Here is a 61,470-nt window from a genome sequence, read left to right as displayed (position 1 = left end):
AAAATTACATAATAGTATAACGCGTCAAAACGAAAGTAAATTAGCGTATATGCAAACATTATCACTCCTGTTATCACAAGGGAAATGGAAAAGCTTTCAGCGTAAATATATATATATAGCACACATTGCATATACATGCATTCACTTCATTTGTTACGTGTAACATGCAAAAGGAGTACATACAGTCTAGGTACGAAATTCCATAAACGTACAAGACATCGAAGTAAAAATAAATTATTTTGTAAACAATAATGACGTCCCAGATTATTTAAACATTAACAGACAAACAATTTTAGACAACACAACATCTGCGTAACATTGCAACAATGCCCATTGTCAGATTAGCCAATCAGAGAGCAGTAGTGGGCATTGGATAGTTTGTTTTCGGTGTTTGAAAACTTTAACTCAAAAGTAATTGTCAGAGCAGCCAATCAAATGCCACTAACAGTGGGTTTTATAAGTTCATATACCAAAGTTCTCATGTAAAGATCACGACACCCCAGACAACTTTCACTAATCAGTTATAAGAGACAGGTAAATATTAGTATTGTCTTTTTTCTTATGTGTTAACAGGAATGCGAAAAGCAATACTGCCAACAAAGATCTGATCTAACATCTTTTCACACACAGATATACATGCAAGACATAATGAACGTAGACGGAGTAATAACATGAATATTGCACCGTAGTAGATATTAGATTAGATTTCACATTAATCTGAAATCGGTAAACCGGTTAACAAAATAAAAATGAAAGACTTATAACCCGACCTGACTCAGTAAATGTTAAATGTGGTTCAAGGTTAAGTATAAATATGTTCTTTTATATCTAAATGTCTTTGTGACATTCAACACGGGTGTAGTTATACAACTTGTATCTGTTACATGTGGTTCAGGATTAGGTATAAATATGTTTCCTTTCATGTCTTAATGTCTCCCTGTAGTTCTGGCTTGATACGTCGAAAATGTCACCTCCTTCAGTTGAAGGAAATGAACGAAACTGAAGGAGAACTACAGCTTCAAGACTTGATGAAGTATCGCTGAGTTTAGATTGTCTGAGACACGGACCTGCTGCATCTGATTTGATGACGTATGATGGTTCGGCTTGCTTCCTCTCACACATTAGATGCCGGCATCTGTCCAGACGGTATCTACAATGGAGAGGTCTTAAAGATAGATTACTGACTAATGTAGAACGATATATAGGCTAAATACAACCCTCTTGCTACCTGTAACAGAAAATCACTTGATGGCTAACTGCTTGTGTATACTTCAAGGCAGTATACAAGGCAGTTGTCGGGTTCTTCAGTAAATCCGAGAGTGTTCTGCAAAAGCAATGTATTGTTTTACCGTTCTAATCCTGGTGAGCGTGGTGGGACTTGGTGTGGTGGTATGTGGTGTGGTGGGACATGGTGGGGCGGTGGCTGGTTGGCTGATCTTTAACGCCACACAGCAATATTCCAGCTATATGTCGGCGGTCTATATCGAAGGAAATGATCGAACCTGGACCAGACAATCCAGTATCCGACATCATGAGCATAGATCTACGTAATTGTGACACGATGTAATGTCAACCAAGTCAGCGAGCCTGACCATCCGATCTCGTTAGTTGCCTCTTACGACAAGCATGGGTTCTAACCCGGATCTTCACGGGTCGGTGGGTGGTGTTGTGGGGCGTAGTACCCTTTAAGTAAACAGTGCTAAAACCTAAATATGTGACGTAATACTGCAATATAGTGAATGGATTGCAGATAATGTTTGACAAATATACAAGCCACGTCTCCTGTAGAGACAGACGCCAATCGCAGCTATGATGACGACGAAGATGATGAGTAAGGGGATACCGACGCCGAGCCCAACAGCCAGGGGGATAGAGAGTTCTATGAAAAGCCCTTATAGATCAGCTATCGGATACCAAAGCAGCAGAAAGATCATATTGTATGGGACAATTGAAGAATAAACACCTTTCCAAATGATTCTCTCTCTCTCTCTCTCTCTCTCCTCTCTCTCTCTCTCTCTCTCTCTCTCTGATTGATGGATTATCTCATGTCACGCTGAAAGTGATTAGGTGATTGATGGAATATCTTGTCAGGTTTTGCTGCTGCTGGGTCAACAATGAATAATTGACCCTCTCTCACGATATGGCTGAGATAATGCCGATGTGACGTCCAATATTAACTCACTCACTCAACAATGTTCCAGTTAGATCACGGGTGTGTCAGATTTGTGTGGAAGGAAGGCCTGAGTTGATGCTTGTCATGATGATGGTGTTGACAAACCGTAACAACATCATCGGCGGTAACCTGGATTCGAACACATGATCAACAGTTTCTGGCATGTCCAAGGGGTGCAATATTGCACATGACTTATCCCACCGGGTACCCATTTTCTGCTGGGTGAACAGAGGCAAGTTTGAAAAACCTCACTTGCCTAAGGTGAGACCACATGTGCTTCGTTGTGGGGCAGGACTAAAGTCCTAGACACTCTCAGGAGTCAAGCTGCCAAACACGGTCACCCATCCAAGGAATGTCCGCGCCCAACGTTCCTTTACTTCACCTGATTTGTGACCTGAGCTCCATGCACAGGAGCACACACCACCTTAGTCGATTGCGACACCGTGAGTATTTCCAGGATATAATCCTAACTCAGGATATAATATAATCCTGACCCAGAAACAAGACACTGCATGACCCGAAGTATAACAAAGGAAAATTACGTTCCTAAATACGAGTTCAGCGTGACCAAAACAACACAATGTGTAATGTGAATAGCCTTAATGCAAAAACAGCTGTTTTATGATTACATTGAAATGCGAGTGTAAATAACTGGCGTTATTTTTTGAGAAACAGAGAACAAGATTTCATAGTTCTGACCCTTGGCATTTACGTATAATGTTACATGCAAAGCAAGAGGATTGAATCTACTTATTACACATTAATAACATATCGAAACAGTAATCTCCCCGGTTTTAGTGATCGGGGCTGAGATATTCCTTGGTGTCATATATTCATGTTCGTCCAACTTCTAGAGAGTAAGTTTAGTATTACGCCGCTTTAAGCAATATCCCAACAATATCACGGCGGGGGACACTAGCAATAGGGCTTCACACATTGTACCCATATGGGGAATCGAACCCGGGTCTTCAGCGTGACAAGCGAACGCCTTAACCATTAAGGGCTACCCCACCGCCCCCAGACTAGCGAGTGAATGAATAAGGCGTTACATTCAAGCAATATCACAACTGGGAATGCTAGCAATAGGGCTTCACACATTGTACCCATGTGGGGAATCGAACCCGGGTCTTCAGCGTGACGAGCGAACGCCTTAACCACAAGGCTACCCCACCACCAACCTAGCGAGTGAATGAATAAAGCGTTACATTCAAGCAATAGCACAGCTGGGAATGCTAGCAATAGGGCTTCACACATTGTACCCATGTGGGGAATCGAACCCGGGTCTTCAGCGTGACGAGCGAACGCCTTAACCACAAGGCTACCCCACCGCCCCCAGACTAGCGAGTGAATGAATAAGGCGTTACATTCAAGCAATATCACAGCTGGGAATGCTAGCAATAGGGCTTCACACTTTGCACCCATGTGGGGAATCGAACCCGGGTTCTTCATCGTGACGAGCGGACGCTTTAACCACTAGGCTACCCCACCGCCCCGGAGAAAGTCGGATAACTCGAAGTATTTAGGTATGTCCCTTTAAATCCAACAAAAAGTCTGATTATTTGATAGCAAATTTCATGATTATGGTTAACGCGCTTCGTTCTGTTTTCCATTATATAACTTCAGTACACTACCTTCTCATTTGATCAGTTCAACATTGAATATACACACTCATATGCCTAAAGGCAAGTGGTGTTAGATAACAGATTCGCGGTAAATATTCACATGGGGTCTATAATCATTGCTTAAGCTATCGTATCTTTCATTTCAGCCGGAATGGTGGGTTGCCTAGTGGTTAAATCATTCGTCTTCACGCCGCCGGCTGGGTGAAAATCCAGTCACAGGGACACATGTGTTTATGGCCCATGATTGAGCGTCTAATAGTATCACATGTACGTATTGAGAGAGATCAAAGGCGCTTCTCAGCATCTATTAGACAACATACAGGGCCGTTCGTTTCGCGGGAACCAACATCCCACTTACAATTTTAATTAAATGTATTTGGACATGCCTGTCCAACAGCGTAAGTACTAGACTTTCAACTTTTTACTATGTTACATTTCAACACTTTCTAAATGACATTGTGTATGCATACTAAGTATCTAATGATAATGTTTAATTTGCCATGTACTTAAACGTCAAATACCAGTATACGAGTGTGAAACATTATGAATATGAGTAGACTAGCGAGTGAGAGAATTCAGTTTTACACCGCTTTTAGCAATATTCCAGCAATATCACGGCGGGGACACCAGAAATGGACTTCACACATTGTGCCCATGTGGGGAATCGAACCTTCGGCGTGACTTCCACTAGGCTACCGCCAAGGACTAGTGACGAATAAGCTTTACATTCAAGAACGCTGGGAATTAGGGCTTCACACATTGTACTAGGCTACCGCCTTAACCACAAGGCTACCCACCGACCCCAGACTAGCGAGTGAATGAATAAGGCTTTACATCGCTGTCACAGCTTTACAACAGTCAGTAGTCAACAATATCACCGCTGCGAATGCTAGAAATGGGCTTCACACTTTGTACACAGATTACATACTGTTATCGACAAGGAATTGAGTGGTGCGTCACGCGAGACTCACAACAGGTTGTCGAATAAATGCTGAACGGCGCCTTAAACCACCTCACGTGATACAAAATCATAAGTGTCATTAGGATTGTTATTCATGAAAATAATCATTAAGATTGCGGGGGAAAAGAATATTCGGGTTAGAATTGATCTTCAGTAACCCATGCTTGTCGTAAAAGGCGACTAACGGGATCGGGTTGTCGGGCTCGCTGACGTGGTTGACACATGTCATCGTATCCCAATAGAGTAGATCGATGCTCATGCTGTTGATCACTGGATTATCTGGTCCAGACTCGATTATTTACAAATTATTTAGGTAGTGCCCACCACATATATTGTTACGAGATGATTACACGAGCAAGTGTGTCATACGGGTGCTCTAATGATGTACCCTTGGGAACAATCAAAACATTCTAAAAAAAAAAAAATTGAAAAAAAATAAAAAATAATGATGTGTGTCATACGACTTACACGAACCGAGTGAGAAATTTTGTATTGCCTGTGCAATAAACTAACAGTTCCATACAATGAACAATTTGTTTTGCAAATATTTGCTCTCATATAATCCACAGCAGTTTTCCGACGTGTTTGTCCTGGGTGAGATACTTTAGGTGAGATCTACACACCTACACGGTTCAGACAATGGTTTCCGGGTATACCAGAGTTCTTGTAAACCGACGTGACTACAAATCATTTCGCTACCTAGTAAACTACGTTTATAACGAACTCAGTGGGACTAATAATTTAAGATCGGTATGCTTACTGTTGTTCTGTAACGCCAGCAATATTTCAGCTATATGAGGGCCTACTGTAAATAATCGAGTTTGGACCAGACAATCAAATGATCAACATCATGAGCATCGATGTACATTACTGGGACACGATGACATGTGTCAACCAAGTCAGCGCGTTTGACCACACGATGGATTAATTGCCTCTTACGACAAGCATGGGCTACTGAAGACCAATCCTAACCCAGATTTTCACGGGTCTGTAACAGTACTGGCTATAGTAAATAGGTTTGGTTTAACGCAGTTTTAAACAATCTTCCAGTTACATCACGGTGTGTCAGCTTCATGGCGGAGGAATGAAGGAAGTGATCTTGGAAGATTGGTCAAACCCACGGCATGGTGTTGACAAACCAAGAAACATAACCGGGGCAAACCGGTTTTCGAACATATGATCTTAAGCTTCTGCCATGCACAGATAAAATATTGGAATGGAATAGTGTTGAAGTACCTCAGAGGGCTGAGCAGGTGACACGACGGGCCTCTGTAGTCGGAACTGAAACATACAAACAGACAGGTACTTGTCTCTGTGTACACTCATCTGATAGCGTAAACATAGTGGCTACCGATAAATAATTCTTTCACGGATACCGAAATACAGCTTGTAATGTAAATTATACTTCCCATCAAAAGTTTAGACTCACCTAAAGCACTCATTATATGTTATGTACATATATACTCATGCCAATAATGGTTGTCACCCCCTCCCCACCCCAACCCCCACACTTCACACCCCACCCCTCTCAATTAAACAAATTGAAGGGGGCGACAACCATTATATTGGCATGTGTATATATGGTTACATCGAAGATGAATTCCTCCACTAGCTTAGGGGAACCAACTGCAAACTTTATGCAGATGAATTGTACGAGGATTGTGCATCAAATTGCTAAAAGGCATGTGCATATATCGTTCATGTGAACAGCTGCGTTTTGGTGCAAAGTTTTGTTAAGAATTCGCCAATTTTCACTGATTTTCATCATTTACAGTAATGTACAGTTATATTCGACTCACATCCTCCTCAGGTTTCAGAGCCTTGTACAGGAAGTCCCAGGAGAAGTTGGAGTCGCGAGCAGGGTTGTGGTCGTCGTCCCTTGCGCAGACGAAGATGACGTCGCTATGAAATGGAGGAGACACAGACTGAGTCGAAGCTGAAGTCGCATTCACAAACATTCCACCCAAACACCAAACTGTGATAGCTCCTCATCCACCAGTAGGGAAACTATATCGCCCTAACTAACCTACATTTCAGATGTCAGGTGAAATGAGGTTTAACGTCCTACTTGAGAATATTTCGCTCATATGACGATGTGCATGCGTGTGTATGTGGCTGCTTGTACTAGCTGGTTTTATTGTCCAAGCTCACTGAGGATACCATACCCCACTCAGACACATTATACTAACTCCGAGCCGACTAGTCCTTGTTTTACCCATTAATGCCGAGCGCCAGGCAGGGAACAACAAGTACCATATTTTAACGTCTTTGGTATGACGCGGCCAGGTATCGAACCTGCGACCTTTCGCTATCCGGGCGGACGCTCTATCCACTACGCCACGTAGGCGGTCCTATATCTAAGAAATAAAGTTTGCTGTAGTGTAAAATGGATATTGTGATGAAGCTGAAATACTGTTCAAAGCGGCGTTCAACTCCACTCCTCCTACTCACTTTCAGCAATGAACATTTACAATAGCAGAGGGTCACTGAATACATACGGGCGTCGGCTCGGTGCGTGTGTGGTATAAACTCCAGGGGTTGTTCTTCTTGGGGACCTGTAGAACTCAGGGCTGGAAGCGCCCCCTAGCTTTGTCCCCTTAAATGTGTTGCCCGGGGTGCCCCAGTTACTGTAGTATTTATTATACATCCCGCGCATGACGTCATCGTTGCGTCGACGACCGTGACTTCCAAGCGCAGATGTCAAACTTCCGAATGCTGGTCTAACATTGTATCTGCAATTGAGAGGCATTCGTAACATTAGGGCATTAGGTTCTTGAATCGATCTCTGTAATATGTACACACCAAACAACTCAACCACACCCAACCCCAACCCCCACCCCAATAAAATTTAAACATTTAAATAAATAATATTTAAATTAAATAGAAGAAGAAAGAAAATTATAAAATTATAATAACAAAATAGCATTAAAAAGAGTTTAACCCTCTTCAATTTGTCAAAAATACAAATTATAAACCTTCAAAATCGTGCTGTTAAACTATTTACAACTGTTTTTACTTTTCAGTATATTGAGTATTTTCTCAAAGATATCATACATCTTCTAGTGGAAAACGATGTAAATCCGTCAGCATAAAATAAAAAACCCGTCCTGCATTGTGTCTAAATATTTCGATAATTTCCCGAACAGGTTTTCTTACGATTGAAAATTCAAGGTGTTGAGATGACAATTATACGGAATCATTTATAAAAAATTGTCGGAAATGTCGCCTGTATCTTAGAACCAACCGTTTTTCACATCTCCTCCTCAAATAGTGTGAACTTATAGCATTGTCAATCATAAACAATGCCTGATTTAAAAGGGTCCGTTTTGAAACTTCAGGAGGAACTTTAGGAGCTCAGAGCTCTTGATTATTTCTCGACAGAAACAGTTTGGATTAAAGACTTCTCTCATAATGCATCAACGGAAAACACATAGTAAGCCTCCTAAACCTTTGGCATTCTTATATGTGTATCTTGAAGAATAGGTATCACCGAGCATCATTTTACGCCGCTTCCAACACTTTTGATACCTACCTTATCCGTGTCAGCACTTTCGCTATACAATCTAAAGAATGCTTATGTGGCACATATGATATTAAAACATGTACTTATGTTTTGTCCACAAAAGTCTTGATACTGACCTGTGGATTCAATGTATGAAAATCACAAGTAAAACTGTTCATGAATGGAAACGGTTTTTCAACATATATTACTAGATTCACATCCCCCTATATATACATATCTTCAAATGTATTTGTATTGTATAACTTTCACACACTTGTACTTTGTATAATGCAATATCTGCTAAAATCATGCATATGTATTTAAATTTTTGGAGGAACTAAAGACGATCTATCTATCTAAAATATGACAGCGGTCTAAAATTTGATAAAATCAATTGAATATCACTTCAGAAATATCCGGAAATATCTCACAAACATCAGAACAATTTCTAATAACTGACAGTTCGAAAGTGTCTCAATATCGCAATATGTTATTCCAAAATGAAGTTTACCCGTGAAAATCCGGGTTAGAATTGATCTTCAGCAACCCATGCTTGTCGTAAAAGACCAAAAGTTACGTTTCCCAGAAATGTCTTTTGTCTTGCTTTATCCGTCAATGCATTATGTTTATCTTGAAGAAGAGGCCTCGGGAGCATCATTTTACACCGCTTCCAACACTTTCGAATTCGAGTATAATCAAGCAACTCATCTCTCAGTGGGCTACCTGAAGTCTTGTGTGATTAAATGTATGGGTCCAGGGTCACGGAGTTAAATCGTGGTTCAAGGCCCATCACGCCGACCACGAGAGTTCGATTCCCATACAACGTGGACAATAATGAATGAATGAATGAGTGAGTGAGTTTAGTTTTACGCCGCATTCAGCAATATTCCAGTTATATGGCGGCGGTCTGTAAATAATCGAGTCAAGACCAGACAATCCAGTGATCAACAACATGAGCATCGATCTACCCAATTGGCATACGATGACATGTGTCTAACAAGTCATTGGAAATGGGCTTCACGCATTGTACCCTTGTGGGGAATCGAACCCGGGTCTTCGGCGTGGCCAGCAAACGCTTTAACAACTAGGGCTACCCCACCGCCCCTCAGTCTGTGGAAGAAATGTAGCTACTATATCAACCACTATTATTGAACGATATGATATATCAATCTAAAGTTCAAGTTACAATTCTTGGCCAAATTGTTTGAATTTGTCAATCCGAACAGAAATTGAATAAAGGTTCAGATCCACAAGAAGCTAAGGGGAGCACAGGTACTGCCCACGGGGATGCCCACTTCATGCCTCGGTGTATTAGCCTTCTTACGTTCGAGAAGTAAACAGTTTAAATGTAACGCTAGACTGCTGAAGACGTGATTAGTACACCAGGTGTACTACTGACTAGGGGCTGGGACGGGTAAGAAAAATGGAATCGAGTACCCGGATATGTAATGAATAAAGCGCTTCTGTCAACTTTCTGAATATTCAATCACGAGTTGACGGAGATTTTTATACAAACCTTGAAAGGATGGCACTTAGACACTGAAACTGAACGTAGGCTATTTAATTTACGTCTATTTAACAAATATAGAGAGTAACACCATTACATGCATTCCTAGTTAAAACATTGCAGGACTTTTCGTTACCGCTGTTATTGTTACTTGACTCCTCACTGCTCATGCTCAGATATATACAGTCGTTAATAATGACCTCCATTAATCGGACAATACCAATGATGCAAATGTGTGTTACGTCAATGATGAAAAAGACAAGTTATTATGTGCCCTTCTCCTTTTCCGGGTACTCGATTCCTAGAAATAGTACTCGATTCCAGCTATACCCGACTCGGATTCGAGTACCCGAGTACCCGTCCCAGCCCTACTACTGACGTGACCCTTATCCTTGCTTCCAGACAGAGCATATTGGTATAGGTGAGGTGAGGTGAGGTGAAAGTGGGTTTTCTTCGTGCTTGAGAATATTTCGCTCATATGACGACGTGCATGCGTGTCTCAGTGCGGCTGCTGGTACTAGCTCCAGACTTAGGCTGGTTTTATAGTGCTAGCCCACTGAGATACCATGCCGCAGTGAAGCATGAATACCCCCACTCAGACACATTATACTGACTCCGAGCCGACCAGTCCTTGTTGTACCCATTAATGCCGAGCGCCAGGCAGGGACCAACAAGTACCATATTTTAACGTCTTTTGGTATGACGCGGTCGGGGATGGAACCCGCGACCTTCCGCTCTCCGGGCGGACGCTCTAACCACTACACCACGGAGGCGGTCTATTGGTATAGGTTGTTACATGATGTACGTTAATATATTTCATCACTTTTCGATCCTCCGATATTATCTTACCTCACACATGAATGTCGTTTTCTGATTGGCTGAGCCAATCAAAGTACCCCGCTTACAAGCGAGTAACATTTTCTATGTCACCCGCTGGAACTTCGTATTTCGTGTTTGTAGTGTTTGGGTTGTTGCCTAACTCCGGTACTCCTTATCATGATCCAATACCCGTGCTTGAAACAGTTCAAAATTAACATTGAGGTGTTCGGTAAGATAAATACGTTGTTCACTGGTCCCTCGGGGCTCATGGGTTGATGCACCCTCGACGTTTGTTTATGTTCCCTGAGCCCAAACCAACCAACCTACGACGTTAGAGCACATACAGTTACAACTTACGGATCATTTTCGTTGACCAATGCGTCTCCTTTGAAACCACGTCTCCTGTAGAGACAGACGCCCACCACAACGACGATGACGATGAAGATGATGAGGATACCGACGCCGAGCCCAACAGCCAGGGCGATAGAGTGTTCTATGAAAAGTGCTTAAAGATTAGTTACCTGATACCAAAGAAGCAGTAAGATCATAAGGCAATGAAGAATAAACACCTTTCCAAATGATTATTGGTGTTCACAATTTAGGATATGTGTTACTAGTATGAAAGTGTGGACAAAGAACATGCAAAACAGTAGTAAAACAAATCATACTTCACCAAAACGTGGTAGTGGGAAAATGAAAACCAAACGTTGCTCCAGACACAGCGCTTAGAATAATACAGCACAACACATAGCATAACACACACACCACGCGAACGCGCGCGTACACACGCACATGTATGTGTGTGTGATTTCTGCAAGTGTATATGTATGCGTATATACTTGCAGATGTGTTGACAGTGTAATTTTTTCCATCGTTATGTGGGTTGAAGTAGAACTGTTTCGACTAGATAGTACTATTCTAAATCAACCATTTCATTCCAAATGCCTGGTTAGGCTCTCCTGCTGGTGCTGTTGCTGTTGCTGGTGCTGGTGTTGGGCCTGGTGCTGTTGCTGGTGCTGGTGTTGGTGCTGTTGCTGTGGAACTGGTGCTGGTGCTGCTGGAACTGGTGCTGGAGCTGGGCCTGCCTGGTGCTGCTGGTTGGTGCTGTTGCTGGCGCTGGAACTGGAGCTGGTGCTGGTGCTGGTGCTGGTGCTGGTGCTGGTGCTGGTGCTGGTGCTGGTGCTGCCGTGCCGGTGATGCTGGTGGCACTACTTTGGGTGTTCAGTGGAGGTTGTCTTAATGGATGTGGTCGTGGGATCGGTCTTCAGTGGGACTGTCGTCACAGAGAAACAGCACAACATTGAATCATGCGTGTCGGGCGTTTAGTACAGATCAACCTTGAAGCTCTTCAGGACTTGTTTTACAATTTAGTGAGCGAGTGAGTGAGTGAATATGGTTTTACACCGCTTTATACAATATTCCAGCAATAACACGGCTGGGGACACCGGCTTCACATATTGTACCCATATGGGGAATCGAACCCGGTCTTTGGGGTCGACGAGCGAACGCTTTAACCACTAGGCTACCCCCACCGCCCTTTTATCCTTAAGAGACATTCATCTATAATGTCAGGACATCATGAACTCTGCATCCATCATTTCACCATGAACACTGCATCCCATACGCCCATGGCACCACCGTCGAATAGATGTCTGAAGCTTTGTTGTGAAATAGTTATTGACTCAGCCATTGTAAAAGTTAAATGCATGATATTGTAAAGTTAAATGCATGATATTGTAAAGTTAAATGCATGATATTGTAAAAGTTAAATGCATGGTATTGTAAAGTTTAATGCATGATATTGTAAAGTTAAATGCATGATATTGTAAAAAGGTTAAATGCATGATATTGTAAAGTTAAATGCATGATATTGTAAAAGTTAAATGCATGATATTGTAAAAGTTACATGCATGATATTGTAAAAGTTAAATGCATGATATCATTTTTCCAATGTAACATTTAGTACAAATTAAACTACTTAAAAACTGACTGGGGACGCAGGTGACGTTATCAGACTGTAATTTGAAGCCGTTGTGGCATTTACAGACATAGCCACCGTCGGTGTTGTCACAGGAACTGTTCTGTAGGCAGATCTTGTCACGCATCCTTGTACACTCATCTATGTCTGAAGTGCAACAGATACACGAATAGAGACGACAAAACCCTTTCCACTTTCGTAAGCAATCTCTACTAAAAGCAAAGTCGATTGTACAATTAACAATGCATCATGAGTATGTGCTTGTTTGACGATGCATTCAGCAGTATTACAGTTGTACGACTCTGTATGAGAAGCAAATATATACTGAGGGAAACAAATAAGGGAACACCACTTCATGGCAGTGTTCCTTTATTTATTTTCATATTTCCTCCCATAGCGGTATTCGAAGCTGGTGATAAAAACTGGAATATATTTAAGGTCGGGAGCACTTGAATTTTCATGTGTTCCTTTATTTGTTTCTCTCAGTATATGTACTGCACTGAAGAAGGTACAGCAGAATACAACAGTCGATGCACTTCTGTGAATAATACATATCGGAGTACAACATCCCATGCACTGTCGTGAACAACACATGTGTGAATACAACAACATGTAGAAGTACAACATGCATGCACGTTTTACAAACTTGCAAATCTAACCATATCGAACCTGACATTTTCCCGCTGGCATCATTTATTGCGGCTTTAAAAGAAGAGGCAATGTTTGGCATTAAGAAAGAAAAACACGTACTGTTAAGTTAATCTAGATACTGTTTAAAACAGTGATGCAGTTTTGACGCCATGAACTTTGAATTTTCCATGGTGTTAGACTGTTAGTACGAAATATGCACACATATCCCGTTAGACCATGATACAACCGTTTTCGCATACGGACAGCAAGCCCTACATATGCTCAACAAAAGTAGTTACGCACCACCCTATTTTTCAATATTAAAGTATTTGATAGTTCATATTACGATCCATATGATACTTCATATTGAATATTGGGGTGGTCCTTAACTGTTTTGTTGAGTAAATATTCAGTTAAATGGAAAATGAACATAATGCAACAATAAAAGTAACGGTTAAAGCAATATAGAGTTGTCAATACAACAAAGAAGTTATTAATGTTAACATATCTTCCATTTACTGTTACGTACCAACTTTAAAAAATTGTAAAATAGTCCTTTGAAATTTTGTCTGTGATGACAATGAACGGCAAAATGATAACGGCTGAACTAAATAATATAAAGGCAGTCCTGTTGCCAATACTAACAGTGGTTACGGTGATGTACGTTATACTCCGAAACTCTTTAGCATACCTTCACATTGCCTTTTGTCAGGGTTGAAGCTGTACCCTTCACGGCAAGAACAGTTGTACGACTCCGGAGTGTTAGTGCAAGTTCCGTTACCACAAACGCCCCTATCGCACTCGTTCTCGTGTGTCGTGCAGTTTGGTCCTGTCCAGTAGGGGCTGCAGGTGCAGTTTCCGCTGATGTGGTTACAGGCAGATGAAGTAGCTTTGGGACCACAGGTACATCTATGCGTACAGTTAGGGCCCCAGGTTCCGTCAGTACAGGCTGTTTGAAACAGTAGTGAGTGAGTGAGTTTAGTTTTACGCCGCACTTAGCAATATTCCAGCTATATGGCGGCGGTGTGTAAAAAATCGAGTCTGGACCACACAATCCAGTGATTCTGCGCAATTGGGAACCGATGACATGTGTCAACCAAGTCAGCGATGACTTCACCCGATCCCGTTTGTTTTACGACAAGCAATTACGCACGCGGTAATATTCTAACCCGGACCTTTTATTGTTTAAAACAGTAACGTTAAATGGGTAAACGATCGAATCTGTTTGTTTGTTTACCAGCACAATCCAGTGATGGCGGTCTGTAAACAATCATCTGACCAGCAATCCAGATCATCACGCATCGATTGGAATACGATGACATATATGTCAACCAAGTCAGCGAGCCTGACCACCCAATCCCGTTAGTCGCTTCTTACGACAAGCACTGGTTACTTAAGACCAATTCTAACCCGGATCTTCACGGGTCTGCACGAAAGGCTTTAAATGCAGTAATAGTGATTAATATACACACTTTTAGAAGATATCGTCAGGGGTTTATGCTATAAGAGGTTACTTAGGCAAAACCCTGTTGAAATATACCTCAGTTCACGCGGCAAGCAATGGTTTCGGATGAGCTCATAATGTGACTGTTAACCCCATGGGTTACTCCCCAGGAAGTTGAGAATGGACATGTGAGAACGCATTGTACATTGTTCAGTTATAATGTTGCACCTCTATGAGTACACCGACATTGAGCAAACGGCACCCGACATGGAATTCGACGATGGAAAAACAATTTTATTATTATTAGATCTGCATAATGAATAGGTACTGGACTGTGGAGCCCCCTTTAAATGTAATATTTATGTGTAGTGTTATGACGTTACCTATACAGCTTAGTTTGGTGTTGTCCAAGAGGTATCCATCATGACACTGACAGAAACCCGTGCTGTTATCACACGTGCCATGTGTACAGAGGCGTCCGCTGCATGGGTCTTTTTCTGTAATACAAGTTTTTGGATCTTTAGAGCTCTGTGAAGGTAGCAGCTTGTAAACACTGAACATTAGTACGCTTTAATATTCGTGTTAATATACAGTGTTATACATGTATCTCACAACATTATACAACGGCGCTTTAAATGGATATGAACCAGTAAGGTGTTAGAGTCATACTTAAACATACTTGTTTTACATGTTTCATAAATGAGAAATTGAGGGAAATATCTGTATCCTTTATCCTATCGGGGATCCATTAATAGGTTTGTGACAACACAAGAAAAGCCACATCCATCAGATAGCTTCTGCATGTTTTGACACAGAAACATGATAGTATGTATTTGTCTCTAAATTCTCTGCGTCTGAACATTAAAGCACGTACTTCCCACCTTACTGGCCGTACATATGCCTGCATTTGTTATAAAAGGTAGAAGCGCACATTCGAAGAACGATCTAACAACTCCTGGTAAATTATTAATCTACAGCTGTTCTTGAAACAGAATATAATAAATACATTGATGCATATTTTGTAGCATTATCTGTGATCAGGATCTTTGTTCACAGGCAGTAATATACTGAACAGCAAACGAAACGCAAGTTTCGAAAAATATTAAATCTCATGAAGGTAAGCGTTCATGTTTATGGAACGTTCATGGTAAAGTGACGTAATGATCCCAGATGAGATGATGTCATGCAATTTGACGTCCATACGAAACATCCGCACAAACACACCAACAGTGCAGCAAAACCACAATTTTAGCACGTGCATCGACGGTTATGGATGAAAAGCATGCATTTCACTCTGAGGTATCCTTTACAAAGGTTTGTAGTCAAAAACAGTTCAGTAGTGACGGTAGGAGGTGTACACGCCACACAAAACGATGCCTAGACTAACGACTGAGCAGAGGGAATGGCCATTGGAAAGTTACACGGAGGTAGCACTGCAACCGCTGTAGCTAGGACAATTGGGAAACAATCATCTTACTACCATTACACGACTTTCTCAACGTCATCAGCAAAGCGAGTTGCTGCTGATCGTCCCCGTACCGGACGGCAACGAGTGACAACTCATGCGCAAGATCGGTTCATCCGGGTCACTCATCTAAGGAACCGAACTTAAAGCAGCAACAGTAACAGCAGCCTTAGTTCTGGGTCAAGGGGAGCAGTGCCAAGCGATTGCAGGCCTTTAACCAAGCTGCAAGTTGACTCTGGAACCGTTCATAATTTATTTTTGACTTATTTCACTGTTAAAGTGATGCAGAAATATGTACGTCTTTGTAAGTATTATTCCGTGGCACAATTTGACTCGATGAAATTGTGAACCGTTTTTTAAAAAACCTTTGACAATGAGTGAGAAAGACTGGCATTTGGACATTGTTGACTTTGGAACGGTTCATAATTTATTTTTGACTTATTTCACAATGACTGTTACAGTGATGGAGAAAGATGTACTTCTTTGTGAATATTATTCCGTGTTATGTACTACGATTGTGGTGAAATGATACCCCTGATCGAGCAGTCCACAGTGGAATAATGATGTTTACTCACTTTCACATATCCCGGTAACGTTGTCGTATCTCCTCTCACAAACACAGAGGCCACTGGCGTTACATACAGCATTTCTCCCACAGTCTATTGGGCATGGATCTTCTAAGTCTAAAACCATTGATACAAACAGAATAGTTAGCCGTTTTGTTGAAGAGCTTCATGTGACTTATAACATACATTTCTTGCCGAAAAACAGTTTAGAAGATGCAACAGTTCACCCCCTTCACCCCCTGGCTAGTCTCATAATCCTGACCCACCAAACATTTGCCAGATGTCCCAGATCTTACCAGTTGTACAGTTAAAGCCGTCGCTGTTTAAGACGTAGCCAGGATGGCAGAGGCAGTTGAAGGAGCCTTCCACGTTCTCGCAATCTTGTACACAGTTGTCTGTCTTGAGTGTGCATTCGTCGATGTCTGAAATGCACATTAGAAAGTCCATGAATAATCGGTGCACAAATTCAAATTAAAAACATAATATTATCCCTATTATAATTAAGACATGGCCCATTTTGCTGTACAGAGTTGCGCCCCTTAGAAGACATCTATGATTGATAGTTCGAATCCGGGTTTACTCTGATTATGTTTCAAGGTTCGTTTGTACCAGACACTTTCCCCTGGTTTCACCAAAGTGTTTGACCAAGGCTCCCATGACTTGGCTTTCCTCCACATGAAGCTGATGCAACGTGATATCTCGATATACCAAAGTATGTAGCCATATCAAACGAAACTCGAGTTATGACGTGAGAAAATACTCGTTTCCATTATTAAAAGTGTACTGCAGTAATTCAGGTCACGTTTCGTCTAGACTGAAATAGTATACTTAGTAGCCAAGGTAACGCCTTTTGTGAATAAGGTATAGGGTATGGACGTAACTGCGGGTATCCAGCCACGAGACCAGAGCATAAACCTATGTCAAACAAAACCCGAGTTATGACGGGTGAAAACGTTGTTTTTCAGGGTCTCGATTCAAAAAGCGTTCGCAACGTTACGACCCATCGTAAACTCTATACTTTATCATCGGCCTACAAATGGCATAGTGCTAGGGGGCCGCTGCACTGAATGAACGTTTTGTTGATGGGGCCGCTGCACTGAATGATCAAACAACATATCCCCGTGTATCTCATATGCGTGTTCACCTTGCAGTCCTTTCACGTCACGTTTCGTCAAAACGGACATATCACACTTAGAGCCTTAGATAATGCTTTGTGTGAATAAGTATGGGGTACGGCTGTTACTGCAGGTATCCAGCCATGTTGATTGTATCCACCATACCTTTACACTGTGTCCCGTTCCTAGAGTAACCTTTATCACAAACACACGTGTAGCTCCCTTCATTGTCATGGCAACTGGCATGTTCCTCACAACTGTAATCTCCTGTGGTACATTCATCGATATCTGCCACAAATATAGAGTTAGGTGTTAAGCTTTCATCAAAGCTACATGTACTATAAATAAACATTGTCTGAAACTCAGCACAGTAAACTTAGAGCTAGCATAATAAAACACTATAAGCCAAGTGTAGGACGAAACATTAGCTGAAAAGAATACTCTTGCAAGGTAAATTCCAAAACACTGATACCAAATGGTATAATGCAATAATGGTATCAACAGCAAGACATGCGATTGCAACTGTACTGCTGAGAATGCACATAAACTGGTCTCGTAACTGCTCTCCGCTCTAAGTTCCCAGTCAATATGATTGGTTAACGAGCGGAGCACTTTGAAGCTGGACCCTGTTTCACAAAGCAATCTGAGTGTAATTGGTCATTTACGATGTTTACAGTTTAAAATAAACTTCAGGCTGCGAGGGCTTGCTGAAACGTAAAAACTATCAGCCCCAGAACAAAATCTGTCGGCCTAGGGCCTTCGGGCCAGTGTCTATTTCCAGCACTGATATCAGTACACAGTAAGAGTTATAATGATACAGCGGATGTTACGCTTTTTAACAAGTTATGCTGAAAATTATATAACTGTTAAATACTAATAACAGAAAATAACAGTCCATTTCAAATATTTCTTGTCTTCACCGAATGATATATCTTTACTTACTTTGGCACGCTCCTTTGGGATTCCTATAATACCCTTCCTTGCAGTTACAAATGAAGCTACCGATAGTGTTGACACATTGTTCGTAGTTGTCGGAACAAGGGGAGCTATCTCTCTGACATTCGTCTATGTCGTCGCTGCAGTCACTTCCAGTATAACCTTCCTCACAAATGCACCCTTTCTCTTGGTCGCATCGTTGAAGATGTTGACATTGGGCACAGCTCAATGAACAATTGGGACCGAACATCAAGGGATCTGTGCAAGCTGGAGGGTAACAGTGTACACGTATAGGAAGCCACTGAGTGATTCCCATGGACTGAAAGACCTAACTTAACACGCTGTCTAAAACAATCCCGAAACCAGTAGCCGAAACAAACATTTTTTAATCAAACAGAAAATCAAAACTTTGAGACCCGTATTCAGTGCATTTCGATTCTTGATTGTTCCGTTTTTCTATGCCAGTTTAATTTGCCTGTCAACCTGCTTCTAGAAATCTTCAGTGACTGTAATGTACAATGCATTGTGAGACATCTTGGGAACAAGAAGCACTTTGAATGATCATGCAAAACATTCCCGCATACACATGAAAAACACTGACAAGGTAAATACTAATGGCCTGTTAATGAGACATGGCAGCAGAACTTACGTCTGTTTTCATTTGGGATTCCCGAAGTTAATATCTAGAAATGAAGCTTTTTCATGTTGTTCATGCTTTCTCAGAAGAATAAGTCAGGTTCTCTGAAAGGTACATGTGTGTGTAGATTATGTTGTACCTTTGCACGTGGTCTTGTCAACCTGAAGGGTGTATCCAGGAGCACAGGAACAGAGAAAGCCGCCGTCGGTGTTGCTGCAGGTTTGATTGCAAGGCTGTATGGTGGAGCATTCGTCGATGTCTGACCAGAATATACAACCCACTATTTTAACATATTGACATTTTAAATAGTAGACCAGTAGGCCTTCTGCATTAAAATAGGGGCCCATGCAGGTTATGACAAGCGACTAAATTGGTCCATCCTCGATAGTATCCAGGGCATACGTTCCGATAAATCTCAACTATACTATCGGCACGTATACCTTGGAGATTATCGAGGAAGCAATTGGTCGGGAGACGGGTTCGGTGATAAGGTTCAAAATATGTTGTCGTGCTGAAGTTGCCCGGATGGATCACTATTGCATCAATTACTGGATTGACTCTATTATCTACACACCGTTGTCATACAGATCACATACTGCTGAAAGTTAAGCAAGAAACACGCAGTATATGTCTGAGCTCATACTGAGTAGGATTTCTCTCCTGCAGACACTCCCACAAAGGTTTATCTATAATTTAGAATCAAACCAAGTCTGCAGTATTTTATATTTAAAATGGACAAAAGATTGCACTAATTGTAGTTTTCGATGCTGTTTAATCAGATATATAAGGGTGAAGGTATCGAAGTCCATGTTTACATGTTGAATGAAATAAGAAAAGTAGTCTGACCTTGACATATCGTCCCATCGAACAGTGTCCATCCTCGTGGGCAAAAACACCTGGCACCAAATGAATCCTCCAAACAGTGGGAACAGTTCAGGCCACTTTCAGCACACGTCTTCAATCCGGCTGTAATGGCTGCCATAGGGAAGACATATATATACAGTGTAGTAGTAGTAGTAGTAGTAGTAGTGGTGTAGTAGTAGTAGTAGTAGTAGTAGTAGTAGTAGTGGTGGTGGTGGTGTAGTAGTAGTAGTAGTAGTCGTGGTGTAGTAGTAGTAGTAGTAGTAGTAGTAGTAGTGGTGGTGGTGGTGGTGTAGTAGTAGTAGTAGTAGTAGTAGTAGTAGTAGTGGTGGTGGTGGTGGTGTTGTAGTAGTAGTAGTAGTAGGTGGTGGTGGTGGTGGTGGTGTAGTAGTAGTAGTAGTAGTAGTAGTAGTAGTAGTAGTGGTGGTGGTGGTGGTGGTGGTGGTGTTGTTAGTGGTGTGGTGGTGTAGTAGTAGTAGTAGTAGTAGTAGTAGTAGTAGTAGTAGTCGTGGTGGTGGTGGTGGTGTGGTGGTGGTTGTGGTGGTGCTATAGTTAGTGTTATAAAACACAATCAGACCAGAACCTATCATCGTCCATGAGTTTCTTGGGGTTACCTTTACATGTCCCGTTTACAGTCATGTTGTACCCCTCGTGACACGCGCACTGGAATCCCCCCAGGGTGTTGTTACACTTTTGGTCGCAGTGGTCAGTTCTCTCGTGACACTCATTGATGTCTGAAACACGTTGACGTGAATATGGTCATAGAATGGATAGCGTTATCGACATGACATACACTTGCATACAATTTAAGTAAAATAAAAGCATGCAATTGACATTATCCGGCAGCATCTACATTCAGAAATCTCACAGCATCGATTGGATAAGTGGTTATCAGAAAACTATTGTCAAGCGTTCTACGTCTTTGAGAGATTACGTAAGCAACCGTGGCTGCAAATCACTACGCACTTTATGATGCAAAGGACGATTCACCCAGGCATTGTATTCCTACGCTGTGTGTCAAGTAACTTCAGTAACCTGTTTGAATCGCTTTAAGGCGTGTGCTGAACAAGGGAGATAATTCTATGGAGAGTAAAGTCTCCGGAGTATCCGAATCATACGCATGACCACATAATTCAAATCTAGTTTTTAACATATTTTTTATTTTGCAATTATCATATATTATAAACACAAGAAAAGAACTATATGAACATACCTCGACATGCTTTACCATCGGAAGATAGAACGTAGCCCTTGTCGCATGTACAATAATAACTGCCGGGGGTGTTGTGACATGTTCCGTTGCAACCATGGTCATCATTATGGCATTCATCTATATCTGAAGAAACGATAATACGTACGTTAAGCAGCTTCAAGGTAATTGATTTATGGAGTTCCTTACTTTTAAAGATCTAAATATCTAACTAAAATATTTCATGTCCATTTTAAACTGGATATACTGACGTTACTGTATCTCCTTAAAGTAAATAGGGTAAACTACGGTTATAACGAACTCGAGGGGGAAACCAATACTTATTGTTCGTTATAACCGAAGTTCGTTATAAGCATATATACAGCATGCGACCCCGACCAAACTTCTAGTTTGATATAACCGTCAGTTACAAATGTAGTTGACTGTATCATTCATTCTGTTGAATGGAACATCGTGGAGAGACATTTAACCTGAGAGACAAATTCAGCCTGATTAAAAGGTAGGAGGCGCAATAACAACTTGACTGACCGTCATGTAAACCGTCTTTTATCCAATATCAAGCATCGATTTAAGACAATTTGTTGCTTTCGAAAATATATTTATTTGCCATTCCATCAATACGATTTTGCAGTAAACGGACTTAAGTCCAGACTGGCGTATAAAGCCACACGCTTACAATGCATGAGGGAATCCTGCAATCTCGAACGCGATGTGCACACACGTGAATGGTATGTCACATAATGTTTGCCTGAAAGGCTCTCACTGTGATATGACTGTTGTAGAAAATGAATACCATGTTCTCTTTACTTGTAATAGATATTCTCTTCTCCGTAACGAATACATCTTGACCATCCAAAAATAGTGTACAGCTAGATTAACATTACAAAAATATTAAACACACCTGATGTGAATATACTACGTTTAACATCTATATATTTGCTAAAAATATTTGACTAAAGATCTTAATACAATTTTGGTCATGTGACAACTATTGTATACCTTACAATACAATTGTACTATGGGCCATGTGGCCTAAAATACGGAATAAACTTGATTGAAAGGCTTCCAGTGTTTGAAATTAACGTCGGTCCTTAGACCCTAAGCCGACTAAAAACCACTCGGACCCACAGCTTTTGTTTTCTGCAGGCCGACAGCTTTTTCATCCTCAATAATTAAGAGTATTATTTTTCAGAAAATATCATTCGGCAATTTCTAGTTTACATTTCTAAATTAAACTCTTTAACCCAGTTTGTTATTTGTTACAATTTTTGTTTGCTGGGAAATACTTATATACATGTATATTGTAATATATAATATAAGGCCTACACATTCTGATCAGGACCCACAACTTTTTATGGTTCTGGGTCCTTTGGGCCTTCACTTTTTCAGGGTTACGGGCAAACGCTGACTAGGCTTCTCCTTTTGTGCGGCTGTCGACTATTTTAACAACACTAACCTGTGCATTTTCCGTCTGATAAACTGAATCCCTCGCGACATGTACAGTTGTTCGGGCGACCCAGTCTCTGCTGCTCCGCTGGGGAGAGGTCTGTGCAGTTGGTACCCGTGGGGCATGGGTTGGGTTGGCAACCATTGAAGTCAATGTCGCATGTAGACCCTGAATGTTTGTTTATGAATCATTATTACTGCATTCAAAGCCTTTCGTGCAGACTCGTGAAGATCCGGGTTAGAATTGGTCTTCAACTCATGTTTGTCGTAAGACGGCATTGGGTGGTCAGGCTCGCTGACTTGGTTGACACATGTCATCGTGTCCCAATTGCGCAGATCGATGCTCATGATGGAGGTCACTGGTTTGTCTGGTCCAGTCTCGATTATTTACAGACCGCCTCCATTTAGCTGGATTATTGCTTAGTGCGGCGTTAAACAACATCCAACCAACATTTCGTGCATACTTGTTATATGAATAGTGGGTAACCATTTGTCTACAACATCGTTCGGTTACGTAGAATATTAAAGTATTAATCTATATGGATATATTTGTTCTGACGGTATACAGTCATGGTTAAGTTTGAAATAACGTCATATCACTGTAAAACAATGATTTTAAAAAAAATACAATGTCATTCATAAAATATATTCTACAGACCCAACCATCCAGATGGGCACTCGCAGTTCAGTGGAAGGAAATTCTGGTTGGGCGACGTAAGGAAGTAACAACTGCCGTTGTTGCTGCAGTTGGGGCAGAGTACAATCCGAACTTGCAGAGTTGGCGACGACCCACCGGCACTGTCTACGGCGTGAAAACTAAACATGGAGGAAGACACTATTAGAATTTACACTTATCAGAGGGGTACACAGAGTCCGCAGTCTAGACTACCAGTTGTCCGACTTCCATTTGTGTGAAAGTGGCGCTGGCTGAGCTGGTTAGGCGGCTGACTTTGCGTGCTCGCCATTTGGCGCCTGAATCTGAGGGCGTGGGTTCGAATCCCGGATAGGACTCAACCCCAAAAAGTAATAGAATTTGTACTTTACTAAGAAAGTGTAATCCCAAATATAACATATGTCGTCTGGAATAATGTAGAATACATGTTATGGTTGATCTAGAGAAGCCTGATCTGGTTATAGCAGATCTTGATCTGGTTATAGCAGATCTTGATCTGGTTATTGCAGATCTTGATCTGGTTATAGCGGATCCTGGTGGACACGATAATGTCACCGCTTACTCGACTGTTGTTCTCGGTATGTTGAAATATGGTGACAAATTATTAATGACTCATACGCGGTATGAATGTGTACAGTGACTACGGTTATATCGAACTCAAGTGACCACTTGCTTCAGTTCGTTATAACCGAAGTCCCCGCCGTGATGTTGCTGGAATATTGCTAAAAGTGGCGTAAAACCAAACTCAGTCAGTCAGTCAGTATAACCGAAGTTATAAGAGTGTAATATACATGAAGTGAGCGGGAAAAATGGAAACAATAATTTCGTCATATTTGTCAGTTCGTTATAAAAGTGTTCGTTACAAGCGTAGTTTATTGTATGTTGTTTTAAACCCGATCACCGCTTACTCATAATATTTGGGGCGGTGGGGTAACCAAATGCAAACCGAAACATGAGTCTCATTAACCGATTCAGACAATGACCTACTTTTCAGCCGATCCGAATTTTCCCGTGTGAAAGTGAAAAGAGACACCACAAACAACCATGGTTACACTGAATTCCAATTCCTTATTTCATAAGCAAATGGTAGTTACAAATGAATTTTAATTTTAAACTTTAATACCATCGTATTTCTAAATTTTATGGCGAGGTGTAGGCAGCATGACCTTAACTAAACGTCACAGACTGCCCCTGTTTGATGAGGTCGTAGAATGATTCACAATTCATCTGGCTCACTGGTTACACCTGTTATGTGTTCTTTGCGCTTATTCAGTGAATTTGGTAACGCAAAGTGTGATTGATATAATATCAAGTCCGTACCAGACTACCAAATTTTTCTAGCGGCAGAGCCTCATTTTGAGATTTTCACGTTTTCCAGATTTTCGTTTGTCAGAGCACGCTGCACGACATAGCACGCTGCAAAACGTGTTTGCAAGGATAAGATGGAGCGTAGTGTTGCACTATACAAGTGCTTAGATGTATCAAAAATACTGATAAATATTTAGGTATCCAGTTGAATGAATTTGTTTCAAAATTCTGGACTGGTTATTGTATTAACTTGCGCAATAGGACGGAACTCAGCCAGCAGGAAACGAGACTGTTGTGTAATCAATGTTTTGACTTGTTAAAGCGCCCGCTCGTGCCGCTGAAGACCCAGGTTCAATTACCCACATGGGTATAATGTGTGAAGCGCTTTGAGCATATCCCTGTGACGTTGAAAGGCGCTATATAAATGGCCTATTATTATTATTATAATGTGTGAAGCCCATTTGTGGTGTCCCCCGCCGTGATATTGCTGGAATATTGCTAAAAGTGGCGTTAAACCACACGCACTCACTTACTCATAATCATAATTAGGTTGGATAATATTGGTATGTACTAACGAAGAAACGTAAGATAACACCAGTTATAATCAATCTACCTGATGTTGAAGGGTGTTACACCATGGGGAGTGAAAACATATTGAAGGCTGGTGTTAGTTTTGCTCATGTTCTGGTGTTTATAGGATCCGGACATGATCAGGGTGACGTTCTGGTCAATGTCGTCGTCGAGAGCTGTGGCGGTGACAGTGACACTTTTACCAACAGTGGCGTTCACCTGCACGTCGCTGATCACTCGAGGGACATGGTTTTCTGAAATACATAGAGGAACGAAATGTGCAACATCGATATCTTGGATATATAAAAATATTCAGAGTTGAGGATCTGTTACTATGTGAATGGCAGCAATCACACTATACTAATATCTTAGACTAACGACTCACTGCCGTTAAACAAAGATATGTTGAAATTTAATCCGACCAATCAGGGCGTCGTTTACAAAATCGGGAAAGGGACAGTCGGAATGTCTCTTTCAAGTCTCGCACCTCGAAAAGGAAAGCACCGGATATTCTGAACGACTAATACAGTCTGTGCGTCTGATTCTGTCACAACTATAGTCTCAGCTTCCAGATGGAAGAGCCTTTACCTAGCCCCTGTAATTTCAACACAATCTCAGCCATCTATATATTAGGCATAGCAAGTTATATTTCCAAATTTGTAATATTTTTTCAAATGACGTCTGGAAAGAGAGTTTCCATTTTGAAGTGTTGAAAGATCGAGAAAATTTTGTGCTCAGCGAATTTTTTGTTGTTAGAAATGTCATATGCCGGTCAAAGTTCGCAAAGGGTCTTTCTGAAGGAACCTGGTGTCCTCGGTTCTTTGTGTAGAGTTAACATCTTATTGTTATGGAAACAGAACAGCCCGTTTGAATGACAGTCAAGTACCGCTGTGTCGAAGTTAAAGGGACTTTTGAAAATACTTCGACCTCTCTGAGGTTCGATAACAAAATAAAGCTTAACTAAAACTAAGCTTTTTCTGGAGACCCATTGGTGTTTGACTTAGCGAGCGTCCTTCAATATGTTCAAATATCGACCGTACATACACTTGGAGCAGACATTATGAAAGTGCCCTAAGGAAAACGGGAATCACAACAGATCAGATGACATCGTTTCAAACAAATGTTTTGAAGTTCGGCGTGTCAATCGTCAGAAAGTTACACTCTGCTCGCCCCTGGACCCGATGACTGACCAGCCCTTAATTATGTTCAAATATTAATTTTTGTATTTGAAAATTAATAGAACTGTCAGTTCCACCCTACCCACTCTTACCCATAGCGTTATAGTTACAATTTGGCAAACCACTTTCTTTGGTTCCCTAATATTTTCGTGCAACCGATTATCTCACCGCTCCCAGTCAATGGCGAGTTAACACAACGGGTAAATGATATATTACAAAACCTGTGTATATCCTCTTCTCAGCTGCTGTTTTTTTCACGTATTTGGTGTTGTTGGATATGGTGGCGTCTCCAGTGACCACGTAGTCATAGATACACTCCAAGTCGTCGCGTCCACAAGCAATCTCGGCCTCGTGTGTTTTATTCATTGTGTCAAGGAACAGGGGAAGAAATTCCGGATGCTGATAGAAGGAAGAGGCCCGCCCTGGGTTGTACTTGAACACATTTGTCCTGTTGATACTCGGCAGAACTGTGCGCCCTGAAGAAGAGCTTGAATTTGTAGTATAGGGCCTGTAAGGCGACTCTTCCGGTCTTAAGCTGGTACCAGCTTTCTGGTGACAAGCTGTATGCAAGAACCAGTTCTGGTTCCAAATTGCGCCACCGACAAATATGACTTTACTAGACCGGACCAAGTGTACAACAATGCTTGGCTGTCACAACTGTTGACAGTCGTAATAAATGGCTAATATGGGATACGGTTAAATATTATTCCATGAGACAACCATGAGACCATTCGAAAAGGTCTGAAACGTTGTTTGTCACCGGAAGTAATAAACAACGTTGACCTACTTACGGGCCGTGACCTACTTACGGGCCCCAGATAGTTCGTATGAGAAAGGCTCTAAATGTCGTGAACATTTACCGTTTTTGTAAAACCCCGTAGTTTAAATATATCTTTCTGTGTGGTTGTAGAGTATGTCTGTGTGATTGTAGAGTGAGACTGTGATTGTTTAGGGTTATTGTGTGATTGTACAGTGTGACTGCCTGATTGTAAAGTGTGACTGCCTGATTGAGTTGAGTTGAGTTGAGTTGAGTATAGTGACGAGATCAAGTCTGAATTCATATGATTGTGTAGTGTGACTGTGTATTGTATAGTGTGACTGTGTGGTTGTATGTGGTGACTGTGACTGTACAGGATGACAGTGTGATTGTAATTGTGTCTTCAATTATTATCAGATGATATATTCCTGCGTGACACAGGTGCATACAGTGCACATACACTTTGCATTAACTTCAAAACCTGTTTGGGCCAATACGTTCGTTGCTGCTTAACCAAACCTTAACATTCAAGAAAAGATAATGGCATGTAGAAAGTCAGTAGAACGATAATAATGCTCGAACACTGCTAATTGGCCTTTGTTGTAAGCGACTCGAATGTGTATACACCGAAAGTAATATTTAGCCTCATAATCTATCGCTTAGAGCATGCACATTAAGGGTAGATAATTCTCGTACTAGATCCAATACAGCTAACTATGGGTGAGATTTAAAGGCTTTCTGAAAAAACCAATCAGAAACATTTGTCACCGTAAGTAATATATTCACTTACATTTTTCTCCAAACTTATGAAATATGGCTTCATCGTGCATCGTATGGCTCAGAGTAGTGCCATTTGGTAGAGTAAAGTCATCGGTCAAGTCGCCATTGAAATTTCCCAGCAGTCCACTGATCGTAAAATCCGAGTTATTCCGCCAATCAGAGGGCACGGTGAGGGCAACGTCTAGCATCTGTACGTTGTGAGTGATGTTGACACTTACACCTGGAACAAGCAGATGTCAGTTAGCCATTGTGTTTCTTTCAGTCTTCCAGTCCAGTGGTTCACCCATTGACTACATCTGACCAGCCACAGTGATAGCATTACCTTCCTGCAGAACACACTCTAGCTTCGCACGTCGACAAACAGGAGATACCCCGATACAATTATCTCTCTTGAGATCATCACTTGACCTAGTGAATCTACCATTTCTTACAACTGATATTGAATAGTTTCATCATTTAGAGAAAATGTGTTTTTAAATCCCGAAATTAGTGGCACATAGCGGTGCAGTTAGAGAAACCTTGGCTACAAAGTAAACGGGACATAAACGGTTTGTATGCTATACCTATTAAGTCCTTATACCAGTTACTTACACTGCTCTGGAATGATGAATCATGTAAACGCACCACATACTACTATAAAAACTATGACTAACGAACACCTTATCCAACTTCTACCCTACTAGATAGTATACTCTACTAGATAGTATACTCTGATTAGTTGATGCTCATTACATTGGCGTTGAAGGAGAATTTACTAAATTAAAATAAATTATAGAAATATTTATCATGTGATTGTTGTCACTTTAATAGCATATATTAAACAAGAGTGATCCTGGGACAGTAAGGCAGGTTAAGTTCATCATCAGCACAGGGTCTTTTCCCCTCCCAAACAACACGACCCTTGAAGATCAGGGTTAGAATTGATCTTCAGTAACCCATGCTTGTACTAAGAGGCGACTAATGGGATCGGGTGGTCAGGCTCGCTGACTCGGTTGACACATGTCATCCCATCCCATTGCGTAGATCGATGCTCATGCTGTTGATCACTGGATTGTCTGGTCCAGACTCGATTATATACAGACTGGAATATTGCTGAGTGCGGCGTTAAACAACAAACAAAGCAAACAACCCTAACGACGCAGCCCAGACAACGAACGTGACTTCTCTGCAGCCTTCTGCATTAGCAAGAGTGTCAGAAGGGTCGTGTTCCTGCAGCACACCAAGAACCAGTCTCGCTACTGGGAGGTACCAAACATGAGGCACCGAGAGGAATGGGAAGTATTACTTCGTACTTTAGACATTTTGTAGTCGAGGTCCACACATTGTCACGTTTTTCTAAATTTTGCCAGTCACATCGGTGTCAAAGGGACTAAACATTCGATTATATGAATTGTTTCACTAAATTTATCAAAAGGACAAAGTCAAGTTGGTTGGCTTGGATACTTCTGAGTCTGTATTCCAGCGCATTCAGACAATGTCAATGAATCAAGAATGATATCGCTGTTTCACCTAATATAGAGGTCTATTCATAAACGCTACTAAACAGGAAAACTTGTAAGTGACTCATTTAAGAGTTGTTTACTTCATAATTACCTGAAGGTAACGTGGCGATGATGACGAGACCATCTGTCCAAATGGATGAGGAGTTTGTTATACTCATGAAATTTCCTTTAATGTCAGCGCTGATATCATTACCATTGTTGTAAAAAAGCAGATCTGAAAGTGAAGTCATACAGAAGAATAAACAAATGTGTGACTGAGTGAGTATGGTTTTACGCCGCCTTTAGCAATATTCCAGCAATATCAGATACCAGAAATGCTTCACACATTGTACCCATGTGAGGAATCGACCCCGGGTCGTCGGTGCTACGAGCGAATGCTTTAACCACTAGGCTACCCCACCGCCCTTGGATAAACTAATGACTACTGAGGATATTAAGCACATAAGGTCACTGTTTAACCTTATGAAAAGCCTGTAGAGAGTCAAACGTGATAAATAATTGGGTGAAAATATTTGAGTGGAATTTGTAGTGTACTGCTACCTTTCTTGTCCTGAGAAAGCTCGGCTTGAATAGAAGATCTTGCCAAGTAGTCCTGCACGACGACTGCAGTGAATATTGTGGCGTTGTTGTTGGTGGAGGTGGACACAGATGCAGTCCGGGCCTGGATCTCGAACACGAGGTGCTTGTGCTGATCCTCTACTTGGAAGAGAACGTACTCGCCCAATCCATTGAATGTGTAGTTCAATCCGTCCATGGTCTGCAGGTGGGGGTCGCCGTAGTACGTGGCTGTAACACGGTGGTAGTGGATAGACGAGGTTGGGTACAGAAGGTGGTCGAGTGTGTGTGAAGTGATTACTTGGATAGTCGAGAATGGGTACGGTTGGTGGTCGAGTGTTTTTGAAGTGAGTACTTGGATAGACGAGAATGGGTACGGTTGGCGGTCGAATGTTTTTGAAGTGAGTACGGTCGATAGACGAGAATGGGTACGGTTGGCGGTCGAGTGTTTTTGAAGTGAGTACGTGGATAGACGAGAATGGGTACGGTTGGCGGTCGAGTGTGTGTGAAGTGAGTACTTGGATAGACGAGGTTGGGTACGGTTGGTGGTAGAGTGTGTGTGAAGTGAGGACTTGGATAGACGAGGTTGGGTACGGTTGGTGGTCGAGTGTGTGTGAAGTGAGGACTTGGATAGACGAGGGTGGGTACGGTTGGTGGTCGAGTGTGTGTGAAGTGAGGACTTGGATAGACGAGGATGGGTACGGTTGGTGGTAGAGTGTGTGTGAAGTGAGGACTTGGATAGACGAGGTTGGGTACGGTTGGTGGTCGAGTGTGTGTGAAGTGAGGACTTGGATAGACGAGGTTGGGTACGGTTGGCGGTCGAGTGTTTTTGAAGTGAGTACTTGGATAGACGAGAATGGGTACGGTTGGCGGTCGAGTGTTTTTGAAGTGAGTACGGTCGATAGTCGAGAATGGGTACGCTTGGCGGTCAGAGTGTTTTGAAGTGAGTACGTGGATAGACGAGAATGGGTACGGTTGGTCGGTCAGTGTGTGTGAAGTGAGTACTTGGATAGACGAGGTTGGGTACGGTTGGTGGTAGAGTGTGTGTGAAGTGAGGACTTGGATAGACGAGGGTGGAGTGCGGTTGGTGGTCGAAGTGTGTGTGAAGTGAGGACTTGGATAGACGAGGGTGGGCACGGTTGGTGGTCGAGTGTGTGTGAAGTGAGGACTTGGATAGACGAGGATGGGTACGGTTGGTGGTAGAGTGTGTGTGAAGTGAGGACTTGGATAGACGAGGTTGGAATGTACGGTTGGTGGTAGAGTGTGTGTGAAGTGAGGACTTGGATAGACGAGGTTGGGTACGGTTGGCGGTCGAGTGTTTTGAAGTGAGGACTTGGATAGACGAGGTTGGGTACGGTTGGTGGTCGAGTGTGTGTGAAGTGAGTACTTGGATAGACGAGAATGGGTACCGTTGGCGGTCGAGTGTTTTTGAAGTGAGTACTTGGATAGACGAGAATGGGTACGGTTGGCGGTCTAGTGTTTTTGAAGTGAGTACTTGGATAGTCGAGAATGGGTACGGTTGGTGGTCGAGTGTTTTTGAAGTGAGTGCTTGGATAGACGAGAATGGGTACGGTTGGCGGTAGAGTGTTTTTGAAGTGAGTACTTGGATAGTTGGGAATGGGTACGGTTGGCGGTCGAGTGTTTTTGAAGTGAGTACTTGGATAGTCGAGAATGGGTACGGTTGGTGGTCGAGTGTTTTTGAAGTGAGTACTTGGATAGTCGAGGATGGGTACGGTTGGTGGTAGATGTGTGTATGAAGTGAGAACTTGGATAGACGAGGTTGGGTACGGTTGGTGGTCGAGTGTTTTTGAAATGAGTACTTGGATAGACGAGAATGGGTACGGTTGGTGGTAGAGTGTTTTTGAAGTGAGTACTTGGATAGTCGAGAATGGGTACGGTTGGTGGTAGAGTGTTTTTGAAGTGAGTACTTGGATAGACGAGAATGGGTATGGTTGGCAGTCGAGTGTTTTTGAAGTGAGTACTTGGATAGTCAAGAATGGGTACGGTTGGCGGTCGAGTGTTTTTGAAGTGAGTACGTGGATAGACGAGAATGGGTACAGTTGGTGGTCGAGTGTGTGTGAAGTGACTACTTGGATAGACGAATTGGTACGGTTGGTGGTCGAGTGTTTTTGAAGTGAGTACTTGGATAGTCGAGAATGGGTACGGTTGGTGGTCGAGTGTTTTTGAAGTGAGTACTTGGATAGAGGAGGTTGGGTACGGTTGGTGGTAGAGTGTGTGTGAAGTGAGGACTTGGATAGACGAGGGTGGGTACGGTTGGCGGTCGAGTGTGTGTGAAGTGAGGACTTGGATAGACGAGGGTGGGCACGGTTGGTGGTCGAGTGTGTGTGAAGTGAGGACTTGGATAGACGAGGATGGATACGGTTGGTGGTGGTGAGTGTGTGTGAAGTGAGGACTTGGATAGACGAGGTTGGGTACGGTTGGTGGTGAAGTGTGTGTGTGAAGTGAGGACTTGGATAGACGAGGATGGGTACGGTTGGCGGTCGAGTGTGTGTGAAGTGAGGACTTGGATAGACGAGGTTGGATACGGTTGTGGTAGAGTGTTTTTTTGAAGTGAGGACTTGGATAGACGAGGTTGGAATGCAGTTGGTGGTCGAGTGTGTGTGAAGTGAGTACTTGATAGACGAGAATGGGTACCGTTACGGTCGAAAGGTTTTTGAAGTGAGTACTTGGATAGACGAGAATAGGAACGGTTGGCGGTCTAGTGTTTTGAAGTGAGTACTTGGATAGTCGAGAATAGGTACGGTTGGTGGTCGAGTGTTTTTGAAGTGAGTGCTTGGATAGACGAGAATGGGTACGGTTGGCGGTCAAGTGTTTTTGAAGTGAGTACTTGGATAGTCGAGAATGGGTACGGTTGGCGGTCGAGTGTTTTTGAAATGAGTACTTGGATAGTCGAGAATGGGTACGGTTGGTGGTCGAGTGTGTGTGAAGTGAGAACTTGGATAGACGAGGTTGGGTATGGTTGGTGGTCGAGTGTTTTTGAAATGAGTACTTGGATAGACGAGAATGGGTACGGTTGGTGGTCGAGTGTTTTTGAAGTGAGTACTTGGATAGTCGAGAATGGGTACGGTTGGTGGTCGAGTGTTTTTGAAGTGAGTACTTGGATAGACGAGAATGGATACGGTTGGCAGTCGAGTGTTTTTGAAGTGAGTACTTGGATAGTCAAGAATGGGTACGGTTGGCGGTCGAGTGTTTTTGAAGTGAGTACGTGGATAGACGAGAATGGGTACAGTTTGTGGTCGAGTGTGTGTGAAGTGAGTACATGGATAGACGAATTGGTACGGTTGGCGGTCGAGTGTTTTTCAAGTGAGTACTTGGATAGTCGAGAATGGGTACACTTGGTGGTCGAGTGTTTTTGAAGTGAGTACTTGGATAGTCGAGAATGGGTACGGTTGGCGGTCGAGAAGTTTTGAAGTAAGCAACTTGGATAGTCGAGAATGGAATACGGTTGGCGGTCGAGCGTTTTTGAAGTGAGTGCTTGGATAGTGAGAATGGAGATACGGTTGGCGGTCGAGTGTTTTTGAAGTGAGTACTTGGATAGTCGAGAATGGGAACGCTTAGCGGTCTAGTGTTTTTGAAGTGAGTTCTTGGATAGTCGAGAATGGGTACGGTTGGCGGTAGAGTGTTTTTGAAGTGAGTACTTGGATAGTCGATGATGGGCACGGTTGGTGGTCGAGTGTTTTTGAAGTGATTACTTGGATAGACGAGAATGGGTACGGTTGGCAGTCGAGTGTTTTTGAAGTGAGTACGTGGATAGTCAAGAATGGGTACCCTTGGCAGTCGAGTGTTTTTGAAGTGAGTACTTGGATAGTCGAGAATGGGTACGGTTGGTGGTCGAGTGTGTGTGAAGTGAGTACTTGGATAGACGAATTGGTACGGTTGGTGGTCGAGTGTTTTTGAAGTGAGTACTTGGATAGTCGAGAATGGGTACGGTTGGTGGTCGAGTGTTTTTGAAGTGAGTGCTTGGATAGACGAGAATGGGTACGGTTGGCGGTAGAGTGTTTTTGAAGTGAGTACTTGGATAGTTGGGAATGGGTACGGTTGGTGGTCGAGTGTGTGTGAAGTGAGGACTTGGATAGACGAGGTTGGGTACGGTTGGCGGTCGAATGTGTGTGAAGTGAGGACTTGGATAGACGAGGTTGGGTACGGTTGGTGGTCGAGTGTGTGTGAAGTGAAATTACTTGGATAGATTCGAGAATGGGTACCGTTGGCGGGCAGAGTATTTTTTGAAGTGAGTACTTGGATAGGCGAGAATGGGTACGGTTGGCGGTCTAGTGTTTTGAAGTGAGTACTTGGATGAGTCGAGAATGGCAGTACGGTTGGTGGTCGAGGTGTTTTTGAAGTGAGTGCTTGGATAGACGAGAATGGGATATACGGTTGGCGGTAGAGGTGTTTTGAAGTGAGTACTTGGATAGTTGGGAATGGATACGGTTGGCGGTCGAGAGTTTTTTGAAGTAAGTACTTGGATAGTCGAGAATGGGAATACGGTTGGTGGTCGAAAGTGTTTTTGAAGTGAGTACTTGGATAGTCGAGGATAGCATGGGTTGGTGGTAGAAGTGTGTATGAAGTGAGAACTTGGATAGACGAGGTTGGGTACGGTTGGTGGTCGAGTGTTTTGAAATGAGTACTTGGATAGACGAGAATGGGTACAGTTGGTGGTAGAGTGTTTTTGAAGTGAGTACTTGGATAGTCGAGAATAAGGTACGGTTGGTGGTCGAGTGTTTTTTGAAGTGAGTACTTGGATAGACGAGAATGGGTATGGTTGGCAGTCGAGTGTTTTGAAGTGAGTACTTGGATAGTCAAGAATGGGTACGGTTGGCGGTCAGTGTTTTTGAAGTGAGTAATGCGGGATAGAGCGAGAATGGGTACAGTTGGTGGTCGAGTGTGTGTGAAGTGACTACTTGGATAGACGAGGTAGGTACGGTTGGTGGTCAGGTGTTTTTGAAGTGAGTACTTGGATAGTCGAAATGGAGTGCGGTTGGTGGTCGAGTGTTTTGAAGTGAGTACTTGGATAGAGAGAAGTTGGGTACAGTTGGTGGTAGAGTGTGTTTGTGAAGTGAGGACTTGGATAGACGAGGGTGGAGTACAGTTGGCGGTCGAGGTGTGTGTGAAGTGAGGACTTGGATAGACGAGGTGGGCACGGTTGGTGGTCGAGTGTGTGTGAAGTGAGGACTTGGATAGACGAGGATGGAGTACGGTTGGTGGTAGAGTGTGTGTGAAGTGAGGACTTGGATAGACGAGGTTAGGTACAGTTGGTGGTCGAGTGTGTGTGAAGTGAGGACTTGGATAGACGAGGATGGGTACGGTTGGCGGTCGAGTGTGTGTGAAGTGAGGACTTGGATAGAGCGAGGTTAAGAAGTACGGTTGTGGTAGAGTGTTTTGAAGTGAGGACTTGGATAGACGAGGTTGGAATACGGTTGGTGGTCGAAGTGTGTGTGAAGTGAGTACTTGGATAGACGAGAATGGGTACCGTTGGCGGTCGAGTGTTTTTGAAGTGAGTACTTGGATAGACGAGAATGGGTACGGTTGGCGGTCTAGTGTTTTTGAAGTGAGTACTTGGATAGTCGAGAATGGGTACGGTTGGTGGTCGAGTGTTTTTGAAGTGAGTGCTTGGATAGAGCGAGAATGGGTACAGTTGGCAGTCAAGTGTGTTTTTGAAGTGAGTACTTGGATAGTCGAGAATGGAGATACGGTTGGCGGTCGAAGTGTTTTGAAATGAGTACTTGGATAGTCGAGAATGGGTACGGTTGGTGGTCGAGTGTGTGAAAGTGAGAACTTGGATAGACGAGGTTAAGGTATGGTTGGTAGGTCGAGTGTTTTGAAATGAGAGTACTTGGATAGACGAGAATAGAGTACGGTTGGTGGTCGAAGTGTTTTGAAGTGAGTACTTGGATAGTCGAGAATGGAATACGGTTGGTGGTCGAGTGTTTTGAAGTGAGAGTACTTGGATAGAAGCGAGAATGGATCACGGTTGGCAGTCGAAAGTGTTTTGAAGTGAGTACTTGGATAGTCAAGAATGGGTACGGTTGGCGGTCGAAGTGTTTTTGAAGTGAGTACGTGGATAGTCGAGAATGGGTACAGTTTGTGGTCGAGTGTGTGTGAAGTGAGTACATGGATAGACGAATTGGTACGGTTGGCGGTCGAGTGTTTTTCAAGTGAGTACTTGGATAGTCGAGAATGGGTACACTTGGTGGTCGAGTGTTTTTGAAGTGAGTACTTGGATAGTCGAGAATGGGTACGGTTGGCGGTCGAGTGTTTTTGAAGTGAGTACTTGGATAGTCGAGAATGGGTACGGTTGGCCATCGAGTGTTTTTGAAGTGAGTGCTTGGATAGTCGAGAATGGGTACGGTTGGCGGTCGAGTGTTTTTGAAGTGAGTACTTGGATAGTCGAGAATGGGAACGCTTAGCGGTCTAGTGTTTTTGAAGTGAGTTCTTGGATAGTCGAGAATGGGTACGGTTGGCGGTAGAGTGTTTTTGAAGTGAGTACTTGGATAGTCGATGATGGGCACGGTTGGTGGTCGAGTGTTTTTGAAGTGAGTACTTGGATAGACGAGAATGGGTACGGTTGGCAGTCGAGTGTTTTTGAAGTGAGTACGTGGATAGTCAAGAATGGGTACCCTTGGCAGTCGAGTGTTTTTGAAGTGAGTACTTGGATAGTCGAGAATGGAAATTACGGTTGGTGGTGAAAGTGTGTGTGTGAAGTGAGTACTTGGATAGACAATTGGTACGGTTGGTGGTCGAGTGTTTTTGAAGTGAGTACTTGGATGGTCGAGAATGGGTACGGTTGGTGGTCGAGTGTTTTTGAAGTGAGTGCTTGGATAGACGAGAATGGGTACGGTTGGCGGTAGAGTGTTTTTGAAGTGAGTACTTGGATAGTTGGGAATGGGTACGGTTACGGTCGAAAGTGTTTTTTGAAGTGAGTACTTGGATAGTCGAGAATGGAATTACGGTTGGTGAGTCGAAAGGTTTTGAAGTGAGTACTTGGATAGTCGAGGATAGGTACGGTTGGTGGTAGAGTGTGTGAAGTGAGAACTTGGATAGACGAGGTTGGGTACAGTTGGTGGTCGAGTGTTTTTGAAATGAGTACTTGGATAGACGAGAATGGGTAACGGTTGGTGGTAGAGTGTTTTGAAGTGAGTACTTGGATAGTCGAGAATGGAATACGGTTGATGGTCGAGTGTTTTTGAAGTGAGTACTTGGATAGACGAGAATGGGTATGGTTGGCAGTCGAGTGTTTTTGAAGTGAGTACTTGGATAGTCAAGAATGGGTACGGTTGGCGGTCGAGTGTTTTTGAAGTGAGTACGTGGATAGACGAGAATGGGTACAGTTGGTGGTCGAGTGTGTGTGAAGTGACTACTTGGATAGACGAATTGGTACGGTTGGTGGTCGAGTGTTTTTGAAGTGTGTACTTGGATAGTCGAGAATGGGTACGGTTGGTGGCCGAGTGTTTTTGAAGTGAGTACTTGGATAGAGGAGGTTGGGTACGGTTGGTGGTAGAGTGTGTGTGAAGTGAGGACTTGGATAGACGAGGGTGGGTACGGTTGGCGGTCGAGTGTGTGTGAAGTGAGGACTTGGATAGACGAGGTGGGCACACGGTTGGTGGTCGAGTGTGTGTGAAGTGAGGACTTGGATAGACGAGGATGGGTACGGTTGGTGGTAGAGAGTGTGTGTGAAGTGAGGACTTGGATAGACGAGGTTGGAGTAACGGTTGGTGGTCGAGTGTGTGTGAAGTGAGGACTTGGATAGACGAGGATGGAATACAGTTGCTTTATGGTCGAGTGTGTGTGAAGTGAGGACTTGGATAGACGAGGTTGGCACGGGTTGTGGTAGAAGTGTTTTGAAGTGAGGGACTTGGATAGACGAGGTTGGGTACGGTTGGTGGTCGAGTGTGTGTGAAGTGAGTACTTGGATAGACGAGAATGGGTACCGTTAGCGGTCGAAAGTGTTTTGAAGTGAGTACTTGGATAGACGAGAATGGCATGGGTTGGCCGGTCTAGTGTTTTTAAGAAGTGAGTACTTGGATAGTCGAGAATGGAGTACGGTTGGTGGTCGAGTGTTTTTGAAGTGAGTGCTTGGATAGACGAGAATGGAGTACGGTTGGCGGTCAAGTGTTTTGAAGTGAGTACTTGGATAGTCGAGAATGGAGTACGGTTGGCTAGTCGAAAGTGTTTTGAAGTGAGTACTTGGATAGTCGAGAATGGGTACGGTTGGTGGTCGAGTGTGTGTGAAGTGAGAACTTGGATAGACGAGGTTGGGTACGGTTGGTGGTCGAGTGTTTTTGAAGTGAGTACTTGGATAGACGAGAATGGGTACGGTTGGTGGTCGAGTGTTTTTGAAGTGAGTACTTGGATAGTCGAGAATGGGTACGGTTGGTGGTCGAGTGTTTTTGAAGTGAGTACTTGGATAGACGAGAATGGGTACGGTTGGCGGTCGAGTGTTTTTGAAGTGAGTACTTGGATAGTCAAGAATGGGTACGGTTGGCGGTCGAGTGTTTTGAAGTGAGTACTTGGATAGACGAGAATGGGTACAGTTTGGTGGTCGAGAGTGTGTGAAGTGAGTACATGGATAGACGAGGGTTGGGTACGGTTGGTGGTCGAGTGTTTTTCAAGTGAGTACTTGGATAGTCGAGAATGGGTACACTTGGTGGTCGAGTGTTTTTGAAGTGAGTACTTGGATAGTCGAGAATGGGTACGGTTGGCGGTCGAGTGTTTTTGAAGTGAGTACTTGGATAGACGAGAATGGGTACGGTTGGCGGTCGAGTGTTTTTGAAGTGAGTACTTGGATAGTCGAGAATGGGTACGGTTGGCGGTCGAGTGTTTTTGAAGTGAGTACTTGGATAGTCGAGAATGGGTACGCTTGGCGGTCTAGTGTTTTTGAAGTGAGTACTTGGATAGACGAGAATGGGTACGGTTGGTGGTAGAGTGTTTTTGAAGTGAGTACTTGGATAGACGAGAATGGGTACGGTTGGTGGTCGAGTGTTTTTGAAGTGAGTACTTGGATAGACGAGAATGGGTACGGTTGGTGGTCGAGTGTTTTTGAAGTGAGTACTTGGATAGTCAAGAATGGGTACCCTTGGCGGTCGAGTGTTTTTGAAGTGAGTACTTGGATAGTCGAGAATGGGTACGGTTGGTGGTCGAGTGTTTTTGAAGTGAGTACTTGGATAGTCGAGAATGGGTACGGTTGGTGGTCGAGTGTTTTTGAAGTGAGTACTTGGATAGTCGAGAATGGGTACGCTTGGTGGTCGAGTGTTTTTGAAGTGAGTACTTGGATAGACGAGGTTGGGTACGGTTGGTGGTCGAGTGTTTTTGAAGTGAGTACTTGGATAGTCGAGAATGGGTACGGTTGGCGGTCGAGTGTTTTTGAAGTGAGTACTTGGATAGTCGAGAATGGGTACGGTTGGCGGTCGAGTGTTTTTGAAGTGAGTACGTGGATAGACGAGAATGGGTACGTTTGGTGGTCGAGTGTTTTTGAAATGAGTGACTGAGTGAAAGAAAGATGACAGTGCGAGTTGGCGGTAGAGTGAGTTGAGAGGGTTGTGTGCTGACGAATAACATTGATATAGTGGGTGGACAAAGGGGTAACTGTTAGAGTGATGGCGTTTCATTCACAGCCATAGTTCGCTGCAAGAACCTTTCTAGATCTTCTTCAAACAGAGGTAGATTATCACATTTTGAGTCTTGAGCCTTGTTGACATCATGTAATCTCCACAACAAAACACTAAAATCTTTATCATTACGCAGTTTCATCAATTGACGATCAGAGCGTATCAACCATCTTAGAATGTGGTAGCTTGCCCACATCGGACGGCGGGGAAGGTGAATAAGTGGCTGAAATTGACAAGGGAATGAGATTGTGGTTGTCAAACAGAGAATATACGCGTGAGTAATACTGTCTGGGTGTGGGTCCATGAAAAGTCAGAGAAAAGTCATACCTAGTGTAGGAGTTTGATAAAGATGGCAGTCATCTGGAGGCCGGAGTTCTGTGAGGTACAGGCCACAGAGGTCAGACAAGTCACAACACACGGTGCGTGGCTCCACGTCCTCCCGCAAGAATGCTGCGGGCTGCAGGAAGGGGGAGTGCCGCACGAAGTGACCCCCTGACGGGTACTGAACTTCCAGCGATCCATAAGAGTTGTAGCAACATCGCTAAATAACCCAACATATGAACAGGAGGCATATATGTAAAACATCAGTGCAAGAAATATCCAGTCTTGACTATCCTCCTATCCTCAGAACATATTCCGCATTGTGTAAAGGGTAAAAATAGATGTGAAAATTATTTGAATGGACCACATACATTTAGTGGTGGCACCGGGTGTCCAAGAAATGGGTGAGCAAGTCCTGCCTTAAGTAAACCGAGTTACTCTGGCTAGTAGGATGAGTTGCGTGGGTTTAACTTGTATCAACATTTCACTGATATAACGACGTGGATTTAAGGTTGCTTCGTATGTAAGTGTCTCTTGCTGACAAATCCAGATTAGATTTATAAACAGTAAAGGGAATCAAGTTTAACGAATTGTGACCTTCTTGACCAGTCTGCCATTTGTTCCCCGGAGGTTATTACAGGAATGTGTTTTAGAATGATATCAGGTATTTCGTTTGTTATTTGTGCACCGCTATATGACGGCGGTCTGTAAACAATCGAGTCAACCAAACAATCCAGTGATTGACATCATGAGCATCGATCTATAGGATATGATGACAAGTCAGCCACGTCAGCGAACCTAACCACCCGATCCCGATTGCGTTTGTCGCCTCTTACGACAAACGTCTGATGCTGAAGATCGGTTCTAGACCGGATCTCTACCACATGATGTCATTCTTAAATGCTGTCATCGAAAAGACTGTTCTTATCCCTAAAAACCATTAACTGTTACATTAATATTTATCTTGCCTCACACATGGATGTCGTTCTCTGATTGGCTAACGCTCTTCTATTACTTTCAATGTACCCCGCTTACAAGCGAAAAACATTTTCTATGTACCCCGCTGGGAATGCCGAACTCATTTGGTACTTCGTAGTAGTAATTTTTATCTCGAATACCATTGATTCACGTATGATGTACGGAAATTACCGATGTTTTGCGAATGCAAATCGATGGAAGGGAGATAACTCTAAATTTGGTTTTCTTGTCGTCTTGTCGTCTGGTACTTCACACTATGATCGGTTTCCCATGCTTCGAACAGTTCAAAATTACCATTGAGGTATTCGGTAATATAAATACGTTGTTCACTGGTCCCTTGGGGCCCATGGGTTGATGTACCCCCTCGAAACCAGTGAACAACTTATAATATTAAAAATTCAGTAATGTGTCCACTGGACTGGGACAAGTCAATACAGATCTAAACTGAAACCGGTTTCAGAAAACAGTGGCGTACCTACATGTACGCAAAGTGACAATTACCAACACAAGCTGGTTTCATGTGCCTTTCGCAGCATTCAATCGAGCCGTCCGTTAGAGTTACTGCCCCTTATGGAAGGGAAGCTACTATAAGACAGGGGTTTGAAATACACGGTCATATGCACAGGTAACAATTCGGACATATCCGGTCAAATTCAAATGCATTAAATTTGGCAAAAGACTCCGCATAGCTCTACCACGTCCCCAATGGAAACAGATTCCACTCGCTAAATTCATTGATATTTGAATTTCCAGAGTTACCCAAACGTCTTAGTTACAGCCTAGTGAGACACTGATTTTGAGTATTTCAGAAACAAAGATACTAACAATCATTACAGTTGTTTATCCACAGTCCCTACAGTCAATTCTAATTCGATGACCTATCAAGTCAAAACATTGATTACACAACAGTCTCGTTTCCTGCTGACTGGGTTCCGGCTATTGCGCAACTTAGTACAATAACCAGTCCAGAATTTTGAGCCCAACTCATTTAACTGGATATATAAATATTAATCAGTATTATTTGATACATCTAAGCACTTGTATATTGCAACACTACGCTCCTTCTAATCCTCGCAAACACGTCGTGCAGCGTGCTCTGTCGTACAGCGTGCTCTGACAAACGGAAATCTGGAAATCGTGGAAATCTCAAAACGAGGTTCTGCCGCTAGAAACGTTTGGCGGTCTGGTACGGACTTGACATTATATCAGTCACATTTGACTTATATTAATAAGCGCAAAGGACACATAACAGGTGTAACCAATGAGCCAGATGAATTGTGAATCATTGTACGACCTCTTCAGGGGCAGTCTGTGACGTCTTAGTTAACGACATGCTGCCTAAACATGTACATTAAATATAGAATTGTTTAAAACTTTAGAATTAAAATCAATTTGTAAATACCGTTTTCTTATGACACAAGAAAGTGGAATTCAGTGTAGCCTTAGTTGTTTCTAGTGTCTCTTTTCACTTTCATACGAGAAAATTCGGATCGGCTGAAAAGTAGGTTATCGTCTGAATTGGTCAATGAGACTCATGTTTCGGTTTGTGACGCCATGTATGTAACCACTAAACGTAGTATACACTTGACCTTTCATATTTACATAGCTATCCGCATCCGTTTACATCTGTATCCTGCCGAGAAAACGTCTCATTATGTGAGATATTATCATTCTTTCCATGCAGCTGACCGCAGATCCGAGCTAGAATTGATCTTCAGTAACCCATGCTTGTCGTAAAAGGCGACTAACAGGATCGGGTGGTCAGGCTCACTGACTTGGGTGACACATGTCATCGTATCCCAGCTGTGTACATCGATGCTCATGTTGTTGATCACTGGATTGTCTGGTCCAGACTCGATTATTTACAGACCGCCGCCATATAGCTGGAATATTTCTGAGGGTGGCGTAAACCTAAACTCATCTTTCGCTCCATGCAACTTGAAGGTTATATACCATATTTGGGATTACACTTTCTCAGTAGATTACAGATTCTAGTACTGTTTGCCACTTGAAGAAGGATGTGGATATGAATAAGAACGAATCTTGGTAATCCCTTGGGCCAGAAACACACGCTAAATATCACATTGTTACTACGTCCCATATCCACCGTTTAAAGACAAGAAGGAACGGAGATCCTTACCCTTGTAGCCGTAGTGTGGAAGCCTGGCCTCGGGAGGGTGGCATAGAAACAACCATCCCTGTACACAGAGAACCTTCGGTCCAGCTGCAGCTGTGAGTAGCTGCATGGGCAGCTGTAGGCTTGGTCAAGTTCCTGTTGTATAGCCCCCCAGATCCGCCTCCTCCTTTCGGTACCATCTCACGCACTCCAGGGCGGGGTTCCTCGCCTTCCGCTGGCAGTGCCCCAGCTTGTAGTACCATGCACCGGTGGTGTTCCCCATGTTGCCTACAACAGTCGTAAGTGCGTGAATTATTTGACTCACAACAGAATAATGTCCCTGTTATAAAACACACACACACATACCACACACGTACGTGTGAGTGAGTGTGAGTGTGAGTGAGAGAGAGAGAGAGAGAGAGAGAGAGAGAGAGAGAGAGAGAGTGTGTGTGTGTGTGTGTGTGTGTGTGTCTCAATCACATTTTCTCATTCATGGTTGAAACATTCATGGTTTAAATGTAACGTTGGAGGATCAAAACTGTTTTGATATCACGTAATGATATATCCTTTATCAACTATGAGGTAAAACAAAGTAAATCAACCTTATTTTGTTCGTAGTTGAAATCGAAAACATTTCGTTAAATTTAATTATGTCTATTCCACAAATTCCTGAACAGTATAATATTTTATCTATTGCTGGGTAATTTTGAGTAAAAATACCTCAATGAAAACAGATATTCTAGGCTCTGAAGTATTCATAAAAATGATAAAACGGATGCTCGAGGCTTTCTTCATTTTCAGAAACTGTGAAACTAAATCATTTTCAAGACATTGATGTATTCAATTATCGCCAGAGAAACCTAAGACCCAGATAATTAAACCAAGTAAATGAATACCCTGAATCTGATTTGCATGGTTTTGTATAGTTCTTTACAGTTCAGTGTGCCATTATTTGAATTAGAAACACATTTCAGATTCACCCGAATTTTTCGTATTACTGTAGCTCAAATCTTACATGGCATGATCTATTAACTATGGTCATATGAAGGACCGATTTATTATAGTGGTATGGAAGAATCGGGTTGTCCTTAACTTTCTGCACTGGTTTAGTTATCTCAACACTTTGTGTTCCAAATGGACTAAATATTCCTTGGAACACTAACTTAATTACTTCTTTTCAAAACGTACGCGTGTTCTTAAATGTTTGCTTTGTTATCATTACAATTAAGGTAATATAACATATTGATAATACAACATTATACGGGAATTTAGGTTTCTTTCTTTCTCCCAGCTATATGGCGGTGGTCTATAAATGATATAGTCTTGACAAAACAATCCAGTGATCAGCAGCATGAGCAACTATGTACGCAGTCAACTAAGTCAGCGAGCCTAACCACCCGTCCCCTTAAGTCGCATGGGTCGACTGAAGACCGGATCTTCACAGGTCGGGAATACAGGTAACTCCATCCCTAGTGCACCAGCCTCACCTATCTTCTCGTTGATCCTGAAGACAGACGTGGTTTCGCTGAAGGGGTTGTTCCTGTACGCCTGTGACCCACACTGCCAGCCGACCACAGCGATCCGGCCAGCGTCCACTGTCCACCCCATGTCTCCGTAGATGTACATGGCGTATGTGTCGTCCCCGTCGGTTACAAGCAGTAGCTGGAACGTCGTATTCTGTAGGAGAACAAAGTCACCAATGAAACTCTCGTGGATTGATACGAGGAAATCAAACACGAATTGTTCATTATATAAGATATTCATCTATTTATAATCACAAAGTTTCTGTCCATTTTGTAATACTGTAAAGAATGAATTACACTTCATATTTCTTTGTCCTTTATATAATGGTTTAAGGCAAATGTATTTTCCACAATGGTTACATTCAAATATTAATGCTACAAAACTGTATTCAATTTCAATACTTTCCTGTAAAACATCCTCATTACAATATAAGGTAGCTCTTTGTATTTATCACGCGCTTGTATTGAGGAGAGATTCAATGTAACGTGTGTGTCGCATGTTGTTTATGTTGTACATATTATGCATATTTATTTTGTATATGGGCCTCTGGCCTTCATGCAATAAACTGATTGATTGATTGATTGATATTACTGGAATATTTTCTGATTTTTTCCAGTTGTTTATCATTAGGACACAAGAAAGATACAAAGAACCCGTTCTCGCATGCATCTCGCATTAAATGTTATTATTAGAATCATCTCTTTTGATGTTTCTGACATGAGGGAATCATTAATATGTGGAGGGATAAATCGAAACGAGGCATATTTGTTAAAGTATTTACATTGTGTGGTGAACAGTGGAGGCAGTGTGTGTGAATGTATTATGGTGTATCTATAGTTTCACTTTTGATTTTAGATGGTATGAACTGACGTGGACTATATAGTCTTGTACTATGTAACCGCCTTTTTTGTTTGGACCGAGGAGCAAATGAAAGTATACCCCACCATTGTCAAATGCATAGAAACATAGTCGGTATAGTCTTGCTTGCCACAGGTTTATATATCCAGAAGAGATTGAAACCATAGGTGGCAGAACTTAAATCTCTGTATCATTAAATAAATATTGTTTATCATCTTATCAGATTCAATATGGATGGGATGTATGACATTCAAACAGTTTTAATACCTAATATCTGAATTCAGCTTTCTTTTTAAACTATATCTTCAACATTCAACGACCAATAAGGAAAATGGTAAGTCTTCAACACCGTATGTTTCCATTAAAACTCAAATCCTTCAATAGAGTTTATACAAAGGCAAACGTTTACCTGGCTAGGAGCAGTTGTAATCGCAGGGTATGGATTCACATGATCCCACGTGACTAGAAGTGCTGTCGCAGCGGTGAAGTTCTCAAACTCCGAGTTATGTGACTGCAAAGTTGACACTGCTGACTTCAGGAAGACTTCCGCCTCATTTGCAGAGGTGTTCGATACGGAGTATTTGTCATACAGGTGGTAGAAAATGTCAGCGAAGTTCGTCCCTTTCAGATCAATGTCGGACCAGAATGGCGCAACCATATTGTATTCTCCATACGGCAGTTTCTCAGGGTTAGAATTTACCCGAATTTTGTCCATTGTGATATACCCGTCTGTATATACCTGTGGAAATAGAGACATGGTGGACATGTGATAGTGTGTCGGTACAGACATGTTAAAAGGTTACTTATCGAAAAATGTGTTCTTAAGATATCTACATGTACATGAAAGCCTAACGTTACATCGATAAATATAAATGCATTTCATGCACTTCAACAGATACCATCTAACATTTTTGAAGTATTGGACCCGTGAACACCCGAGTTGGAATTGATCTTCAGTAACCTAGCTTGTCGTAAGAGACGACTAACGGGATCGAGTGGTCAGGCTCGCTGACTTGGTTCACACATGTCATCGGTTCCCAGTTGGGTAGAGTGATGCTCATGCTGTTGATCGCTGGGTTGTCTGGTCCGGACTCGATTATGTCCAGACCGCCGCCATATAGCTGGAATATTGCTAGTGGGTCGTAAAACTGACATACTCACTAACTCTGAAATATTGTTAAAGCATCAAAGAGCTCATTCGCAAAGAACGTACATAGACGTCGTGGGCCCGATGACATCCACAGGTAAACCCAGTTGGGACGTTGATTGCAGAACTGTACACATCATCTCCATGGTTTAAATGGGTATCACCTTCTTCTTCTCCATATGGAAACATACCTGGAAGAATCAGAACCTGAACATGTTCAAAGGAATTAATTCAATTTACAGAAAAAATGGACACGATTTGAATCACATTTATTGTTCATTAATGATAAATAAATACAGAAGTAAAAAAGTTGTAATAGCGAAAGGTGTAGTAATACTTACGTATTCTTGGCCGTTCCGGAAACTTGTGTTCTGACGGTGTAGAATGTAAGTCTGGATGTGACTTATACGGTGACTGTGATATTCTAGACATTCCAGTGGATGACGTGACCTGCTCCGTGCTTGCTGTTGAAGATTTCACAGTAGCACTTGTAGTTGATCCCCGTGTGGATTCTGATGTCATCTCTGTACTGGAGGAAGAGGTCGGAATGCTGGACGAAATCTCGCTCGTCAGTGAGGACGTATGAACTGTGCTTGTAGACATTCCAGTGGATGATGTGACCTGCTCCGTGCTTGCTGTTGAGAATTCAGTTGTAGCACTCTTTGTTGATGTCTCAGTGGGCGATGTCACTTCCTCTGTAGATGTAGGTGCAGAGCTTTGGGGTTCTGCATACGATCCTGGTTTCGAGCTACTAGATGACGGTGAGGAGAGGTCTGTTTGAGCTTGAGAAGGAGATGTTGAAGTTGTTTCTGATGTTGGCGAGCTCCCAAGTGTAGAACTTGTAGTCGATTCCTGTGTGGATTCTGATGTCATCTCTGTACTGGAGGAAGAGGTCGGAATGCTGGAAGAAGTCTCGCTCGTCAGTGAGGACGTAAGAACTGTGTTTGTAGTGGCCTGCTCCCTGCTTGCTGTTGAAGATTCCACAGTAGCACTTGTAGTTGATCCTCGTGTGGATTCTGATGTCATCTCTGTACTGGAGGAAGAGGTCGGAATGCTGGACGAAATCTCGCTCGTCAGTGAGGACGTATGAACTGTGCTTGTAGACATTCCAGTGGATGATGTGACCTGCTCCGTGCTTGCTGTTGAGAATTCAGTTGTAGCACTCTCTGTTGATGTCTCAGTGGGCGATGTCACTTCCTCTGTAGATGTAGGTGCAGAGCTTTTGGGTTCTGCATACGATCCTGGTTTCGAGCTACTAGATGACGGTGAGGAGAGGTCTGTTTGAGCTTGAGAGCGAGATGTTGAAGTTGTTTCTGATGTTGGCGAGCTCCCAAGTGTAGAACTTGTAGTCGATTCCTGTGTGGATTCTGATGTCATCTCTGTACTGGAGGAAGAGGTCGGAATGCTGGACGAAATCTCGCTCGTCAGTGAGGACGTATGAACTGTGCTTGTAGACATTCCAGTGGATGATGTGACCTGCTCCGTGCTTGCTGTTGAGAATTCAGTTGTGGCACTCTCTGTTGATGTCTCAGTGGGCGATGTCACTTCCTCTCTGTAGATGTAGGTGCAGAGCTTTTGGGTTCTACATACGGTCCTGGTTTCGAGCTACTAGATGACGGTGAGGAGAGGTCTGTTTGAGCTTGAGAGCGAGATGTTGAAGTTGTTTCTGATGTTGGCGAGCTCCCAAGTGTAGAACTTGTAGTCGATTCCTGTGTGGATTCTGATGTCATCTCTGTACTGGAGGAAGAGGTCGGAATGCTGGAAGAAGTCTCGCTCGTCAGTGAGGACGTAAGAACTGTGTTTGTAGTGGCCTGCTCCTGCTTGCTGTTGAAGATTCCACAGTAGCACTTGTAGTTGATCCTCGTGTGGATTCTGATGTCATCTCTGTACTGGAGGAAGAGGTCGGAATGCTGGACGAAATCTCGCTCGTCAGTGAGGACGTATGAACTGTGCTTGTAGACATTCCAGTGGATGATGTGACCTGCTCCGTGCTTGCTGTTGAGAATTCAGTTGTAGCACTCTCTGTTGATGTCTCAGTGGGCGATGTCACTTCCTCTGTAGATGTAGGTGCAGAGCTTTTGGGTTCTGCATACGGTCCTGGTTTCGAGCTACTAGATGACGGTGAGGAGAGGTCTGTTTGAGCTTGAGAAGGAGATGTTGAAGTTGTTTCTGATGTTGGCGAGCTCCCAAGTGTAGAACTTGTAGTCGATTCCTGTGTGGATTCTGATGTCATCTCTGTACTGGAGGAAGAGGTCGGAATGCTGGACGAAATCTCGCTCGTCAGTGAGGACGTATGAACTGTGCTTGTAGACATTCCAGTGGATGATGTGACCTGCTCCGTGCTTGCTGTTGAGAATTCAGTTGTAGCACTCTCTGTTGATGTCTCAGTGGGCGATGTCACTTCCTCTGTAGATGTAGGTGCAGAGCTTTTGGGTTCTACATACGATCCTGGTTTCGAGCTACTAGATGACGGTGAGGAGAGGTCTGTTTGAGCTTGAGAGCGAGATGTTGAAGTTGTTTCTGATGTTGGCGAGCTCCCAAGTGTAGAACTTGTAGTCGATTCCTGTGTGGATTCTGATGTCATCTCTGTACTGGAGGAAGAGGTCGGAATGCTGGATGAAATCTCGCTCGTCAGTGAGGACGTATGAACTGTGCTTGTAGACATTCCAGTGGATGATGTGACCTGCTCCGTGCGTGCTGTTGAGAATTCAGTTGTAGCACTCTCTGTTGATGTCTCAGTGGGCGATGTCACTTCCTCTGTAGATGTAGGTGCAGAGCTTTGGGTTCTACATACGGTCCTGGTTTCGAGCTACTAGATGACGGTGAGGAGAGGTCTGTTTGAGCTTGAGAGCGAGATGTTGAAGTTGTTTCTGATGTTGGCGAGCTCCCAAGTGTAGAACTTGTAGTCGATTCCTGTGTGGATTCTGATGTCATCTCTGTACTGGAGGAAGAGGTCGGAATGCTGGAAGAAGTCTCTCGCTCGTCAGTGAGGACGTAAGAACTGTGTTTGTAGTGGCCTGTTCCCCGCTTGCTGTTGAAGATTCCACAGTAGCACTTGTAGTTGATCCTCGTGTGGATTCTGATGTCATCTCTGTACTGGAGGAAGAGGTCGGAATGCTGGACGAAATCTCGCTCGTCAGTGAGGACGTATGAACTGTGCTTGTAGACATTCCAGTGGATGATGTGACCTGCTCCGTGCTTGCTGTTGAGAATTCAGTTGTAGCACTCTCTGTTGATGTCTCAGTGGGCGATGTCACTTCCTCTGTAGATGTAGGTGCAGAGCTTTTGGGTTCTGCATACGTTCCTGGTTTCGAGCTACTAGATGACGGTGAGGAGAGGTCTGTTTGAGCTTGAGAGCGAGATGTTGAAGTTGTTTCTGATGTTGGCGAGCTCCCAAGTGTAGAACTTGTAGTCGATTCCTGTGTGGATTCTGATGTCATCTCTGTACTGGAGGAAGAGGTCGGAATGCTGGACGAAATCTCGCTCGTCAGTGAGGACGTATGAACTGTGCTTGTAGACATTCCAGTGGATGATGTGACCTGCTCCGTGCTTGCTGTTGAGAATTCAGTTGTAGCACTCTCTGTTGATGTCTCAGTGGGCGATGTCACTTCCTCTGTAGATGTAGGTGCAGAGCTTTTGGGTTCTGCATACGATCCTGGTTTCGAGCTACTAGATGACGGTGAGGAGAGGTCTGTTTGAGCTTGAGAGCGAGATGTTGAAGTTGTTTCTGATGTTGGCGAGCTCCCAAGTGTAGAACTTGTAGTCGATTCCTGTGTGGATTCTGATGTCATCTCTGTACTGGAGGAAGAGGTCGGAATGCTGGAAGAAGTCTCGCTCGTCAGTGAGGACGTAAGAACTGTGTTTGTAGTGGCCTGCCCCTGCTTGCTGTTGGAAGATTCCACAGTAGCACTTGTAGTTGATCCTCGTGTGGATTCTGATGTCATCTCTGTACTGGAGGAAGAGGTCGGAATGCTGGACGAAATCTCGCTCGTCAGTGAGGACGTATGAACTGTGCTTGTAGACATTCCAGTGGATGATGTGACCTGCTCCGTGCGTGCTGTTGAGAATTCAGTTGTAGCACTCTCTGTTGATGTCTCAGTGGGCGATGTCACTTCCTCTGTAGATGTAGGTGCAGAGCTTTGGGTTCTACATACGGTCCTGGTTTCGAGCTACTAGATGACGGTGAGGAGAGGTCTGTTTGAGCTTGAGAGCGAGATGTTGAAGTTGTTTCTGATGTTGGCGAGCTCCCAAGTGTAGAACTTGTAGTCGATTCCTGTGTGGATTCTGATGTCATCTCTGTACTGGAGGAAGAGGTCGGAATGCTGGACGAAATCTCGCTCGTCAGTGAGGACGTATGAACTGTGCTTGTAGACATTCCAGTGGATGATGTGACCTGCTCCGTGCTTGCTGTTGAGAATTCAGTTGTAGCACTCTCTGTTGATGTCTCAGTGGGCGATGTCACTTCCTCTGTAGATGTAGGTGCAGAGCTTTTGGGTTCTGCATACGGTCCTGGTTTCGAGCTACTAGATGACGGTGAGGAGAGGTCTGTTTGAGCTTGAGAAGCGAGATGTTGAAGTTGTTTCTGATGTTGGCGAGCTCCCAAGTGTAGAACTTGTAGTCGATTCCTGTGTGGATTCTGATGTCATCTCTGTACTGGAGGAAGAGGTCGGAATGCTGGACGAAATCTCGCTCGTCAGTGAGGACGTATGAACTGTGCTTGTAGACATTCCAGTGGATGATGTGACCTGCTCCGTGCTTGCTGTTGAGAATTCAGTTGTAGCACTCTCTGTTGATGTCTCAGTGGGCGATGTCACTTCCTCTGTAGATGTAGGTGCAGAGCTTTTGGGTTCTGCATACGATACTGGTTTCGAGCTACTAGATGACGGTGAGGAGAGGTCTGTTTGAGCTTGAGAGCGAGATGTTGAAGTTGTTTCTGATGTTGGCGAGCTCCCAAGTGTAGAACTTGTAGTCGATTCCTGTGTGGATTCTGATGTCATCTCTGTACTGGAGGAAGAGGTCGGAATGCTGGAAGAAGTCTCGCTCGTCAGTGAGGACGTAAGAACTGTGTTTGTAGTGGCCTGCTCCCTGCTTGCTGTTGAAGATTCCACAGTAGCACTTGTAGTTGATCCTCGTGTGGATTCTGATGTCATCTCTGTACTGGAGGAAGAGGTCGGAATGCTGGACGAAATCTCGCTCGTCAGTGAGGACGTATGAACTGTGCTTGTAGACATTCCAGTGGATGATGTGACCTGCTCCGTGCGTGCTGTTGAGAATTCAGTTGTAGCACTCTCTGTTGATGTCTCAGTGGGCGATGTCACTTCCTCTGTAGATGTAGGTGCAGAGCTTTGGGATACAGCATACGGTCCTGGTTTCGAGCTACTAGATGACGGTGAGGAGAGGTCTGTTTGAGCTTGAGAGCGAGATGTTGAAGTTGTTTCTGATGTTGGCGAGCTCCCAAGTGTAGAACTTGTAGTCGATTCCTGTGTGGATTCTGATGTCATCTCTGTACTGGAGGAAGAGGTCGGTGCTGGAAGAAGTCTCGCTCGTCAGTGAGGACATAAGAACTGTGTTTGTAGTGGCCTGGCTTGCTGTTGAAGATTCCACAGTAGCACTTGTAGTTGATCCTCGTGTGGATTCTGATGTCATCTCTGTACTGGAGGAAGAGGTCGGAATGCTGGACGAAATCTCGCTCTGTCAGTGAGGACGTATGAACTGTGCTTGTAGACATTCCAGTGGATGATGTGACCTGCTCCGTGCGTGCTGTTGAGAATTCAGTTGTAGCACTCTCTGTTGATGTCTCAGTGGGCGATGTCACTTCCTCTGTAGATGTAGGTGCAGAGCTTTGGGTTCTGCATACGGTCCTGGTTTCGAGCTACTAGATGACGGTGAGGAGAGGTCTGTTTGAGCTTGAGAGCGAGATGTTGAAGTTGTTTCTGATGTTGGCGAGATGTAGAACTTGTAGTCGATTCCTGTGTTTCTGATGTCATCTCTGTACTGGAGGAAGAGGTCGGAATGCTGGACGAGAGTCTCCCAAGTGAGGACGTAGAACTTGTTTGTAGTCGCCTGCTCCTGTTGCTGGAAGAATCCACAGTAGCACTGTCATCCTCGTGTGGATTCTGATGTCATCTCTGTACTGGAGGAAGAGGTCGGAATGCTGGACGAAATCTCGCTCGTCAGTGAGGACGTATGAACTGGGCTTGTAGACATTCCAGTGGATGATGTGACCTGCTCCGTGCTTGCTGTTGAGAATTCAGTTGTAGCACTCTTTGTTGATGTCTCAGTGGGCGATGTCACTTCCTCTGTAGATGTAGGTGCAGAGCTTTTGGGTTCTACATACGGTCCTGGTTTCGAGCTACTAGATGACGGTGAGGAGAGGTCTGTTTGAGCTTGAGATGTTGAAGTTGTTTCTGATGTTGGCGAAGCTTGTTTCTGATGTGTGTGGATTCTGATGTCTCTCTGTACTGGAGGAAGAGGTCGGAATGCTGGAAGAAGTCTCTCGCTAGTGAGGACTTGTAGTGTTCCCTGATTGCTGTTGAAGATTCTGAGCACTTGTAGTTGATCCTCGTGTGGATTCTGATGATCTCTGTACTGGAGGTCGGAATGCTGGACGAAATCTCGCTCGTCAGTGAGGACGTATGAACTGTGCTTGTAGACATTCCAGTGGATGATGTGACCTGCTCCGTGCTTGCTGTTGAGAATTCAGTTGTAGCACTCTCTGTTGATGTCTCAGTGGGCGATGTCACTTCCTCTGTAGATGTAGGTGCAGAGCTTTGGGGTCTCCATACGTTCCTGGTTTCGAGCTACTAGATGACGGTGAGGAGAGGTCTGTTTGAGCTTGAGAGCGAGATGTTGAAGTTGTTTCTGATGTTGGCGAGCTCCCAAGTGTAGAACTTGTAGTCGATTCCTGTGTGGATTCTGATGTCATCTCTGTACTGGAGGAAGAGGTCGGAATGCTGGAAGAAGTCTCGCTGTCAGTGAGAGGACGTAAGAACTGTGTTTGTAGTGGCCTGCTCCTGCTGCTGTTGAAGATTCCACAGTAGCACTTGTAGTTGATCCTCGTGTGGATTCTGATGTCATCTCTGTACTGGAGGAAGAGGTCGGAATGCTGGACGAAATCTCGCTCGTCAGTGAGGACGTATGAACTGTGCTTGTAGACATTCCAGTGGATGATGTGACCTGCTCCGTGCTTGCTGTTGAGAATTCAGTTGTAGCACTCTCTGTTGATGTCTCAGTGGGCGATGTCACTTCCTCTGTAGATGTAGGTGCAGAGCTTTTGGGTTCTCCATACGGTCCTGGTTTCGAGCTACTAGATGACGGTGAGGAGAGAGGTCTGTTTGAGCTTGAGAAGGAGATGTTGAAGTTGTTTCTGATGTTGGCGAGCTCCCAAGTGTAGAACTTGTAGTCGATTCCTGTGTGGATTCTGATGTCATCTCTGTACTGTCGGATGCTGGAAGAAGTCTCGCTACAGTGAGGACGTAAGAACTGTGTTTGTAGTGGCCTGTTCCTGCTTGCTGTTGAAGATTCCACAGTAGCACTTGTAGTTGATCCCTCGTGTGGATTCTGATGTCATCTCTGTAAATGCTGGACGAAATCTCGCTCGTCAGTGAGGACGTATGAACTGTGCTTGTAGACATTCCAGTGGATGATGTGACCTGCTCCGTGCGTGCTGTTGAGAATTCAGTTGTAGCACTCTCTGTTGATGTCTCAGTGGGCGATGTCACTTCCTCTGTAGATGTAGGTGCAGAGCTTTTGGGTTCTCCATACGGTCCTGGTTTCGAGCTACTAGATGACGGTGAGGAGAGGTCTGTTTGAGCTTGAGAGCGAGAGATGTTGAAGTTGTTTCTGATGTTGGCGAGCTCCCAAGTGTAGAACTTGTAGTCGATTCCTGTGTGGATTCTGATGTCATCTCTGTACTGGAGGAAGAGGTCGGAATGCTGGACGAAATCTCGCTCGTCAGTGAGGACGTATGAACTGTGCTTGTAGACATTCCAGTGGATGATGTGACCTGCTCCGTGCTTGCTGTTGAGAATTCAGTTGTAGCACTCTCTGTTGATGTCTCAGTGGGCGATGTCACTTCCTCTGTAGATGTAGGTGCAGAGCTTTTGGGTTCTGCATACGGTACTGGTTTCGAGCTACTAGATGACGGTGAGGAGAGGTCTGTTTGAGCTTGAGAAGGAGATGTTGAAGTTGTTTCTGATGTTGGCGAGCTCCCAAGTGTAGAACTTGTAGTCGATTCCTGTGTGGATTCTGATGTCATCTCTGTACTGGAGGAAGAGGTCGGAATGCTGGACGAAATCTCGCTCGTCAGTGAGGACGTATGAACTGTGCTTGTAGACATTCCAGTGGATGATGTGACCTGCTCCGTGCTTGCTGTTGAGAATTCAGTTGTAGCACTCTCTGTTGATGTCTCAGTGGGCGATGTCACTTCCTCTGTAGATGTAGGTGCAGAGCTTTTGGGATCTGCATACGTTCCTGGTTTCGAGCTACTAGATGACGGCGAGGAGAGGTCTGTTTGAGCTTGAGAGCGAGATGTTGAAGTTGTTTCTGATGTTGGCGAGCTCCCAAGTGTAGAACTTGTAGTCGATTCCTGTGTGGATTCTGATGTCATCTCTGTACTGGAGGAAGAGGTCGGAATGCTGGAAGAAGTCTCGCTCGTCAGTGAGGACGTAAGAACTGTGTTTGTAGTGGCCTGTTCCTGCTTGCTGTTGAAGATTCCACAGTTGATCCTCGTGTGGATTCTGATGTCATCTCTGTACTGGAGGAAGAGGTCGGAATGCTGGACGAAATCTCGCTCGTCAGTGAGGACGTATGAACTGTGCTTGTAGACATTCCAGTGGATGATGTGACCTGCTCCGTGCTTGCTGTTGAGAATTCAGTTGTAGCACTCTCTGTTGATGTCTCAGTGGGCGATGTCACTTCCTCTGTAGATGTAGGTGCAGAGCTTTGGGTTCTGCATACGGTCCTGGTTTCGAGCTACTAGATGACGGTGAGGAGGTCTGTTTGAGCTTGAGAGCGAGATGTTGAAGTTGTTTCTGATGTTGGCGAGCTCCCAAGTGTAGAACTTGTAGTCGATTCCTGTGTGGATTCTGATGTCATCTCTGTACTGGAGGAAGAGGTCGGAATGCTGGAAGAAGTCTCGCTCGTCAGTGAGGACGTAAGAACTGTGTTTGTAGTGGCCTGTTCCCTGCTTGCTGTTGAAGATTCCACAGTAGCACTTGTAGTTGATCCTCGTGTGGATTCTGATGTCATCTCTGTACTGGAGGAAGAGGTCGGAATGCTGGACGAAATCTCGCTCGTCAGTGAGGACGTATGAACTGTGCTTGTAGACATTCCAGTGGATGATGTGACCTGCTCCCGTGCTTGCTGTTGAGAATTCAGTTGTAGCACTCTCTGTTGATGTCTCAGTGGGCGAAGTCACTTCCTCTGTAGATGTAGGTGCAGAGCTTTTGGGTTCTCCATACGGTCCTGGTTTCGAGCTACTAGATGACGGTGAGGAGAGGTCTGTTTGAGCTTGAGAGCGAGATGTTGAAGTTGTTTCTGATGTTGGCGAGCTCCCAAGTGTAGAACTTGTAGTCGATTCCTGTGTGGATTCTGATGTCATCTCTGTACTGGAGGAAGAGGTCGGAATGCTGGAAGAAGTCTCGCTCGTCAGTGAGGACGTAAGAACTGTGTTTGTAGTGGCCTGCTCCTGCTTGCTGTTGAAGATTCCACAGTAGCACTTGTAGTTGATCCTCGTGTGGATTCTGATGTCATCTCTGTACTGGAGGAAGAGGTCGGAATGCTGGACGAAATCTCGCTCGTCAGTGAGGACGTATGAACTGTGCTTGTAGACATTCCAGTGGATGATGTGACCTGCTCCGTGCTTGCTGTTGAGAATTCAGTTGTAGCACTCTCTGTTGATGTCTCAGTGGGCGAAGTCACTTCCTCTGTAGATGTAGGTGCAGAGCTTTTGGGTTCTGCATACGGTCCTGGTTTCGAGAGCTACTAGATGACGGTGAGGAGAGGTCTGTTTGAGCTTGAGAGCGAGATGTTGAAGTTGTTTCTGATGTTGGCGAGCTCCCAAGTGTAGAACTTGTAGTCGATTCCTGTGTGGATTCTGATGTCATCTCTGTACTGGAGGAAGAGGTCGGAATGCTGGAAGAAGTCTCGCTCGTCAGTGAGGACGTAAGAACTGTGTTTGTAGTGGCCTGTTCCCTGCTTGCTGCTGTTGAAGATTCCACAGTAGCACTTGTAGTTGATCCTCGTGTGATTCTGATGTCATCTCTGTAATGGAGGAAGAGGTCGGAATGCTGGACGAAATCTCGCTCGTCAGTGAGGACGTATGAACTGTGCTTGTAGACATTCCAGTGGATGATGTGACCTGCTCCGTGCTTGCTGTTGAGAATTCAGTTGTAGCACTCTCTGTTGATGTCTCAGTGGGCGAAAGTCACTTCCTCTGTAGATGTAGGTGCAGAGCTTTTGGGTTCTGCATACGGTCCTGGTTTCGAGCTACTAGATGACGGTGAGGAGAGGTCTGTTTGAGCTTGAGAGCGAGATGTTGAAGTTGTTTCTGATGTTGGCGAGCTCCCAAGTGTAGAACTTGTAGTCGATTCCTGTGTGGATTCTGATGTCATCTCTGTACTGGAGGAAGAGGTCGGAATGCTGGACGAAATCTCGCTCGTCAGTGAGGACGTATGAACTGGGCTTGTAGACATTCCAGTGGATGATGTGACCTGCTCCGTGCTTGCTGTTGAGAATTCAGTTGTAGCACTCTTTGTTGATGTCTCAGTGGGCGATGTCACTTCCTCTGTAGATGTAGGTGCAGAGCTTTTGGGTTCTGCATACGGTCCTGGTTTCGAGCTACTAGATGACGGTGAGGAGAGGTCTGTTTGAGCTTGAGAAGGAGATGTTGAAGTTGTTTCTGATGTTGGCGAGCTCCCAAGTGTAGAACTTGTAGTCGATTCCTGTGTGGATTCTGATGTCATCTCTGTACTGGAGGAAGAGGTCGGAATGCTGGACGAAATCTCGCTCGTCAGTGAGGACGTATGAACTGTGCTTGTAGACATTCCAGTGGATGATGTGACCTGCTCCGTGCGTGCTGTTGAGAATTCAGTTGTAGCACTCTCTGTTGATGTCTCAGTGGGCGATGTCACTTCCTCTGTAGATGTAGGTGCAGAGCTTTTGGGTTCTGCATACGGTCCTGGTTTCGAGCTACTAGATGACGGTGAGGAGAGGTCTGTTTGAGCTTGAGAGCGAGATGTTGAAGTTGTTTCTGATGTTGGCGAGCTCCCAAGTGTAGAACTTGTAGTCGATTCCTGTGTGGATTCTGATGTCATCTCTGTACTGGAGGAAGAGGTCGGAATGCTGGACGAAGTCTCGCTCGTCAGTGAGGACGTAAGAACTGTGTTTGTAGTGGCCTGCTCCTGCTTGCTGTTGAAGATTCCACAGTAGCACTTGTAGTTGATCCTCGTGTGGATTCTGATGTCATCTCTGTACTGGAGGAAGAGGTCGGAATGCTGGACGAAATCTCGCTCTCGTCAGTGAGGACGTATGAACTGTGCTTGTAGACATTCCAGTGGATGATGTGACCTGCTCCGTGCGTGCTGTTGAGAATTCAGTTGTAGCACTCTTTGTTGATGTCTCAGTGGGTGAAGTCACTTCCTCTGTAGATGTAGGTGCAGAGCTTTTGGGTTCTGCATACGATACTGGTTTCGAGCTACTAGATGACGGTGAGGAGAGGTCTGTTTGAGCTTGAGAGCGAGATGTTGAAGTTGTTTCTGATGTTGGCGAGCTCCCAAGTGTAGAACTTGTAGTCGATTCCTGTGTGGATTCTGATGTCATCTCTGTACTGGAGGAAGAGGTCGGAATGCTGGAAGAAGTCTCGCTCGTCAGTGAGGACGTAAGAACTGTGTTTGTAGTGGCCTGCTCCCTGCTTGCTGTTGAAGATTCCACAGTAGCACTTGTAGTTGATCCTCGTGTGGATTCTGATGTCATCTCTGTACTGGAGGAAGAGGTCGGAATGCTGGACGAAATCTCGCTCGTCAGTGAGGACGTATGAACTGTGCTTGTAGACATTCCAGTGGATGATGTGACCTGCTCCGTGCTTGCTGTTGAGAATTCAGTTGTAGCACTCTCTGTTGATGTCTCAGTGGGTGAAGTCACTTCCTCTGTAGATGTAGGTGCAGAGCTTTTGGGTTCTGCATACGGTACTGGTTTCGAGCTACTAGATGACGGTGAGGAGAGGTCTGTTTGAGCTTGAGAGCGAGATGTTGAAGTTGTTTCTGATGTTGGCGAGCTCCCAAGTGTAGAACTTGTAGTCGATTCCTGTGTGGATTCTGATGTCATCTCTGTACTGGAGGAAGAGGTCGGAATGCTGGACGAAGTCTCGCTCGTCAGTGAGGACGTAAGAACTGTGTTTGTAGTGGCCTGCTCCCTGCTTGCTGTTGAAGATTCCACAGTAGCACTTGTAGTTGATCCTCGTGTGGATTCTGATGTCATCTCTGTACTGGAGGAAGAGGTCGGAATGCTGGACGAAATCTCGCTCGTCAGTGAGGACGTATGAACTGTGCTTGTAGACATTCCAGTGGATGATGTGACCTGCTCCGTGCTTGCTGTTGAGTATTCAGTTGTAGCACTCTTTGTTGATGTCTCAGTGGGCGATGTCACTTCCTCTGTAGATGTAGGTGCAGAGCTTTTGGGTTCTGCATACGGTACTGGTTTCGAGCTACTAGATGACGGTGAGGAGAGGTCTGTTTGAGCTTGAGAGCGAGATGTTGAAGTTGTTTCTGATGTTGGCGAGCTCCCAAGTGTAGAACTTGTAGTCGATTCCTGTGTGGATTCTGATGTCATCTCTGTACTGGAGGAAGAGGTCGGAATGCTGGAAGAAGTCTCGCTCGTCAGTGAGGACGTGAACTGGACGAAATGGCCTGTTCCCTCTTGCTGTTGAAGATTCCACAGTAGCACTTGTAGTTGATCCTCGTGTGGATTCTGATGTATCTCTGTACTGGAGGAAGAGGTCGGAATGCTGGACGAAATCTCGCTCGTCATGAGGACGTATGAACTGTGCTTGTAGACATTCCAGTGGATGATGTGACCTGCTCCGTGCGTGCTGTTGAGAATTCAGTTGTAGCACTCTCTGTTGATGTCTCAGTGGGCGATGTCACTTCCTCTGTAGATGTAGGTGCAGAGCTTTTGGGTTCTGCATACGGTCCTGGTTTCGAGCTACTAGATGACGGTGAGGAGAGGTCTGTTTGAGCTTGAGAGCGAGATGTTGAAGTTGTTTCTGATGTTGGCGAGCTCCCAAGTGTAGAACTTGTAGTCGATTCCTGTGTGGATTCTGATGTCATCTCTGTACTGGAGGAAGAGGTCGGAATGCTGGACGAAGTCTCGCTCGTCAGTGAGGACGTAAGAACTGTGTTTGTAGTGGCCTGCTCCCTGCTTGCTGTTGAAGATTCCACAGTAGCACTTGTAGTTGATCCTCGTGTGGATTCTGATGTCATCTCTGTACTGGAGGAAGAGGTCGGAATGCTGGACGAAATCTCGCTCGTCAGTGAGGACGTATGAACTGTGCTTGTAGACATTCCAGTGGATGATGTGACCTGCTCCGTGCTTGCTGTTGAGAATTCAGTTGTAGCACTCTCTGTTGATGTCTCAGTGGGCGATGTCACTTCCTCTGTAGATGTAGGTGCAGAGCTTTTGGGTTCTGCATACGGTCCTGGTTTCGAGCTACTAGATGACGGTGAGGAGAGGTCTGTTTGAGCTTGAGAGCGAGATGTTGAAGTTGTTTCTGATGTTGGCGAGCTCCCAAGTGTAGAACTTGTAGTCGATTCCTGTGTGGATTCTGATGTCATCTCTGTACTGGAGGAAGAGGTCGGAATGCTGGAAGAAGTCTCGCTCGTCAGTGAGGACGTAAGAACTGTGTTTGTAGTGGCCTGCTCCCTGCTTGCTGTTGAAGATTCCACAGTAGCACTTGTAGTTGATCCTCGTGTGGATTCTGATGTCATCTCTGTACTGGAGGAAGAGGTCGGAATGCTGGACGAAATCTCGCTCGTCAGTGAGGACGTATGAACTGTGCTTGTAGACATTCCAGTGGATGATGTGACCTGCTCCGTGCTTGCTGTTGAGAATTCAGTTGTAGCACTCTCTGTTGATGTCTCAGTGGGCGATGTCACTTCCTCTGTAGATGTAGGTGCAGAGCTTTTGGGTTCTCCATACGGTCCTGGTTTCGAGCTACTAGATGACGGTGAGGAGAGGTCTGTTTGAGCTTGAGAGCGAGATGTTGAAGTTGTTTCTGATGTTGGCGAGCTCCCAAGTGTAGAACTTGTAGTCGATTCCTGTGTGGATTCTGATGTCATCTCTGTACTGGAGGAAGAGGTCGGAATGCTGGAAGAAGTCTCGCTCGTCAGTGAGGACGTAAGAACTGTGTTTGTAGTGGCCTGTTCCCTGCTTGCTGTTGAAGATTCCACAGTAGCACTTGTAGTTGATCCTCGTGTTGATTCTGATGTCATCTCTGTACTGGAGGAAGAGATCGAATGCTGGACGAAATCTCGCTCGTCAGTGAGGACGTATGAACTGTGCTTGTAGACATTCCAGTGGATGATGCACCTGCTCCGTGCTGTCTGTTGAGAATTCAGTTGTAGCACTCTCTGTTGATGTCTCAGTGGGCGAAGTCACTCTCTGTAGATGTAGGTGCAGAGCTTTTGGGTTCTGCATACGGTCCTGGTTTCGAG

General features: G+C 44.0%; 2 protein-coding genes and 1 long non-coding RNA gene across 3 annotated transcripts; all 3 read right to left on the bottom strand.

The window, feature by feature from the left end:
• Positions 1–1,063: 1,063 nt before the first annotated feature.
• Positions 1,064–6,635, bottom strand: LOC124278376. Its single transcript, XR_006899077.1, has 3 exons — positions 6,556–6,635; positions 5,993–6,037; positions 1,064–1,150 (listed from the first exon to the last, which is right to left on the bottom strand). It is a non-coding gene; the product is annotated as an uncharacterized LOC124278376 (long non-coding RNA).
• Positions 6,636–7,223: 588 nt separating this feature from the next.
• LOC124278394 lies at positions 7,224–11,378 on the bottom strand. Its single transcript, XM_046714110.1, has 3 exons — positions 11,369–11,378; positions 10,942–11,089; positions 7,224–7,488 (listed from the first exon to the last, which is right to left on the bottom strand). Exons 1-3 carry the CDS (start codon positions 11,376–11,378, stop codon positions 7,224–7,226), a joined length of 423 nt encoding a protein of 140 aa, XP_046570066.1.
• A 377-nt stretch (positions 11,379–11,755) lies between these two features.
• LOC124278393 (mucin-like protein) lies at positions 11,756–46,273 on the bottom strand. The gene is made up of 23 exons (XM_046714109.1): positions 46,025–46,273; positions 44,721–44,910; positions 43,258–43,433; positions 40,146–40,359; positions 30,181–30,426; positions 29,732–29,854; positions 28,149–28,358; positions 26,823–27,077; positions 25,467–25,677; positions 23,531–23,688; positions 22,883–23,041; positions 21,430–21,552; positions 20,831–20,950; positions 20,202–20,330; positions 19,495–19,614; positions 18,725–18,985; positions 17,948–18,070; positions 16,964–17,089; positions 16,677–16,784; positions 15,020–15,133; positions 13,884–14,141; positions 12,575–12,709; positions 11,756–11,857 (listed from the first exon to the last, which is right to left on the bottom strand). Exons 1-23 carry the CDS (start codon positions 46,271–46,273, stop codon positions 11,793–11,795), a joined length of 3,873 nt encoding a protein of 1,290 aa, XP_046570065.1. The 3' UTR covers positions 11,756–11,792.
• Between the last annotated feature and the right edge of the window lie 15,197 nt (positions 46,274–61,470).

Source organism: Haliotis rubra, unplaced genomic scaffold (assembly GCF_003918875.1).
Source record: "Haliotis rubra isolate DU_JTF1 unplaced genomic scaffold, ASM391887v1 Scf236, whole genome shotgun sequence".
Classification (NCBI taxonomy): Eukaryota; Metazoa; Mollusca; class Gastropoda; order Lepetellida; family Haliotidae; genus Haliotis; species Haliotis rubra.
This window is presented reverse-complemented; position numbering and strand designations above follow the sequence as displayed.

Excerpts from the sequence above, each read along its gene's own strand:
- LOC124278393 (XM_046714109.1), bottom strand. The coding sequence starts at position 46,273 with ATGGTTGCGCCATTCTGGTCCGACATTGATCTGAAAGGGACGAACTTC. Across the intron at positions 20,331-20,830 it reads TGTAAACGGGACATGTAAAG|CCATTACAGCCGGATTGAAG; the intron begins GTAACCCCAAGA and ends TCCCTATGGCAG. Across the intron at positions 19,615-20,201 it reads CGATGGGACGATATGTCAAG|ACATCGACGAATGCTCCACC; the intron begins GTCAGACTACTT and ends TATTCTGGTCAG.
- LOC124278394 (XM_046714110.1), bottom strand. Across the intron at positions 7,489-10,941 it reads TTGGTCAACGAAAATGATCC|ATACAATGTTAGACCAGCAT; the intron begins GTAAGTTGTAAC and ends TCTCAATTGCAG.